This window comes from Rhineura floridana, chromosome 1, assembly GCF_030035675.1.
Source record: "Rhineura floridana isolate rRhiFlo1 chromosome 1, rRhiFlo1.hap2, whole genome shotgun sequence".
Classification (NCBI taxonomy): Eukaryota; Metazoa; Chordata; class Lepidosauria; order Squamata; family Rhineuridae; genus Rhineura; species Rhineura floridana.
The window spans coordinates 141,583,476-141,655,564 of NC_084480.1; the positions used below are offsets into that span (position 1 = coordinate 141,583,476).

The 72,089-nt window shown below is 44.7% G+C and overlaps 2 long non-coding RNA genes and 1 other non-coding gene across 4 annotated transcripts in view; 1 reads left to right on the plus strand and 2 right to left on the minus strand.

Moving 5' to 3' along the window:
* Positions 1-13,823, minus strand: part of LOC133388457 (uncharacterized) — a 20,592-nt gene extending 6,769 nt beyond the window's left edge. The window contains exon 1 of the long non-coding RNA XR_009763816.1: positions 13,609-13,823. This is a non-coding gene — a long non-coding RNA (uncharacterized LOC133388457). The remainder of the gene's footprint in view (positions 1-13,608) is intronic.
* Positions 13,824-19,419: 5,596 nt separating this feature from the next.
* TRNAA-UGC (transfer RNA alanine (anticodon UGC)) lies at positions 19,420-19,489 on the plus strand. Its single transcript has one exon. It is a non-coding gene; the product is annotated as a tRNA-Ala (tRNA).
* A 5,663-nt stretch (positions 19,490-25,152) lies between these two features.
* Positions 25,153-54,744, minus strand: LOC133388447 (uncharacterized). Of its 2 annotated transcripts, none has more exons than XR_009763812.1 (3): positions 54,411-54,744; positions 50,119-50,251; positions 25,153-25,900 (listed from the first exon to the last, which is right to left on the minus strand). It is a non-coding gene; the product is annotated as an uncharacterized LOC133388447 (long non-coding RNA). The 2 variants fall into 2 exon arrangements; XR_009763813.1 differs by lacking the exon at positions 25,153-25,900 and adding an exon at positions 36,876-36,957.
* Between the last annotated feature and the right edge of the window lie 17,345 nt (positions 54,745-72,089).

Genomic DNA, 72,089 nt, shown 5'->3' on the forward strand with positions numbered 1-72,089 from the left:
GAATTACGACCTTGTAATGATTATCGCGCCCTCAACCAAATTACTATCCCGAACAGCTACCCCCTGCCCCTGATTCCAGAGTTATTAGATCGATTGCGTTCTGCCACAATTTTCACAAAGTTGGATCTGAGGGGGGCATACAATTTGGTCCGAATGAAGGAGGGACATGAAAGGAAGACGAGTTTCAACACCTCTCATGGTCAATTTGAGTATCTGGTCATGCCGTTCGGGTTAAGTAACAGTCCAGGAGTGTTCCAGAAGTTCATGAACGAAGTATTTAGAGACCTCTTGGACCAGTACGTGGTTTGTTATCTGGATGACATCCTGATATTTTCAAGGAGCCAGTCAGAGCATGACCAACACGTGAGAACTGTGCTGGGAAGGCTGAGAGAGAATCACCTATATGCCAAGCTGGAAAAGTGTGGCTTTGACCTGTCTTCCCTGGACTTCCTTGGATACCGAATTTCAGCAGGGGGAGTGGAGATGGATCCCGGAAAAGTGAGCTGTGTGTTGGATTGGGGACAACCAACCACCAAGAAAGACGTGCAACGTTTCTTGGGCTTCGCCAACTTCTACAGAAAATTCATCCCGGGCTTCTCCACACTAACCGCCCCCCTCACCGACTGTTTAAGGAGAAAAGGGAAGTTTCAATGGACAGATCAGGCAGCAAGAGCGTTTGAAGAGCTGAAAGAGAAATTTGCCTCTGAACCTATCCTATGCTTTGCTGACCCGACCCGGCCTTTCGTCGTGGAAGCTGACGCCTCGGACCGGGCGATTGGGGGGGTTCTCTTGCAGCCTGACAGGGGTGGGAAGGAACTGCACCCATGTGCATACTACTCTCGAAAGCTCAAGGATGCTGAGAAAAACTACACTGTGTGGGAAAAGGAACTTTTAGCTATCAAAGACGCATTCGAAAACTGGAGGCAATACTTAGAGGGGGCTCAACATCAGATAGAAGTACGATCTGATCACAAGAACCTTGAGAGTCTACAGACAGCTCGGAAATTGAACCAGAGACAAATACGCTGGTCGCAGTTTTTTGCCAGGTTTAACTTCAAAATAAAATACCACTCCCATACAAAAAATCAGAGGGCGGATGCCCTATCCAGACAACCCCAATACAAAGACGAAAAGGCTGACACACACACCCCAACACATCATCCCACCGGAAAAACTCACGTTAGGAGCCTGTCAGCCGTCCTGGGAAGAAGAGCTCAAGAGGGCCCAGCAGGGGGATTCAGACATACAACATTACATCCAGGAAATGGAGCAGAGCACGGACTCAGAACTAAGTTTCCACTGGAGGGATGGGTTGTTGTGGTTTAAAACTGCCAGATATGTGCCAAAAGGGGACTTCAGACTCAGAGTATTGTGTCAATGCCATGACAATGTCACAGCTGGGCACTTTGGCATTTTTAAAACCATTCAAAATGTAGCTAAGGATTTTTGGTGGCCCCAAATGCACAGAGATGTTGAGAACTATGTAAAATCCTGCGCCGTGTGTCTGAGGGCGAAGACAAGCACGGGAAGGCCTGCAGGGCTGTTGGAACCTTTAGCCACTCCAAAGGGGCCCTGGCAGGACCTCTCCATGGATTTTATAACCGATCTACCAAGGTCACAAGGAATGACTGCTATTTTGGTGATCGTGGATTCATTGACTAAAATGGCCCACTTCCTCCCTTGCTCTGGGGCCTTGGACGCTAGGGAGACGGCAAAGGTGTTCATAAAAGAGATTTACAGATTGCATGGGTTACCAGACAGCCTCGTCTCGGATCGAGGCACCCAGTTCACAGCTAAATTTTGGAAGGCTGTCTGGAAGCAGTTGAAAATGGAGCTAAGGCTTTCCTCCTCTCACCACCCCCAGACTGATGGACAAACTGAGAAACTTAATGCAGTTTTGGAGAGATACCTGCGTTGTTACATATCTTACCAGCAAACTGACTGGATTTCCTATTTACATGTTGCAGAATTCACCTACAATAATTCCGTGCACACCAGCACGGGGCAAACACCCTTCTTTGCTAATTATGGATTTCATCCCAAGGCTTTTCCCAGCCACTCAGGCAGTGGGCCGGTACCCGCGGCCGAGGAGTTTCTCCAGGAATTACAGGCAGCCCAGCAAGTGTTGAAACAACAATTAGACGAAGCCAAAAGGGAATACAAAAGAGTTGCTGATCAACGTCGGTGTGAGGGGGCCCCCCTCAAGGTGGGCGATCAAGTATGGCTGTCGACCCGCTTCCTTAACATGCCGGGTAAGTGCAGAAAGTTGCAGGATAGGAGAGTGGGACCCTTCGAAATCCAGGCTCAAATAAACCCAGTGGCTTTTCGTTTAAAGTTGCCAGAGACTTTTAAAATGCAGCCAGTATTCCATCGTTCCTTGCTAACGAAGGCCGCCCCCCCCAGTGAGCTGAGGCCGATAGAATCTCCAGGGGCACCGATGTTGGTGGGGGGACAAACAGAGTTTGAAGTGGAGCAGATCCTGGACTCCAGGAGAAGGAGAAACCAGCTGCGGTATCTAATCCATTGGAAGAATTATGGGCCAGCCGACAGATCCTGGGAAAAAGCAGAAGACATTCACGCCCCCATTTTAGTGAGAGACTTTCATGAGAAATTCCCTCATCGCCCCAAACCAACAGGGTGGGAGGGAGTACAGCATGGAGAAGAGGATGATGTCATGAGCTATGGTTGGAGTTCTGATGTTTCTGAGAATGAACTAGGAGAGGGGGGCAGCTGGGCTGAGGCATCTGGAGGGGAGGGAGAAGCTTCCCAGATAGAGGGGGGAAATCTTGAACAGACAACAGACTCGGTTCTCACGCACTCCCCCCCTAGGAATGTGCTGCCGTTACAGACAGAGAGGGAGGAGGAGGACCAAGGTCGTTCGGCTGCAGAGAAGGGTAGAGAGAAATCGCCTGACGCGTTGGGCCAACCCCCCCACTTCCTACCATCCTTTCCGAATCAGAAGGGGAGGAGGCAGCCGCCCCCCCATCGCCCTGCACCCGAAGACAGTTAAAACGGCACCAAAGAAGAGAGGAGGGAAGGGGCGTAGATGTGGGCAGTTTGAGGCGGAGTGAGAGGATCAGGGCCCGAAAGCCCCCTTGATAAGGGACGGGGAATGCTGGAAACTCTGTTCTATCAACTCTCTTCCATGCCGCGGGTTTTGGTTCGTGTTAAGAGTTCATGAGGCGGAGAAGCCTATGTCTGGAAATTACTCTAATAAAAACGGATTTGCTTTCATCAAGTGATTCTGTTCTTGACTCCCAACCCGGGCACGACAGCCAGCCAGCTCCAACACTCATTGTTTCTCTTTCTACTCACATTGAAATCAGCCTCTTTGCTGCCCTTCTAGCTCATCCTCCTCTGAGGAAGGCAAAATATCCAAGGCTGCCTTCTCCTTTGGTGGACCTAGAGACTAGGATTGTCTGAGCACCTGACTTGGGGCAGCAGCTTCTCTTGGAAAAAGGGTATTCTCAGTCCTCTGTCTGAGATCCTTTGAAGTGGAGGTGCCCAGGATTGAGCCTGGGACCTCATGTGCACAGAGAAGGGATGGAAAGATCTGTCAATTTCGGTTCTCTCAGCTTCTCATTTTTGCAATCTTAAATTCAGTTCTCCACATTTCTGTAGCAATTTGCAACTATTTTTTTTTTAAAAAATCCTCATGAAAATTAACCAGCACTTTAGTGTGAATTTCTCCTAATGAATGCATTTTTGTAGGTAGTTTTGACTAATGTACACATTTTTACAAGCAGTTTCTCATTGTATAATGCATTTTGTGTGTTATTTTCACTCATGTATTCATTTTTATGCGCACATTCCCCTAATGCATGCATTTTTGTAAACATTGTTAGGTTGGCAAACTGCATCGCAAAATTTAGATAAGTGCAAATTTCAAAGGATGGCTGTGTTTCAGTCCTCATATTGTTTCAGAAAGTGCAAATTTGATACATTTGGTGTGAAATGTGAACAGAATCAAATTTCTCACCTACTCCTAGCACAGAGTCTACCACAAGCCCCTGTCCTGTAGCTGAGACACTATGCCCTCCAACACTGCTTGTACAGCCTCCATGTGAGACCTTTGCTGTTTCTTCTGGGAGCTGACCTGAGAGCTGACCTGAGAGCTTAAGGTCCCTCAAGTGCTTAGTTGTGGTGGCTGAGCTAAACATTCTGGTCCCTTACTTAAAGTGTCTGAGCCCCTGCCTGCCCACAGGGGTAGAACTCTCTTCCCCTGGGTGTCCTGCAGAGTGATATTCTTTGAGGTCTGAAGGTTCCCTGGGCACAGTCCTGACAACCTGAATCTGTAGAGGATGCCTCTCTCGGTGCAAATAATGATTATACTGGCTGAGATTTACTCACTACCACCTCCTATACAACACAGATGGAGAATTTATTATAGTCCTCCAGATGTTGCTGGCCTACAACTCCCATAGTCCCTGCCCATTGGCCATGTTGGTGTGGGCTGTTGGGAGCTGGAGTCCAACAACATCTGGAGGGTCACAGGTTTCCCAACTCTGTTCTACACCTTCCAGCTCTCTTCAAACCTGAAAGTAAACCAATTTACCTGCAAAGAATTGGAATCCCATCCTTCATCAACTGAGCTCCTGAAGGAGCTGGCAGTCATTATACAGCTCTGGCCATGTTTGTATGCAGGGGATTTTCCTCCCCAGCAGCCTTTTCAGTATAGGCATGTGTCCAGACAAAGTTCCTGGAGTGATCTCCCCTCTCACAGCCTCTGCATATTTAGCATGCTGGGAGCTTTTGAAAATCAGTTGGGAAAGAGCTCATCCAGGTTTAACTCTTTGTCTAAGACTTGGCTGCAGATCTAATTAAACGACTTCAGCTTGTTGTTAGCTGCTCATTTATCTGATCAGATTGCCCAGAGGCTTTATTCCCTTCTTTGTATAAGATCATTCAAGTCTTTGATTAAGGACAGAAGACAAAATGACCCCCCCTTCATTCTGCTCTTTGATGGAGCGTCCTCATCTACCTGTCTTGAGCTGCAAGGGAGGGACAGAGGAGGTAGTTCGGAGGAACAACACACTTTGCCTCCCTGGTTATTATCTTTCAAACCAAGCTCACACACCCCCTCGCTCCCATGGTTGCCGCATGGATTGTAACCACGTGGTCACAGATTGCAGCTCAGACCTTGCGATAAGCTCTACGTGATGAAGCCCCTCAACCAGAACTAAGCCTCTGTGATGGGCAATGGCAGGACTAAGCACTCAGTCTTGGTCGAGAGGTAGAGCCATGAGCAGAGCCAGAAGAGAGGGAAGAAGGAGGAGGAGGCCAGGTCTGAGCAATGCTGCAAGGTGGAGCTGAAATGAATGTGGTTTCTCCGCTCCTGCAGCCGCTGTCCACCCTCCTCAAAAGAAACTGGATGTGCACATATTTGCCATTCATTATCAGTGTTCGACACGCAAAGATGATGCAATACCAGAGTCGCTCTGACAGCTGGTATGCAGCAGCTGTCAGCACAGAGCATTATCTGAGATGCAGCAGTTAAGCACTGAAATACACACCACCCATGTTGCCCATGTTATGCACAAGTGCACAGCTTTCCTCTCCCTCCCCCTTTTAGAAAATAGCTTAGAAGGTGTGTACATGTGTATATTTTAATACTGTATTTGCATCATTTGAAAAAAGTTGCAGCTGACGCATGATAGCTGTCAGTATTTGGCATCTGACTCGAGCAGCAGTCAGCATTTGACAGTATCAGCCTGCTAATGTAACCATCCTTCAACTCTCTACTGAGTGTGTGCAGGAATATTCCCCCCCCAAATTCTTAAAGGAGCATACACCAGTGGGTTACACTAACATGCAGAAGCGATTTGTATTTGACGATGTCTAACCTATCGCTGACCTAAGCAATAGAATTTAGTAAACTTTATAGCAGCCTTCCCTAACCCGGTGCCCTCCGGTTGTTGTTAGATTCCCAACTCCCTTCAATCCAAGCCAGCATTGCCAATAGTTAGGAATGAAGTTCTGAAAACCCACATTAGCTTAGATCAGAGTTGTACAACAGCCTGCAAAAGCTGATTCTTAAGGCTCCTCCATGGGGCTGGTCAGGTCTGTACCGAAGGATTCACTGGCCTCAGTGGGACTTTCTTCCCAGTAAACGTGCTTAGGATTCTGCTGAAACCTTAGGCTCTTTCTCTGAGTGTGACCAGTTTGAAGGATGAATTTGCCTTTCAAACGCCATGCCTGACAGTCAGTGAAGGACAGATAGTATTAACAACAAGATCCCATACCAGGCTGTGCAAGCTGATTGCTGTTTGCCCCTTCATAAATTAGCTTTTATCAAAGGTGTCAGGATTTAAGTGAATTACCGTGGGCCTTTCAACGAATTACATGAGGTCCCCCCCCCACTTCTTATCATGAATTGCTCTTGATAATGGCATCAACTGGACTGTTTCTCTTTGCCCAAATTGATACGTGCCTCCGTCTTCAACCACCCCAGACATTCAATTAAATGCTGAGCCACAGACTGCATTATGTAAAGGTTAGATGGGTCCCTGTTTGCAAACGGAAAGACATGAACCTTGGCCACCTTTGAATCAGGGAGGTCAATATGCCATTCATCCCCTGCCGAAAGCCGCTCTCAGCCCAGCACTAGTCCCTGCTTTTTAAAGACTTCTTGGAGACAAAGAGTCATTGACCTTTGCAGGAAAGTTTTCATGAGCTCTTGGAAAAGTTACATTCAATTTGCACTGAGGCAGCAATTGCCCATGGGCTTAGACAAACAAAGTTGATTTGAATCAGGAGCTCACTTGGTTGAGGCTGGGTGGCAAAGGTTGCGAGTAACCCAGATTATGTCACTGTTTGTTCCCTTTCAGCGGCTGGCTTTGTTCTTGGTGTGTCGTAGATCTTTGCTGCCTCCTGTCCTGGTGGTTGGGATTTTCTAGACCTCTGAGAAAACAGCAGGTTATAAAGTTGACTAGGCAAAGGATTTTGTGGCAACCATGAAGCCTCAGGCAACTGTTGGCTGGGCAGGGATGATGTCATAGTGACAATGTCATAGTGAAGCTGAGCAGCAAAGGAGAGCTTTAGGAGCTGCCCCAAGAGTCAGGGTTGCCAAGGGAGGCGTGGAGGGGTTGCCAGAAAGGATAGGTGAAAATGGAGCAGGAGGCTGCTTGATGAAAGCAGGCATTCAGAGAAAACCTTTTAGTGAAGGCTGGGCCAAAGCAGGGGTGGGGGACCTGTGGCCCTGCAGATTCTGCTGGACAACAGCTCCCATATTTCCTAACCATTGGCCATGTTGACTGAGGAGGACGGGAGCTGGAGTCCAGCAATGTTTGAAGGGCCACAGGTTCCCCACCCCAGGTTCTAGGAAAAGAGATCTTGAGGAAAGAGTTCTGCACAGGGCCAAGGAAATCAGGAGAGAGTCAGAGGGACTTCAAGGGGCAGAGATGGCTACCCTTTGGCCCTCCAGATGCTGCTGGATCATCATCCCTGACCACTGGCTATGCTGGACAGGGCTGATGGGAGTTGGAGTCCAAGATCTGGAGGGCCATAGCCACACCTGAGGAAGTGGTGGGCCAAAGCAAGGAAGATTGGATGGAAAAGCAGGCCACAGGGCAGAAGGACCAGGAGGAAGAGTGTAAAAGGGAATGCCAAGAAGTCATCACCTCCAACCATGGAATATTGGAAGCAGCTTTATACTGAGTCAGATTATTGGCCAATCTAGCTCAGTGTTGCCTACACTCACTGGCAGCAACTCTGCACAGAACATCCTGTGCTTGGGCAAGATACTCAAACCCAACGTCTGTGTATTTGTTGTGTTGCCCATCAGCCCCAGTGAGCAACATCTGGAGGGCCAAAGGTCAGCCATCTGTCCCATAGTTGCTTCCTGTTTTGCTCTCGGGACAACTGTTTTATTCAGCAAGTGCCCCTGTAAAGTACACGGCAGTGGGAAAACGATGCTCTCCTAGCAGTCGCTTATGTGGTTTTTAAAGGGGCAAAGGCCAACTTCTGCTACAGGACAGATACCTGTAGAACTTCTAACTACACTAATTCCAGTAGGGAATTAATGCCAAGGCAGGGCTGCTTTTCCCCACACTGCCTTTGGAGGCAGGTGGCCCCTCCTCCAAATATTAACTCTCAGCTCAGCACAGTATTAGTTGCATATTCTTTACCACACCCAAGAGAGCTGGGCTGACTATGTTTGCATCCTGCCCTTCTTCCAGAAAGCTCCCAGAGTGGGCTTTTAGCCCACAACCCTGAGAGTAGGGATGATAGGATCTGTCAATGTTGGGTCTCTACGTTTCTCCTTTTTCCAATCTGAAATTCAGTTCTCCATATTTCTGCAGCAATCTGAGTTTTTTTAAAAAATCCTCATGAAAAGTATTTAGCATTTTAGTGAGAATTTGTCCCAATAAACACATTGGGCAGTTTTGACTAATGTACACAATTTTGCAAGCAATTTCTCCTAATATAATGCATTTTTGAATCCTAATATATTTATTTTAATACACGCTTTCCTCTAATATACACATTTTTGTAAACTTCAGTTGGAGAGCTATATTGCAAAATTTGGATAAGTATGAATTTTGAAGGATGGCTGTGGTTTCAGTTCTCATATTGCAGCGATTGCAAGTACTTTTGGATGAAACAGATTAACTTGACCCATTCCAGTCTGGGTTCAGGCCTGGTTATGGGACTGAATTGGCCTTGGTCACCCTGATGGATGACCTTTATCAGGAGAAGGACAGGGGGAATGCGACCCTGTTACTCTTACTTGATCTCTCAGCGGCTTTTGATACCATTGGCCGTGGTATCCTTCTGGGCCGACTTGGTGAGATGGGTATTGGAGGCAGGCACTGCTTTACAGTGGTTCTGATCCTATCTCCAGGGTCGTTTTCAGAGAATAACATTGGGTGATTGTCTTTCGGCGCCCTGGCAGCTGTGCTCATCTTGTCCCCCATGCTGTTTAACATCTATATGAAGCCCTTGGGAGTGGTCATCAGGAGATTTGGGGTGAAGTGTCAGCAGTACGCTGACAATATCCAGCTCCATTTCTCTGTAACATCTGAATCAGGAGAGGCTGTGCAAGCCCTGGACCGGTGCCTGGACTCAGTGGTGGGCTGGATGAGGGCCAGTAAACTGAGTCTGAATCCTACCAAGACAGAGACACTATGGGTTGGTGGTTCCCAAGTTCAGATAATTGGTCAGTTGCCTGCTTTGGATGGGATCATACTCCCTCTGAAAGAGCAGCTTCATGGTCTGGGGGTGCTCTTGGATCCATCTTTGGTGCTAGAGGCCCAGGTGACCTCAGTGACTAGGAGTGCCTTTTACTAGCTTCAGCTGGTAAGACAGCTGCGGCCATTTCTGGACCAGGTTAGCCTGACTGTTGTCCATGCACTAGTAACCTCCAGGCTGGATTACTGTAATGCATTCTATTTGGGGCTGCCCTTGAGATTGGTCCGGAAGCTGCAGCTGGTGCAAAATGCGGTGGTGAGACTGCTCACTGGGGCAGGTTATTGCCAACATGTCATGCTGCTGCTGAAAGAATTGCACTGGCTGCCCATTAGTTACTGGCCCATGTTCAAGGTTCTAGTTTTAGTGCAGAAAGCCCTACACAGCTTGAGACCAGGATACCTGAAAAATTGTCTTATCCCTTATATACCCAGTCGATCACAGCGCTCTGCAAGTGAGAGCCTCCTGCAGATACCATCTTATCAGGAGGTCCGTTCTGCACAACATAGGAAGCAGACCTTTCATGCAGTGGCACCTACCCTTTGGAATTCTCTCCCTTTACATATTAGACAGGTGCTATCTCTATTGTCTTTTTGGCGCCTACTGAAGACCTTTCTCTTTCAACAAGCCTTTTAAGCAGAGACCTTATCCAGTCTGCCTCTGTGTTGGAATTGCTTTTTAAGATGTTTTTAAAGCTCTTTTTTAAAATATGTTTTTGAAGCTTTTAAAAAAAGTTGTTAAAGATGTTTTGTTTTAATATGTTTTTAAGGATGTTTTGTTTTAATATATTTTAAATTCTGTTTTTATGATGTTTTAAAGTGTTTTTAGTGCTTTTGTTTGCCGCCCTGGGCTCCTACTAGGAGGAAGGAAGTACCCTCTGGCCCTGGACTGACTCTGCCCGTCTGCGTTAGCCATTGGATCAGCCTGGACAAGAAGGGGTATAAAAGGGCTTCCAGGTCCAGTTGAATGTTGCCTTAGTAATAAGGAATCCCTGGGCTGTGGTCCTCTGTCCTTGATTAGGCTTTGTCCAGACTTCTGGCTTGCTTCTTGCTCCTGCCTCCTGGTTGTTCTCTGGTTCTGACTTCCTCTTTGGTCCTGCCTATGGCTCCTGCCTCAACTCACACTGCTATCTATAGCCAATCTATAATAGTTGCCTCCCTCCACTAAGCCTCCTCTGGTGGTGATGGGTCTGAAATTTTGCCATATCTCTGTGCAGAGTGTTATTAATTAATTCATTTCTTGCGTGGAGAATTGTCCCCAGAGGAGGCTGCCTGATATAACTCAGCATGAGTCACTGCTGTAGGTTTGCCATCTGCCAGGCAGGTGGCACATTAAGAACATAATTTGCAGAGCTTGGAAAAGTTACTTTTTTGAACTACAACTCCCATCAGCCCCAGCCAGCATGGCCACTGGATTGGGCTGATGGGAGCTGTAGTTCAAAAAAAGTAACTTTTCCAAGCTCTGATAATTTGTACCAAAACACATACTATGGCCCCCTGTGAAGGCAAGTATTGTTTACACTGTTTAAAGTTAAATGTGTGTAGAAGGGGACCTTCAGGTATCAAGATAATAATAATAATAATAATAATGAAGGGTGCCTTTAATGCTGATTTTAAAAAGGGGGAATCAGGTGGCTGGGTAAAATAAAGCAGAAATGAATAATATATACACATTGGAAGGGGTATGGGAAGAGACCTGAAAACTGAGATTCTAAGATAGCTCATTCTATAGGCAAAAAAGATCTGGACAGGGAAGGAGAAAGAAAGTGCCTTTCTGTTTCATGGCAACTTGTGACCTCTGCATTACGGCCTTCATGTGGTCCCAGCTCAGTTACTTCTATCTAAAGGTCCTTATGGGTGACCCATCTTTGCCAGATCAGAAGAGTAATTTATTCTGTGCACTCTGTCGGTCTTGCTGCTGATGAATTGTTCCCAAATGGAATCTGATTGTCTCAGATTTATTCCACCCCGAAAGCCACTTGTGAAAATCTTACAAATAATTTTGGGTGTCTGATTTTGTGAAAAGTTTGCAGAGAGCTCTGAGGTCTGATCATGTGAAATTTTTGAGAGAGTGCTGAAGTCCTATGGGATATTATTAATCTTGGTTAGGCAGAGACTTAATTATTATTTTGAAATTTGATGCTGATGTTTGTGAGGCAATTTGTGAGGCAGCCCTTGTTTTATTTTTTTAAAATGTGAATTATTCATGAAACAAAGGATTGGCTCCTTTCACTCACTGTCAGAGCAGCTCCTCACTTTATACAGCAACTGTGTTTGCTGTGGGTACATTGTGACTACCATGTGTGAATAACATACATCATGTATAATTAAATTCCCAAGTACTCACATCTGGAAGCTGCAGCCCAGTCTTCTTGGGTTTAAACTTTATCCCAACAAGACTGCAACGCTGTTGGTTAGGAGTTCTGGGCAACCTGGAAGTTATCATTCAGCCTGTTTTGGATGGGGTTGTGTGGCCCCTTATGAATCAGGTTAGTAGATTGGGTTGCTCCGGGCTCTGATGCTGCTCCCAGATGGGCAGGTGGCGATGGTTGCTAGTGGTGGTTTGTACTGGTGGTATGCCAGCTACAGCCTTCCTTAAAGAAGTCAGACCTGGCCTTGCTCATTTATGCCATACCCCAATGTGCTGCCCTCCTGATGTTGTTGGGCTACAACGCCCATCATCTTGGACATTGGCTAGGCTGGCTGGAGCTGATGAAACTTGGGATTCCATCAACATTTGGAAGGCACCAAGCTGGCTAGTCACATCTAGATTAGATTACTGTAATGTGCTCTACATGGGCCAGCCTTTGAAGGCCGTTTGGAACTGGTAGAAAGTGTGGCTACCAGGTTATTGACTGGGGCATCTGGAGATTATATAACTGCACCTCAGCACCCAGATTGTGAAATTTCCTGCTCAGGGAGATCTGTCTGGCCCCACTTTAAGACCTTTTCATTTCAGGCAGGCATTTAATTTGGTTCACTGATTTTATTTTTCCCCCAGAGGGTTAGCCTGTTACAGCAAAAGCAACAAGAGTTATTCTGGCACCTTAACAGCATAATATAAGCTTTCGTGGACTAGAGCCAGCAAAATTAGCTTTTGTTGTTGCTGTCTGTTTTGTTCGTCTATTATCTTTTTAAAAATATTGCTTGTTTTTGTATCTTTCAATTTGTCAGATCGTTTTCATTTGCCTTTTGTGAGCTGACCCTGGGGATTGTCCCCATTGGAAGAATCACAGTTGGGCACCAAGGTCATGGAATGTCCTCCTCAGCAAGGCTCACCTGGCTCTATTTCTGCTCACCTTTTGGCAAGCAGTGAAGACATAATTAGGTCAGGGTGCTTCTGGGATGCCTTTTAACTAATTAGATTGCATTAAAAAAAAGCCTTGAGGTGGTCTTTTAATCTTTACTGACTGTGATAATATTTTAAATTCCTATTTTCTCCTTTTTAACTGTTTCATTCATTTTGTTGTCTGATGGGTTCTACTATGTGAGTGGCCTTGAGTATTGCTTCAGATAGTAGGGTTGCTAGGTCAGAAGCATCCCAAAACCTGAGATTTTAGGGGCAAGTGATGTTACGGGGTGGGCCCGAGTGATGTCATGGGGTGGGCCCAAGTGATGTCACGGGGCGGGCCCAAGTGATGTCATTAAGCATGATACATTAAGCATCAATCACAGTTGCTTGGAGCGTACAATTAAAAAAAATCTGACCGGAAATTAAGCTAGACATTTTAGCTAAAAGATGGAGCCTGGGTAGGGAACATTTAATCTAGCCTACTTGCTTTCAGCAAGAAGGGTTTAAGTGCCTTCAGGTCAGGCCAGGCACCAGAAGGCCACTGTAGGAAGAAAGGAGCCTAGTGTTGTGGAGATGTTAGATGGGAGCACTTGGGAGTAAAGATGGATGTCCCTGAAGGCTGCAATTCTATACACACGTACTAAGGGACTAAGCCCCCATAGAACTCAACAGGACTTACTTCTGAGTAGATATAGTTTGGATTGTGCTATTGGTAAAGCTTGACTAGGGATCCTCTGCAAAGACATCCATATCCAAGCAGGGTTGGCAACCCCCTGCCTGGAATACCCTGCCCTTACAGAGCTTGTGGTTGTGTTTCAGGAAGGCTGAAGCTGCCCTTTTTAGCAAGGACTGAGCTGACTCTCTCCCTGTATATGTCGGTGGAGTTTCCTTTTCCCCCTTCTCTCTGACTGGAATTTAGCCTTGTTTACAGTGTCCCCTGAAGCTTTCCTGCTAGGGTGGTGTTGAAAACTCGCTTTCTATAGGTTTCCTTCTCCTAGGATCTGTCTCCTAAGATATAGGTTCTTTCAGGATTTGGCTCCTAGCTCAGGGTGACCTTGGGCTGCCCATATTACTTATTGCTCTGAGCTGTTTTACTTCAATTAAATAATGGAATAAATGGGAGCTACTTACCCTCTTTTGTCTCTGCTGCTTAACTCGCCTTGACGCTTTGTCAGCTGGGGCCTTGACGCTTCGTCAGCTGGGGCTCCCTCTAGCTCGTGGAGCAGGCTGTTCTAGGTGGGAAAACAACAAACACAAAAGACTTGCCTGGAAGGCGCAGCCCCTTGATTAGATTAAAAGCAGCCAAAAGCTTAAACAGCCCCGCCCCTCGCTCAGGAAGGAAGGAAGCCTGCCTTCCTGCCTTCAAAGGAAGGAAGCCTGAGAGAATACTAAAGAGTTAAGCCCCAGCTGATAGCCATCAGCCTCAAGTAACACATCATTGGCTGGCAGCAGTAGCTGGGAGGAACCAGCCACACATATAAAGTCAGAGCACCCTAGCGAGGGAGCCTGCTCCATGAGCTAGAGGGAGCCCCAGCTGACGAAGCGTCAAGGCGAGTTAAGCAGCAGAGCGAGTTTGGCAGCAGGGCGAGGAGGCCAGGGCCCCCCACTCTGCCCATCTGTTCCCTGGCCTCAACTAAACCGCAGTTTCCAACCCATTGACGTAATAAACCTTAAACAAAACTATGCAGGTAAGAAGCCAGCAGGGGTGTGGGGGCTTTCCAGTGTTTTGCACCGCCTGCAGCATGTACGACTATCTGCCTGTTGGACAGAAGTTGTGGGTGTGCTCTCGGTGCAATGAGCTCCTGGCTCTCCGGGAACGACTTCATTTCCTTGAGGCCAAGGTGGCGGACCTGGAAAAGCTGAGAGAGGCAGAGAGGTGTGTGGAAGAGGCCTTCAGGGACGTTATAGCTGTGTCCCACTCCAACGATGATAGCTCTCCTGCTATCATGGAGAACGATGGTCTCGGGGAAGGAGAGCATCCAGCTGAGGAAGAGGGAAACGATCCCTTAGAAGGGACGCATTCCTTGGGGGATGAGCAGCTATCCTCTCGTGCCGAGGATATATCTCCAGGGGGTGGAGGGATCCTTGTAGTGGGTGATTCGATCATTAGGAACATAGACAGTGGGGTGTGTGATGGGCGTGTAGACCGCAAGGTGTTTTGCGTGCCTGGTGCGAAGGTTGCGGATATCACCCGTCGTTTAGATAGTTTGGTAGACAGTGCTGGGAAGGAGTCAGTGGTCATGGTGCACGTTGGCACCAACGACATGGGGAAATGCAGCCGTGAGGTCCTGGAAGCAAAATTTAGGTTGCTAGGTAGGATGCTGAAAGCCAGGACCTCCAAGGTGGCTTTCTCTGAAATGCTACCAGTTCCACGCGCAGGACCAGCCAGACAGGCCCAGCTTCGCAGTCTCAATGCGTGGATGAGACGATGGTGTCGGGTGGAAGGGTTCGGATTTGTTAGGCACTGGGGAACATTTTGGGACAAGCCGGGCGTGTACAAAAGGGACGGGCTCCACTTGAACCAGAATGGAACCAGACTGCTGGCACTTAAAATTAAAAAGGTAGCAGAGCAGCTTTTAAACTGACTGAGGGGGAAAACCCTACAGGAGCTGAGAAAGGTCCGGTTCGGAATAAACCTCCCCCCTGGGATAAAAACCAAAGAAATGATGAAATTTTAAAAGGGGTAGGCCTAGAAGTAGGCATTGTGAGAGCAGGGGCACAGGATATAAATTAAGAAGAGCAAAATTACCACAGGCCTAACCACAAGTGCCAAAGACACTTGAAGAGAGACACTGCTTACAAGTGCCTGTACGCTAATGCTAGGAGCCTCCGAATCAAGATGGGAGAACTGGAGTGCTTGGTCTTAGAGGAGAGCATTGATATAGTGAGCATAACGGAGACCTGGTGGAATGGAGAAAACCAGTGGGATACGGTTATCCCTGGATATAAACTATATCGGAAGGACAGGGAAGGACGTATTGGTGGCGGAGTTGCTCTATACGTGAAAGAAGGCATTGAATCCAGCAAGCTCGAAACCCCAAAAGAGGCAGACTCCTCCACAGAATCGTTGTGGGAGGTGATACCGTGCCCCAGGAGGGACTTAATACTGGGAACGATCTATCGTCCCCCTGATCAAAATGCTCAGGGAGACCTTGAGATGAGATATGAAATTGAGGAAGCATCCAAACTAGGAAATGTGGTAGTAATGGGTGACTTCAACTACCTGGACATAGACTGGCTGCATATGTGTTCCAGTCATGACAAAGAAGCAAAGTTTCTAGATATTCTAAATGACTATTCCCTAGACCAGTTGGTCATGGAACCGACCAGAGGGACGGCAACCCTGGACTTAATCCTCAGTGGGGACCAGGACCTGGTGCGAGATGTAAGTGTTGTTGAACCGATTGGGAGCAGTGACCACAGTGCTATTAAATTAAACATACATGTAACTGGCCAATTGCCAAGAAAATCCAACACGGTCACATTTGACTTCAAAAGAGGAAACTTCACAAAAATGAGGGGATTGGTAAAAAGAAAGCTGAAAAACAAAGTCCAGAGGGTCACATCACTCAAAAATGCTTGGAAGTTGTTTAAAAACACTATATTAGAAGCTCAACTGGAGTGCATACCGCAGATCAGAAAAGGTACCACCAGGGCCAAGAAGATGCCAGCATGGTTAACGAGCAAAGTCAAGGAAGCTCTTAGAGGCAAAAAGTCTTCCTTCAGAAAATGGAAGTCTTGTCCGAATGAAGAAAATAAAAAAGAACACAAACTCTGGCAAAAGAAATGCAAGAAGACAATAAGGGATGCTAAAAAAGAATTTGAGGAGCACATTGCTAAGAACATAAAAACCAACAACAAAAAATTCTATAAATACATTCAAAGCAGGAGACCATCTAGGGAGACAATTGGACCCTTGGATGATAAGGGAGTCAAAGGTGTACTAAAGAACGATAAGGAGATTGCAGAGAAGCTAAATGAATTCTTTGCATCTGTCTTCACAGTGGAAGATATAGGGCAGATCCCTGAACCTGAACTAACATTTGCAGGAAGGGATTCTGAGGAACTGAGACAAATAGTGGTAACGAGAGAGGAAGTTCTAAGCTTAATGGACAATATAAAAACTGACAAATCACCGGGCCCAGATGGCATCCACCCGAGAGTTCTCAAAGAACTCAAAGGTGAAATTGCTGATCTGCTAACTAAAATATGTAACTTGTCCCTTGGGTCCTCCTCCGTGCCTGAGGACTGGAAAGTGGCAAATGTAACGCCAATCTTCAAAAAGGGATCCAGAGGGGATCCCGGAAATTACAGGCCAGTTAGCTTAACATCTGTCCCTGGAAAACTGGTAGAAAGTATAATTAAAGCTAGATTAACTAAGCACATAGAAGAACAAGCCTTGCTGAAGCAGAGCCAGCATGGCTTCTGCAAGGGAAAGTCCTGTCTCAGTAACCTATTAGAATTCTTTGAGAGTGTCAACAAGCATATAGATAGAGGTGATCCAGTGGACATAGTGTACTTAGACTTTCAAAAAGCGTTTGACAAGGTACCTCACCAAAGGCTTCTGAGGAAGCTTAGCAGTCATGGAATAAGAGGAAAGGTCCTCTTGTGGATAAGGAATTGGTTAAGAAGCAGAAAGCAGAGAGTAGGAATAAACGGACAGTTCTCCCAATGGAGGGCTGTAGAAAGTGGAGTCCCTCAAGGATCGGTATTGGGACCTGTACTTTTCAACTTGTTCATTAATGACCTAGAATTAGGAGTGAGCAGTGAAGTGGCCAAGTTTGCTGACGACACTAAATTGTTCAGGGTTGTTAAAACAAAAAGGGATTGCGAAGAGCTCCAAAAAGACCTCTCCAAACTGAGTGAATGGGCGGAAAAATGGCAAATGCAATTCAATATAAACAAGTGTAAAATTATGCATATTGGAGCAAAAAATCTTAATTTCACATATACGCTCATGGGGTCTGAACTGGCGGTGACCGACCAGGAGAGAGACCTCGGGGTTGTAGTGGACAGCACGATGAAAATGTCGACCCAGTGTGCGGCAGCTGTGAAAAAGGCAAATTCCATGCTAGCAATAATTAGGAAAGGTATTGAAAATAAACAGCCGATATCATAATGCCGTTGTATAAATCTATGGTGCGGCCGCATTTGGAATACTGTGTACAGTTCTGGTCGCCTCATCTCAAAAAGGATATTCTAGAGTTGGAAAAGGTTCAGAAGAGGGCAACCGGAATGATCAAGGGGATGGAGCGACTCTCTTACGAGGAAAGGTTGCAGCATTTGGGGCTTTTTAGTTTAGAGAAAAGGCGGGTCAGAGGAGACATGATAGAAGTGTATAAAATTATGCATGGCATTGAGAAAGTGGATAGAGAAAAGTTCTTCTCCCTCTCTCATAATACTAGAACTCATGGACATTCAAAGAAGCTGAATGTTGGAAGATTCAGGACAGACAAAAGGAAGTACTTCTTTACTCAGCGCATAGTTAAACTATGGAATTTGCTCCCACAAGATGCAGTAATGGCCACCAGCTTGGATGGCTTTAAAAGAAGATTAGACAAATTCATGGAGGACAGGGCTATCAACGGCTACTAGCCATGATGGCTGTGCTCTGCCACCCTAGTCAGAGGCAGCATGCTTCTGAAAACCAGTTGCCGGAAGCCTCAGGAGGGGAGAGTGTTCTTGCACTCGGGTCCTGCTTGCGGGCTTCCCCCAGGCACCTGGTTGGCCACTGTGAGAACAGGATGCTGGACTAGATGGGCCACTGGCCTGATCCAGCAGGCTCTTTTTATGTTCTTATGTTCTTATCTTTTAATGTGGCTGCTCCAAACGTCTTTACAGATTTGACCCTTCACTTCAGAAAGAGGTCTGAGAAATGAGTAAGAGTAAGAAGATTCTCTACCCTTTCTGTCTGCATAGATGCCCTCATCCTTTCCCTGCACCCAGCAGAAGCTCTGGGCCAGGTGGGACGCAGTGGCATCTCCTAGAGGACACCCTCCCCTTTCCTGGGGTATATGATTTGTCCTGTCCCAGAGCAGAGTTTGGGGTGGACACCCCCAGTTACTTATTTTTTATGATTTTATGACATCATTATGTATTTATGATAATATCAGAAGCCTGATGATTTTGATTGCATAAATGTATTGTTATTCTTGACGGGGAGAGTCCCCCAATCACAGTGATATATCATACAGGGTACCCCAACATATATTTTGGGGTTCAGAGACATGTTAAGTTTGGTTTGAAGTTGCTGTAGTTGTCAACTCTTCTTTTTTAGTGTTATGAACTTTCAAGCAAATAAGGAACTGGGAACTAGGAACCAACTTCAGCGTCGTATCAGTTAAATAGATTAAACAGTCGCGGGGGTGGTGGCTGATGTTTTGGTGTATATCTCGGGAACCAGACCACCTAGAAACTTAATTTTTTAAAAAAATTGAAGCTGAAAGTCCGGAGATTAAGGGGTGCTAGCCGGAGAGCTGGAGGCCCCCTCAAAAACCAGAGACTCCAGCCAAAACCCATAGACCTTGTAACTCTGTCAGACAGAGAAGTAGGTTAAAAGTACCGTGTTTTCAGTTGTAGTCAGTGAGTGGTATAGTGCTGTCTCACACCTTGGAGAATTGCGTAAAACTGAATAACAGTACAAAAATGGCTATTGTTGGGCTAGGCCTCATACATTCTTTTCCCATGAGAACCCATGCATCTGTCTTGAAAAACATCACCCAATTATTAGAAACACTCATCTATTTATTCTGTACTCACTTGCATGGAATTCAGTATGCCAGGAGCTGGGATTACTGGAGGTGATAGGCAAAGGAAGAATAGTGGGTAATATATCCCCCCATTTTTAACCATTAATAGAACTATAGCTGATTACTGCAGAGTACCTAATAGTAGGCCCAATGAGGGAGATGTTGGTGTATAATATGCAGTTGATGTAGCAAAGGGTGTAGCTCAGTGGCAGAGCATCTGCCTTGCATGCAGAAGGTCCCAGGTTCAATCCCTGGCATCTCCAGGTAGGGCTGGGAGAGACTTCTGCTGAAATCCTGGAGAGCTGCTGCCAATCAGAGTAGACAATACTGAGCTAGATGGACTAAACTTGGTCTGACTTAGTATATGGCGGCTTCCTTTGTTTCCAGACTCTGAGTTCCATAAATAGTTTTATGCAGAAGTGAAATGTGAGAAATTTCCTCACATGGGTTTTACACATTTGCCTTACTTATTCTGCATTTTTTTTTGCATGATGCTTTCACTAATTATTTCATTACACTGTGGATCTGTTCCAAGCATTCTGAGCATTCTTGGCAACAAATTATATAAGATGTGAAAGTTGTAGCCTCCAGCTCTTAAACTGGCAGGGTGCAAAAATCAGTTTTAGGTTGGTGCCTTTAAATACATTTTGGCACACTTCTGGAAAAAAATGTGCAAGAAGTTCTGCCAAAAACATTTAGCCCGAGGTTAGTGGTGCTTCTGACTGAAGTCCACTGAGAGAAAGTCGTCACCCCCAATAATGAAAATCTTTTTCTTGAGAGTGTTTCTTCACCCATTCACTTCATAGCCTAGTATAAGAATGAATGATTAGAATATAAAGTGGCTGTGGCCAGAGGGGTAGCGATGTACTGAGAGTTTAATATTCTTGTGAAATTAGCAATCAGAGCCAAAATGCTTTGGGTTCTGCCAGCTGTTTGCTGGAAGACTCACATAGCCTGCCTCTTTTGCCCACACTGCAAAGGAAATAAACTGACAGAGCTTAGCACCGTGACTCAGACTTCTATCAAGAATTTAAGGAAATGAAGCCTGTTCTAGTGAATGATTAACCAGGTACAGCAAATATTTCTGCCCTTGCCTCTAACCTCCAGGCACACAGATTGTGTAACCACACCAGGGTGGAAGCGAGGAAGTTAGCAATATTTTGCAGTGACCTCCGTGGGCAGCTCTCTGCTTCTTCCTTCTGCCCTGGATTGCTCCTGTGTCTGCTTGATTTAGCCTCCCCTCCGCCTCTTCATATTTCCTGCTTCCAGGTGTTTGCAGATGGCCGCATTATCTCGCAAACGTGTCTTGAAGATCAATTTTTTCTGTGTGTGCACGATTGGCTCATGCTCACCCACACACTCCCATTTGCCCCATTCACAATATTCATTGCTATGCTTCTACGCTAGTAGGCAAAACTTGATGGAATATATCACCTCAATCATTCCTCCTCTACCCTTTTTCCCTTCTGGGCAAGTCCAGGGGTGTTCTGTAACTGTGCATGCACATCTTTAAGAAGAAAATCCCAGGAAGTGAGCAAGAGCACAAAAGCAAAATGTTACTACAATCTTAGTTATCATGTGACACAAAGGGCAAAATGGAGTCTTGTGCTTGTGTGCGTGCATGTGCATGTGTATGTAGAATACTGATTTCTATTAAAAAAAATAATACTGATGTCTTCCACAAGAGTGCTGTTTGCCTGACATTGGCTTGTATAACAGTGCTAGAGGTCTTAGACAATTCCCCTGTTAAAGTCCAACGTATGGTCCCAGGCTGTGGTCTGAAGGCACCTAAGGCCAGCTGCCTGCTGAAGCTAAGCAGGGTCAGGTATGGGCAGTGCTTGGATGGTAGACCGCCTGAGAACCATATGTAAGCCTCTTTGGGTTTCATAAAAAGAAAGGTGGGTATAAATGTAATAAATAAATAAATGAAGTATGATTACAGTCCTACAGACTATTCCCCCACATGAATTTGGTAAAGATCTCGAAAGAGAACAGCTGCACCTAATAGGGTTGCTTGAAATTCAAACCTGCCTTCTGCAGGTGTCAATTGCAGAAACAGGCATGCTCATATGGTTTGGGCCACCAAGGACCAAATGGCTAGGCTGTGTTCAGGTGAGGAGCAAACAGAAGCAGGGGGATGGCCTTGGAGACCAGTCACCAAAAAGTCATCAGACATGGGACAAACAAACCATCGAAACGCAAACAAGCAGCAGTACTGCAAAGGTATAATGGTTATTTTTAATTACTGGATTTTCTGCGGAACAGGCAAATTTGGATTCAACAAAGAAAAACTACTGGCTGGCATTTTGATGATAAATTCATAAGGTTGATGGAAACAAGCGCGCACACGCACACACGTCTGTGAATGGGTAGCACTGATTCCACAATAAACTCTCATCTGGAAGCGCTTATGTTCATGATTTTTGAGATACTATCTGGGCTGGGTCATTCTTTGCCATATCACATCACCTGTCTTGTGAGGCCAACCATTCTTTATGTTTGGAGCTTGAATTTTGATTCTCTCTCCCTGGGTCCTTTTACATTGCCATTATTACATGGGTAAAACAGCATTTTTGTCACTATAGGGGCTTTTACAAATGCATTTTGTCTTGTTTTACTGATATTTTAAACAGATGCAAAGCGCTTTGAGCTCTTTCTGACATAAAGTGGCATACAAAAGCTACTACTGATAATGAATAAAATTAATTTGTTCTTTCAACTTCCTTCCATGTTGGACTAAAAAGAGAGGGGTAACAGTCCTGTAGCCAGCCTTCCTTGTTAGGTGGGGCAGCCACATTTCTAGGTGGGCATTTTTTTTTGGCAGTAGACACATAGTGCCAGCCAATTCCCTCCCCCACTAGTGGAGAGGACGTAAGGGCCAGGCCAGGGGAAGGTGGGGGATTGGCTGTTGCTTTGTGCCTACCCTGCCAAAATACCCAACCTAGAAATGTCACTGCCCTCACTCCTCCTCCTCCATGCAGAGAGTGTGTTGACTTACATAACGGGCTATGTAAAGGTCAAGTTAACAGAAAATTTAGTATAGAATTAAATGACTGGCATGCTTTTTGTTGCATAAGAATAAAGAATGTTAATGATACAGCTAGCAAGGGGATACCAAAGGTGTTAAACAAACAAAATAGTTTATGCTATAACTAGTTTGGAGCTTAGAATACTCTAACCATTTGTATTTCTAGAACCATTATTGCCAGAAATTACAGCCTTCACTGTTCTTTGGCTATAAATGAAGTTGAATATGTTGAATTGTCTCACCCTTTTTCGAGAGGTCCCCTGAAATATCAGACTCAAAGGCTTGACTTTGCCTATAGCTACAGTCCTCTTTCACTTGTGGTCTGTCCCTGAGTTCTGATTACACATTAACTGAGCTACTTTGGTAACGCCAGTGAGCTCCTGAGCTTGGCTTTGATGCTGCATTAGGTATCTCAGTGTAGATTCCACACGAAAAACAAATTTGTCCACACAGTAGGGCCCTGCTTACTGGCGTTCCGTTTTGCAGCGTTCCGCTCATGCAGCGGCTTTCAATTCGGGGAAATTCCCTGTTTTAAAGCCGATTTTGTGCTTTTACGTCATTTTGCGACATTTTCACGCGATGCGGCCCATTATAGTCAATGGGTTCCGCTTTACAGCGATTGCCGCTTTATGGCGGGGGCCTGGTCCCTAACCCACCGTATTAGTGGGGCCCTGCTGTACTACAAGTTCAGGGAAGGGCAGATAGAAAATAAAATATTTTAGGTGTGTTTAACTTCAACCTGAGGGTCCCTTCTTGTATTCTTGTTCCAACTTTAAAATTTTTCTTCCTGTTGGACAATCAAGGGAAAACTTTTTAACGGACTGCTATATAAAGGACTAACTAAGCAGTTGGAAAGGAATTGTGGAAAGCAATTGGATTTATTTATTTATTTTTACTGGTTGCTGGGTTGATTTCTTTTGTCCAGAAACCCTGAAAAAGCCTCATGCTGAACTGTACATATTGGGGGAAAACAGAAATTAGGCCTGAGTTACCTCCTAGCTGGACAGCGAGCTAGCTAACTGTAGTGTACGCAGCAATATTTCTATTCCTCTAGGGTTGTTTTCATCCTTTGCCAGCAAGTACTCACTAAAAAGGAGAAGAATTAACCACTATGATTGTGAGTCAAGTGAATGCTTTAAAAGAGTAAAGGGTAACTTAAGGGAGATATGTTTTCCCAGATCACTTTAAGTTATCTCTTTTTTTAACCCTTTAGCAATAAGCACCCAATCCTGCTCTACTCCTTATAATAACTACAGAATAAACCTACGGCAAGCAAACAAACATGCTTCTTAATTGCTGGTTGGGTAGAGAATAAAACTGAAACTGAAAAGCAGACCAAGGGGTGGAGTCTAATTCTAGCCCATAATACAAAGTTCTAATATTTAACTCTTCAAGGATCTTGTTACTATACAGGCTGTTTTTTCAGAATCACTTAAGTAATTATACGGTGATTGTGATAATGAAAAATCCACCCTCAGTCAGGGAAAGTCTTGAGTGAGCAGACTTTTGGGGGCTCTTCCAGTTGAGGCTTTTGTTGTACCCTTGCCCTGCCTTATTCACTGAGTTTTTCAGAAGGTCCTTTTATTAAATTGCTCCTGTTCTTAAAACAAGTTGTCATTCTTTAAATGGAGGTTATCATTGTCATGTCACAAATTAAAAATACACTTTAAAAAAAATCCAGCAGCAGGGCGGTAGTATAGCTATGGGGGAGGCAGTGCATTGCAGCTGCACATACCTGTAGGTGAGATGTTGAGGCCCCTGCCTTTAAATGTGTAGCTAGGAACTCATTTGCTTGGTCTACCTGACTGCATTCATTTTCTCATCTGTCATTTACAAACATTGGGGGAAAGATACTGTTTCAGAATTGATAAAAACTAGTGAAATGCCCACTAGGTTGTGGACATATGTAGAAATTTGACCATAAAGATGGAGTGCAGATCTGTGGATACCAGCCCCAAATTCCTTTCCAAGTTGAATTTGCCCTACTTTACTTTCCCATGACCTCCCCCCCCATTTCCTCCTCTTCTCCATCCCTCGCAGGGCAAGCCTCAGGCTTGAGGGTGCCCTCAACATAGTGGCCTGGAAGACCTGTCCTATTGGTTATTTTATTATTTATTATCACATTTATTTCCCACATTTCCTCCAAGGAGCTCATGGTGGTGTACAAACATAGTCCTCCCCTTTCCTATTTTATCATGACAACAGCCCTGTGAGGTGGATTAGGCTAAGGGACAGTGACTCACCCAAGGTCACCCAGTGAGCTTTGTGACCAAACAGGGACTTGAACCCTAGTCTCCCAAGGTCCCATTCCAACATGCAAACTACTATACTACCCTGGCTCTATGTCCTATGCCACTCGGACCTCCCTAAATGGCTTGTGCGATGACAACCACAATTACACTCTTCTGATTGGTGGTGCCAGGGGGCTGCCATTTTAATTTCCCATTGTTGATCCCAATGTGGGATTGTTTTCAGCTATGTACTGGGGGAGTTAAAAAGGGAGCAGGGTAGATACTAGGCGTACGCCTTTCTAAAGAGCTGAGGCCTTGTCAGTGCTGGAGAATGCTGCATGGTGATGCTGTGCCTGATTCATTAGTGGCCTGGGGAGAAATTTGGTTCAGATTGCATTTTAACATGAACCTACCAGACCCACACTTTTCACATGAACCTATGGATTCACACTTTCCAAAACAATACACAAACCAAAACAGAGCCATCCTTCAAAATTTGCATTTCTACAAATTTTGCAGTGTAGTTCACCAAACAAATAATATGTACAAAAATGTGTATGAGGGGAAAGCGTGCATTAAAAATGCATCTATTCGTGGCAATAATTTACAAAAATGTGTTGTATTCGGAAAAATTGCTTGCAAGAATGTATGTTGAGGAAAATGCACACTAAAATGAGGACAGATGTTTGCAAGGACTTTAAAAAAATTACAAACTGATGCAGCATGTGACAAACAGAGCTTAAGACAGGAAAAATTAGAAATGGAGAGAAATCAAAATGGACATTCATACATCCCTACTCTCACCTTCATTCACTGACAGCTACAGCCTTGTCTCAGCCCCCTCACTCTTTCCCCTTGGCCTTATTTAGCAAAGTCTAATTCCTTGAGCCATGTTAGCTAGGTGCCCCCAAAGTGGCCCAAGCAACCAGCACCTAGTGTGGAAGCCAGGAAGTTCTGCGGCTTGAACGAATTGAAAAGGGAGCTCTTAACACAGAAAAGGTCCAGAGAAGACCAAAAGGCCTATCTACTGCCAGTTTCTTCTCTTCCTGGTCCCCTGCTGGGTCATTGCTTGCAGCTGGATCTTCTTCCTCCTCTAGAGAAGACCATTCTGCCTGAGTAGACACCTGGTGATAGAGCCATCTGGAAGCCAAATGGGTGCTTCTACAGCAACTCTGGGCTTCCGTGAGGTCTGCTGCCCTTTACTCTTGAGGCCTGGGGGACAAAGGGGGTGAATTGGGGATCAAGGCAGGGCTTAGGGCGTAGCTGGAGGGATTATTGAGGAGCTAGGTGAGGTATCGCTGAGGTGGGGTTGTTTTGGCTGCCTTTGGACTACTGTGGATTTCTCCAGGTCTTCTGTTGGAGTGGAGTTCTCTGTGGGGTCTTGAATCTGGGTTGGATGGGATCCTGACAGAGTCCTAGAGAGGGGAAAACAAGTGAGCACAGCTTGCTTTTGTGTTTAGTTCATTAAGGAGAATGCCTCTTTGTTTCCCCAAATGTTTCACTGTTGCATGTTCAGGATAGTAATTGTGTTGGTTGTCAGTTATTTGCCTTAGTTTGCCCACATTCATTCTCTGCCCTTTGCTTCCAGACTCATTGCCCATTGTAGTATTTGCCCTTTTCTTTATTACCTCGGTCTTTAGAATTACATTTTAGAGGGATAGCCAGGTTCATCTGTTACAGCAACAGCAACAGTGAAACTTGCGTCAAATTAAAGGCTAACAAATATAGCTTATGCCACAAATACAGCTTGCTAGCAGCCTTGTACCTGGTGTTGCTCAGGAATTCTTAGAAACCAAAAAAAAAAAGCAGTGCAGTTCTGAAATCACTAATTAAAATCAGTACAGTTTTGAAAGGATTGGTCTGCCATCTAAATTCAAAATGGTGCACAATGATGCCACAGTATATTATTTATTTATTTATTTATTTATTTATTTATTTATTTATTAAATTTATTAGTCACCCATCTGGCTGGCTGTCCAGCCACTCTGGGCGACGTACAAAATAAAAACATACAAATACATTAAAACATTAAAAATCTCAACAACAATAATAAAACCTAACCCACCTCAAAAGCCTGCCTGAAGAGCCAGGTCTTCAAGGCCCGGCGGAAACTCATCATAGTGGGGGCATGGCAGAGATCATTTGGGAGGGAATTCCACAAAGTGGGGGCCACAATTGAAAAAGCCCTCTCCCGAGTCCTCACCAGTCTAGCTGTTTTAACTGATGGGATAGAGAGAAGGCCTTTTGAGGCTGATCTTGTTGAGCAGCATCCCTGATGATGTTGGAGGAACTCCTTCAGATAGACTGGACCGAAACCGTATAGGGTTTTAAAGGTCAGAGCCAACACCTTGAATTGGGCCCGGAAAACAACCGGTAACCAGTGCAACTCCTTCAGCACTGGAGTGATGTGATCTCGCCGGCGGCTGCCTTCAATCAGGCAAGCCGCCGCATTCTGTACCAGTTGCAGCTTCCGGACTGTTTTCAAGGGTAACCCCACGTACAGCGCATTACAGTAGTCTAGGCAAGAGGAGACCAGGGCATGTACCACTGATGGCAGCAGATGGTTGGGAAGGTAGGGGCACAGCCTCCGTATTAGATGGAGTTGATACAGTGCCACCCGGCTCACAGCCAAGACCTGAGCTTCCATGGACAGCTGGAAGTCAAGAATGACCCCCAGGCTGTGGACCTGGTCTTTCAGGGGCAATTGTACCCCATTGAGCACCAGGTCAACATCCCCCAACCTTCCGTTGTCTCCCACAAACAGTACCTCGGTTTTGTCAGGGTTCTGCTTCAGCTTATTTCTTCCCATCCAGCCACTCACCGACTCCAGGCACTTGGATAGGGTTTCTACAGCCAACCTCGGTGAAGATTTGAATGAGAGATAGAGCTGCGTGACATCCGCATACTGGTGACACTGCAGCCCAAATCTTCTGATGATAGCCCCCAGCGGCTTTATATAGATGTTGAACAGCATTGGGGAGAGGATGGAGCCTTGTGGCACCCCACAAGTGAGAGGCGAAGGATCCGAAACCTCATCCCCCAATGCCACTCTCCGGTACCTACCAGAGAGGAAGGAACGGAACCACTGCAATACCGTGCCCCTTATGCCTAGCCTCTTCAGGCGGTCCAGAAGGATACCGTGGTCAATGGTATCAAAAGCTGCTGAGAGATCCAGGAAGACAAGGAAGGTGCATTCGCCCCTATCCAACACCTTCCTCATATCATCCACCAAGGCGTCCAAGGCCGTTTTAGTCCCATGTCCAGGCCTGAAGCCTGATTGAAATGGATCCAGATAATCCGCTTCCTCCAAATGCACTTGCAACTACTTTGCCACCACCCGCTCAACCGCCTTGCCCAGGAATGGCAGATTTGAGACTGGGCGAAAGTTGTTCAGATCTTGGGGATCCAAGGAGGGCTTCTTTAAAATTGGTTTTATTACTGCCTCCTTGAGAGCTGATGGCATTAATCCCTCATCCAGGGACGTATTTACCACCATATTGATCCCCTCGCCCAGTCTGTCCTTGTAGCTCATAATGAGCCACGACGGGCAAGGGTCGAGTAAGCAAGTGGTTGGCTTTAAGGTTGAAAGCACATTGTCCACTTCATCAGAAGGAAGAAGCTGGAACCGATCCCACATCACTGGATCACCACTGGCTGCTTCTGGCTCGCTCACTGTGTCCACAGCGCACGGAATAGCACTCTTAATACAATCAATTTTCTCTGTAAAGTGCTTTGCAATCTCATCACAGGAGGCCTTAGCATGTTCCATCGGTTCCGGGGCAACTGGACCGACCAGGCTCCGGACCACTTGGAACAGCCTCCTGGGACAGCACTCTGCGGACGCAATAGAGCTCATCGCCACATGGTAGGCTGCCGCAGCCACTCTGACCCATGTCCGATCGTCTTCAGAGCAAGATTTCCGCCACCGGCACTCTAGCCGACTCACCTCCCACCTCAGAGTTCGCAACCGTGGAGTTACCACGGTGCCGTCTGAGCTCTATTTAGGGGGAGAGGGCGTTTCAGAGCCACTCGGTCTAATGCCCCGGTGATTGCAGCATTCCACCCCTCCACCAGGGTCTCAATCGAGTGCCCGTGTGCATGCTCCAAAGAATCCCCCAGCGCATTCAGGAATCCATCTGGATCCATCAGACGTCTGGGGTGGACCATCGTAATGGGTCCTCCACCCCCACGGAGAGTTTGTGGCACCAAGAAGTCCACCCTCACCAAGTAGAGATCTGACCATGACAAGAGGGTGATGGATGTACCCCCAATTTTCAGATCACTCCCCTCCTCTCCCGAGACAAACACAAGGTCGAGTGCATGGAGGTGGGCCCTGTTGGAATAAGGTGCAGCTCCCAGGAAGCCATGGTTTCCATGAAGTCCCGAGGCGCCCCTGTGAGGATGGCCTCCGAATGTACATTAAAGTCTCCCAACACCAACAAGTTTGGGGACCGCGCATGCACATCCGAGACCACCTCCAGTACCTTGGCCAGGGAGTCTGTCATGCAGCTGGGTGGACGGTACAAGAGCAGAATCCCTAGACTGCCCTTTGGGCCCAACCTCCAGTACATGCAGTCAGCAACCTTGGTCTCACAGAGAGGAGGCCTGGTGAGAACCAGGGACCTTTGGTAAATAATCTGTTATTCTTCCTTGTGCCATAGGACTTTATGTTTTGTAAATAATGCGGAGCACATTGGTTGCTAAGCCTGCAAATAGGAGTGAGATCAAGATGAGGATTGGCGTAATAGTGGCCGATGCCACAGAAGTACTGATGGCTCCCTAAAACAGGAGAACACATTGATGTTACTAAGGGGAAGGAGCCATGATTGAGTATTTTCTCCCAGGTGAAAAGCTGCAAATTTCCCACACACAGTCCATTACCCTTCTTCCAACTTCCCATTGGCACCTCTCTGGCAACGTGCTGCTTTTGCATGCAGGAGATCCCAGCTTCAATCCCTGGCATCTCCAGATAGGGCTGGGAAAGATTCCTTGCTTGAAACCCTGGACAGCCTCTGCCAGTTCAGTGTAGACAGCAGATGGACCAAAGGTCTGACACGCTATAAGGCAGCTTCCTATGCCTGGGAATTGAAGGTAATCAGACAGGCAGACTTGGGGGTATTATTATAGAAGACCCTGTCAAACATAAGAGAAAACATGTTGGATCAGAACAAAGGTCCATCTGTTCCACCATTCTGTTTCCAATCAGGATTCCAAGGCTCTGGCCTTCCTCTGTTGTCTGCCCCCAGCCATGTGGCATGCAGAGAGAGACATACTGTTACTGGAGTTTCCATTCTTAACTTTCATGGCTAAAGCCACTGAAGGGAAATAGTTCTGTTCTCCAAGGGCCGGATCCAGACTAAGTGAATCAATGGGACTTAAGTGCAACTAACTTAGTCTGGATCCAACCCTATGTATTTAGGAAGAAACATAGGAAGCTTATACTGAGTCAGACCATTGGTCCATCTAGCTCTATATTGTTTACACTGACTGGCAGCAGCTCTTCAGGGTTTCAGGCAGGGGTCTCTCCCAGCCCTACCTGGAGAATGCTGGGGATTGAACCTGGGACCTTCCGCATGCAAAGCAGATGCTCTGCCAGTGATGCTCTGCCCTTCCCCATTAGAAAAGGATTCATGCAATCTAACCTAGTGGCTGTCATGGCATCTTCTACCAGGGAACTTCATAAGGTCATCTAATGAATGAAACAATTCCTTTCATTTGTCTCAGAGTCACTTGGTGTGACCCTAGAATTTTATTACTATGAGAGAGAAAGGAAAAAGTCTCATTCTCCACTGCCTTCAGCATTTTAACAGCCTCGGTCACATCCCCGCTTTCCTCTCTTTTCATGCCCCCCCAGGTTCAGTTACTAAACTGGGGGTTAGCCTTAATCCCAAACCTTTCTATCTGTCAGCAAACACGGCATAGATGGAGGAGCGCGTCACGGAGCCTGCTACGGCAGAGCGTGATCTTAAGGAACCATCGGGATTACAGATCAGTGCTTGGCTGAATGATGTCTTTTCCGGAGGAAGCTTATTAATGGGACTGCACTCTGAGGTTTGGCTTAGAGTCATCACTCTTATAGCAGCACAAGGGAGCTTGTCACCGCAATCATTCTTCCTTCCCCCGCAGGAGCCGAGGAGGGCCTTCCATGTGAATCACAGAGCGCACCACTTCTTGTCTGTAGCACACTCCGTGTTGGCCGTTTCCTTTAAAAGTGTTCCTTTGCCTCCTTGCCTCTGGGAACATCACTATAAATGTTTAAAGCAGGAATGAGGGATTGATGGCCCTCCAGATGTGGTGTGACTGGGACTGATGGACATGGTAGCTTACACCCCTGGTTTAAAAGATAACCACACCAGTTTTTTTATTATGAGATTTATATCCCACCTGTCCTCTAAGGTGGAGTACATGGTTCTCCTCCCTCTTCACTGTATCCTCACAACACGCCTGTGAGGGTAGGTTAGACTGAGAGATGGTGCCTGGCCCAAGGACACTCAGCAACCTTCATAGCTGAGTGGTGGTATTTGAACCCAGTTTATAGGATAACTACACCAATTTGTGTCCCAGGGTTGGGGTACCTGTGGCCCTCCATAAACTGCTATAGTACAGTTCCCATCATCCCTGCCCATTAGCCATGCTGGCTGGGGCTGATGGGAGCTGGAGTCCCACAACAGCTGGAGGGCCATAATTTCACCACCCCTGATGGACCCTAATGTTGTACGCTCCTCCCGGCATCAAAAGATTAGACCCTTAATCCTTATAGTTCTCCTTGCCAGAGGAAGGAGCGTGGTATCAGACCTGGCTTCTGTTAAGCAGAGGGCAAGGGAAGCAAGGCAGAGGTGGTCCACAGCCAGAACTAACTTAGACTAACTAAGTTCGCATTGGTATTCTGCCTGATGCAGAAGCATTTCTGTGATGAGGAATTATGCCTGACCTGTTCCAGCCTCTCAGAGATGCGAGGCTTTCTTGCTGCTGCGGCTGCTGCTCCTACACTTTCCTCCTTTGTCTAGATCAGGGGTAGGGAACCTCTGGCCCTCCGGCTGTTGCTGGACTGCAAGGCCCGTCAGCCCCAACCAAGATGGCCAAGATGGGTGGGGGAGAAATTTGATTTAGTTCACATTTCAAGCTGAATCTATCAAATTTGCACTTTCCAAAACAATGTGAGTACCAAAACCCAGCTGTCCTTCAAAATTCACGCTTATTTGAATTTTGCGATGCAGTTTGCCAGCCAATGTTTACAAAAATATTAGGGGATAGTGTGCATAAAAATGAATATTTGAGTGAAAAGAACATTCAAAAATGCATTATATGACAAGAAATTGCTTGCAAAAAATTAGTCAAAACTACCTATAAAAATGTTTTTAGTAGGAGAAATTCACACTAAAATGCTGGAGAATTTTCATAAGGATTTGTTTTTTAAATCATAAATTGAAAAATGAGGAACGGAGAGAACTGAAACTGGCAGATCTTTCCATCCCTAACCAATGGTGAGGTATGATGGGAGTTGTAGCCCAGCAACATCTGGAGGGCCACAGGTTCCCCACTACTGGTCTAGAGCCAAAATGGTGACACGCTAGCTGAATCTCGGAGTGGCATCCCTAAAGTCCCAGGTTCGGGATCTATTGGGAGTTTGAATATTGACACACATATGGAACCAAAGAGCTGGAAGAGGCCGGATAACATCTATTCTTGACCTCTTTCCAAAAGCCCAGGAGAACTTGTCCATAGTGCCACATGGATCTGCCTATGCAGTCCAGGTCATAGTATACCACAGGTAGATCTCCTGATCGAAGCAATCAAGCCACGCCACATAATGCAGAGGAATAAAAAACCAACCAAAATCTGCATTGCTCCCCCTTTCATGCGGTAAACTAGTATGTCGAGGAGATAGGTTCAGTCTCCCTGAGACTTTTTCTATCTGAAGAAGTTCAGGTTCTTCCTGTCCCTCACAAGGAAGCATTGTGGTGCGTGAGATCCTCTGTTGTGAAAGATATCTGCTCTTTCTACATGCTAAGTTCAGACAAGAGTGGCTGTCCACCATTACTGGGAGATTTCATTTTGCACCAAATATGAGGAAAATAGAAGCATGCATTAATAGCAGGCTCTCTGGTATAATTTACAATACAGATGGTTGTTTATTTTTTCGTTTCTGGCTGCAAAAAAAAAGGGACACATTTTTGAAACTCCACAGGGTTTGTTGGAGAATGATATTTTATAGCGCCTTAAATTACTGCATTCTATTCTGTTGATGAAACAGCTGGCTGCTAACTCAACAGGAAACTAAAACCATGAAGGATGCTGATGAGCATGATCAGAAAGCTTCCCAGAAGTGAGATCCCAAGCTCCCAGGCTTGTGATCTAAAGAACAGGGGCTTTCTTCCTCAGGGTTTGGAATGGACGAATCTGTCAATTTTTATTTCTCTCAGTTTCTCATTTTTCCAATCTTAAATCCAGTCCTTCACATTTGTTTTTTTTTAAAAATCCTCATGAAAGTTCATCAGCATTTTTGTGCTAATGACTCCTAATGAACACATTTTGCAAGCTGCTTTTCCTAACTGAATGCAATTTTTGTATGTTAATTCACAAATACATGCATTTTCATTAACACTTTTCCATAATAGATGCATTTTTGTAAACATCTTTTGTTAGAAAACTTTATTGCAAAATTTGGAGAAGTGCGAATTTTGAGGGATAGCTGTGCGTTGGATCATGTAAATTAGATAGTTTCTCAGTAAAATGCAAACAAAATCAAATTTCTCACCCATCAAAGTACAAGCTACTGGACAGGAAGAGCGAATTCTCTGCTCCACGGCTTTTGTCTAACATTTTTATCTGGACCAAAGTATTAAGTGCTAGGAATGCATCTGTCCAGATGTGGGTGTGGCCACCCCTGTTGGGCAGTCTCCACTTTCTCATCCATCTTCCTCAGCCTCCTTGACAGCCACTCAACTTTCTCCTTCCAAAGATGTCAGCTGTCAGCCAGTATGTCTGCTTGAATAAGGATCTGCTCAGACTTGCCCCAGACTGACGGCTCTTTCTGACTTGTGTCCCTCTGAGGCTTGAGGCGGTGGACGCTGCCAAGGATGGTAGCCTGGGAAATCAAAGAGAGGAGAGCTCTGCTGGAAAGGGGAATCCCCCTTTACAGCTCCTTGCTTGCGGATGTTTTCTGGCAAGCTGAGCCTTTGATTCCACCAAGAGGTGGCAAAGGCGAGTGGGGCTGAAACCACCATGGAGCCCTTTAGCACTGCTGGGGCATTGCTGTTCTGTCATTGGCTGGAAGTGGGATTACAAAGGAGGTTCCTCCCCCAGCCCAGCACTTCATATAGTCATCAGAAATGGCTCTCCAGGTGGGGTGGAACTGAGCTAGCTTCCCTGCAGGGGGATGGGCAAAGTGGCATGGAGGTTGGCACAGTACAAATGCACTGGAGCCAGTCCATTGCTCCTGTCAGTGCATTTGCACCACACCAACCTCCCCACTGTCCTGACCTTCCCCCCCTCCCAGTAAGTAACAGCAACCCTCCTGCTGAGAAACTAGTGTAGCTGCTCTGCCCCACCCGGAGAGCTGCTTTTGATAGCAATGTGTTATCCTGCAGTGCAGCTCCCGATTGCTAAAATCTTATAATGTTTACTCAGATGTTAGTCCCATTCAGCATAGGTTCTTCCAAGCTTAATGAAATGTCTCCTGCTTGTAGATACTGCCAGTTTTATTAGTTCCTATGAATCAATGCCTGGGGGATTTGAGAAAAATGGCCCCTCTATCGTAACTCTTTTCCTGGTGGGTTAGTTATCCATTTTATTTCAGTGGAAACTGCTTCTCCCTCTCCGTGCTGCTCTCTGAATGTCTGAAAACCAGAGCACCATGGGGCTGTTTGAACGCCCTTTGCAATCAGCCCTACACTGCTCTTTAAATCTCAGATGTTTAAGGAGCAGCATGGGGCTGCTTGCAAAGGGCTTTCAAACAGCCGCACACTGTGCTTTGAAGCCCTGACAATTGAGGCTTCACAGTACAGCATCACTTGACATCACTATGACATCATGTGACTGACAGGTGGGTAGCCTTGCTGACCTGTCAAATTTGGCCTGTCAGGGATAGGAAGATTAAGATCTGGCCCGCTGGTCAGAAATGGTTCCCGACTCCTGATCTGACCCATCATTTTGAGGATAAGTCACTCAACTCCATGGCATTTAAGATGCTGCCCTTACAGTTCTGGAAGAGGTGACCAATGCTGCATCTTATTCCATTTTGTGGGATCAGTTTCAGTTTATGCAGCCTGATGATGTGGACATGGAGCTTGTAGGGGTGTGTCTGCCTACGTGCTGTCTGGATCCCTGCCCATCATAGCTAGTGAAATCCATCTTGGGGGAGGGTGTTGATCGGCCAGATTGAGGACACGACGAATGCTTCATTGCACAAGGGGGTGGTGCCCGCCATTCTAAAGGAGGCAGTGGTGTGGTCACTCCTGAAAAAGCTGGCCCTGGACCCAATGGACTGTAACTATTATGGCCCAGTTGCAAATATCCTATTTTTGGGGAGGTAATTGAGCAGGTCACAGTGGAACAACTGGATAAGACCGAGGCTTTGAGTATACTAGCAGCCTACAGCAAAGCATTTCCATTTGCCACACCTGGAGGGCCAATGTGTTGATCTGCCAATCAGTTGCGAAATCTGTTTGAAGCTATTTTTTTTTAAATGCACTGGAGCTGATCCCACCAGGTTTTACAGTAAAAAGGAGTGGAGTTTGACTAGCATTGTGTTGCCCCCATTTTCAGAAGAGAGGTGGAGAAGCACTGGAACTGGCAGAACAGTGAGCATGTCTCTATCCTGATGGTTTGAATCAATTCCAGTTTGGGTTCGGGGGTGGATCATCCCTGGTCACCCTGATATATGACCTTTGTAGAGAGGACAGGGGAAATGCAATACTGTTCCTTCTGTTAGACCTCTCAGCAACTTTTGATATCATTGACCATGGTATCCTTTTGGACCACCGCTGTGGGGTGGCTATCAATGGCACTGTACTGATGGCTCTATTCCTACCTGCAGGGTCATGTTCAGAGAGTAGCATTGGGAGAGTGCTCTTCAAAGCATAAACACCAGGGGACAGAAGTGCCACAGGGCACATTTTGTCCCCAGTGCTATTCAACATCTGTATGAAACCACTGGGAGTGGTCATTAGGAATTTTGAAGGGAGGTATCATCAGTATGCTAGCTATATTGCTCCATTACATCCAAGTCAGGAGAGGTTGTGCAAGCCTGGACTGGTGCCTGGATGCAGTGGTGGACTGGATGAGGGTGAATAAGTGGAGCTTGAATGCTGCAAAGACAGAGGCCTTGTGGGTGGGTGGTTCCCATTTCTGGGATATAAGTCAATTGCCTGTTCTGAGTGAGGTTGCATTTGCTCTGAAGAAGCAGGATCATAATTTGGGAGTACTCCTTGACCCATCTTTGTCACTAGAGGCCAAGGTGACCTCTGTGCTAGGAGTATCTTTTTGCAGCTTTGGCTTGTATGCCAGATGCAACTATTCCTGGACCAGGATAGTCTGAATATGGTTGTCCATGCATTACTAACTTCAGGATAGGAGCAGGTTACTGGCAACATGTTATGCCTTTGAGATCTTCCGATGGGGCACTTTTGGTGGTCTCCCATGCCCCTGATGTTTGGTCAAGCTTTATCAGGGACTGAGCCTTTAGTGGCAAGCCTTGCCCCGTGTAACTCCTTGCCAATAGAAGTTCAGCAGGTGTCATCCCTGCTTTCTTTTAAAAACTATTCTTTTTACCAATCAGTTTTTACTGACATGTTACTGATGTTTTTACCGGTGTTATTATTGTAGTATATTGTCTTTATCTTGTGCTATATGTCCCATAAAAGTGCAGTAAATAAATAAATTATTATACAGAAAACAGATGACAATAATATGGGCTTTTTTGCAGCACAAATGGATTTTTAGCATTAGTATCCAGATTACTTTCAGAACAATGTCAACAGAATAATGTTGAAAAAACTTGTTCAGACAGTGACCATCAGGGAGCAGGGTGCTACAATTTACAAATCCAAAATATTCTCTCTATTTTCATTGGTTGGAGAGCATGCTTTCTTCTCTACAGTTTGATGTATTCTACTATTTTGAATTCATCTTTTTCTTTGATTTTATTTTTATTGAAACTTTAAGGAAACAAAGCCCTTTTTTAAAAAAAACCCTAACCAAACATAATAGGCAAATACTTCAAAAGCAATTAGACTCCCCCGCCACCGAATGTCAATAACTCACTCCTCCATAAACCCTTCTGTAAAAAGCAAGGACGGCCTTGCAATACAGGTGCTTCCTTACGATACAGATGTTTACAGTACCAATGGATCAAGACAATCCAACATCTTATGGCATATCAACTGTTTTGCATTCAGAAAGGGTCCATAAAAAGCTAGAGCCATGCAATCTTGCAGGATTTCTTTATTGCAGCAATCCAAGCAGCCCATCCCTTAAAAGAAAACAACAAGCAGAGCAATGAACTCAAGGAGCAGAATGAACCAGCAAGTGACCTCATACAAATTATGATCAGCCTAGTATGTAAATATGTTTCACATTCCTGAGATCTGTCATGTGCCAGAATGTTTTTTAAATATTTGTCAGGAAACCATATTGAAGAAAATAAGTTTCTGTTGTTGGCCTTTGCAAGAGACAAAGCTGATGATTATATTTCTCCATCAGGGCAACATGCTAGATTTTTGAGTACCATGGCATAATAGCAGTGGAAAAGGCTGCTTCCATTTGAAGTCATCAATGGAAGGCAAGTTGTTGTAGCTGCTGTTAGGACGTACAGACCGAGTGTATTGCGAGAACAGTTTAAAAAAATAATCTTTGTGCATTAAGTTTAGAAAAAAGGTTTTTGCATTGATATCCAATCCAGTCTATAACAACAACAACAACAACAATAAATAAATAAATAAATAAAGGGGCACATACAAAGCTGCCTTACACTGAGTCAGACCCTTGGTCCATCTAGCTCAATATTGTCTACACTGACTGGCTGGGCCGGTGCCAGAGGGCTGCCAGTTTGGGCCCTGGCTGAGGGCCCCTGTGGCCCAGAGGAGCCCCTGAAGGGCACCTCCTTAGGGTGGGAGGGTAGTGCTCCCATTCCGCCATCTGTGGCAGGGTTGAGTCCTGACTCTGCCGTGGATCGTGGAACAGAAGCTCCCAGGCACCCCCCCAAGCAGACAACGAAGGCTTCGATAAGCCTGCACACACACCCCAACCTACCTCTCCCAACTCTGAGGATGCGCTGTGTGTGCATGCCTGCTATCCAGTAAGATGGCCACGGGGGCTTCCCGAAGGGGCTCATCTTGGTTGATGGCAGCAGGCGGCACGCTGCGCATGCACCTCATTCACACGACACAACGAGAGACCAGGACGCATGGGTGAGCGTCGCAGGCCCGGGGCAGACTGCTGCCTAAGGGCTCAGTCATGCCTGGTCCTGGCCCTGCTGACTGGCTTCAGCTCTCCAGGGCTTCAGGCCAGAGTTTGCCCCAGCCCTTCCTGGTGATGCTGGGGATCAAACCCAGGACCTTCTGTGTGCAAAGCAGATGCTCTGCCACTGCGCCATGACCCTTCCATGGTCTGACTTTAGTGAGACTAAACTACATTTAGGGATCCTCTGTCAGGACCCTTCCTGTTAGGATCCCACCTCAGGTGCCACCTGCTAGGATCTCGCCTGTGGTCACCAACTTGTCACGGTCCCACCTCAGGGTCCTGGTCTGTAAACAGTTCTCTCGCCGGCTCTAGCAAAGATCTCTCAAGATCTATAAAGAATACAGCCCTGGGTTGCTCTGGATACCTGATGATGTTACACTATCTCTTCACCGCTGCCACCATTGATACTGTTTCCCAACCTTGGTATATGCCCTGCCCACCCTTCTGGTCTGTGTAAACCCAGTCAAGGATCAGGTGTTCTGGTAAACCAAGAAAATATTTATTTATATACACAGGGAATAACAAGATTACTTAAAGGTATTGTCAACAAGCGTGTGGTTTCATAAGTTGCATTACTCTTTATGTTTCTAGTCATCAATAACCTGCCTCACTACCCGACTAATCCAATCCAACCCACAAACCCAACTCCAACCTCCCTCAGAACTCCCACCAACAGACTTCTCTCCACCAGAACTGTCATCCTCTCATTTATACCTTCAGACACTCAAACGCTCAGCCAATCATAATACAACATTCTCCAGCATTCCAGCCCATGTACTCCCCCCTCTCACTCAGTCTCCTTACCACATATACTCTAATAAACCCGCACTTACCATATTTACAGTAATATATATACAGGGACATCACACCCTCCACCACAGACCATTCCTTTTTTGTGTAAAGATCATTTACTTTGTCTGCTCTGAAATAACCAAAATGTTAACGAAACTACCTATAAAGACTTGTGTTCAAATACATTTTCAATGCATATTCCTTCAGGTTTCAACCCACTCATTTCCCTTAATTCAAAACGAAGCAGCACCTCCTATTTGACCATGTAGCTGGTCTTTTGTGTCAAGCGGTGGTGTACGAGAATGGTCTGAATCCTGAAGAAAAGAGCCTTTTATGTCAACAGGATGATTCTGGACCAAAGCTTTAGGTGGGATAAGTGGTTTGGAAACAAGATGAGCCAAACTTTGATTCTTCTGAAGAAAGCTGTGGCTCAGAAAGTGCTCAGCTACTGAAAGCTATGGCCCTATACATGCTTCTTAGAACTGGCTTGCTGGCAGGCAATCCTCTTACTGGCTGTCCAGATGTAGCCCTATCTGGAGAGAACAGTCCTTGCCTCCTTTGCACATGTCCTCCTTGCATCCAGACTGGACTGCTCTAATGTGATCTGCATAGGGCTGCTTTTAAAGACCTTTTGGAAACGTCAGCTGGTACAGAATGCAACTACCAGGATGCTCGTGAGGGGGGAGGGGGGGAGCAACATTTTGAACATATTTTACCACTTCTATGCCAGCTACCCTGACTGCCTATTTGTTTCTGGGCTCATAAGTGCTGTTTCTGACTTTTCAAGCCTTGAACAGTCTGCAGACAGGTTATCTGGACTGCCATACCTATACTAACTTGCCCAGGTTGAGATGAGCCTTGGAGGCCCATCATCATCAAGGACCATCAGATTGGCAGGTACCAAAGATAGAACCTTTTCAGTGGTGGCTCCACATTTCTGAAATTCTTTCCCTAAAGAAGCATGTTTAAGTGGCCTTTAAAAATGTTTGCTGTTTCATTCAGCATTTTAGTGATGTGTTTTATATGCTGGTTGTTACACTGCTGTTTTTATGTGGGTTTTGGATTATTTGGATTGTATTTAAATTATTGTTGTTTAAAATATTTTCAAGCCATTGTGGGAAAGTTTTATTTTCCTTTTTTTTTGTCCTGAAAGGCAGTGTGTGTGTGTTATGTGCCTTCAAGTCTGTTGCGACTTATGGCGACCCTGTGAATCAGCAACCTCCAATAGCATCTGTTATAAACCACCCTGTTCAGTTCTTGTAAGTTCGGGTCCATGGCTTCCTTTATGGAATCAATCCATCTCTTGTTTGGTCTTCCTCTTTTTCTACTCCCTTCTGTTTTTCCCAGCATTATCGCCTTTTCTATTGAATCATGTCTTCTCATTGTGTGTCCAAAGTATGATAACCTCAGTTTCATAATTTTAGCTTCTAGGGATAGTTCTGGTTTAGTTTGTTCTAACACCTAATTATTTGTCTTTTTCGCGGTCCACAGTTTTCCAAGTTATGCTGAAAAGTTATTTCGCCTGTATAAAGCTCATCAACTTGCTATGCCATATAGGTAATCCATTTAGGGGAACCACAGCCAGCAAATTATAAAATACTTTATTTAGTTGCAGGGACTCATACCCGACCGTTTAATATGTTCCCATGGTTGAAAGATAAATTTTGGTGGTCATTTTTACATGAGCCATTTTACCACACCAGTTAAAAGGTTGATTGGACCAAGCAGCTAAATCTTCCTTTAGAGTTCAGTAGTACCATAATTCTTCTGGTATAGTTGAGATGCAGGAGTGAATATGTTAATGCATAGGTAGCTCAATGGCTTCACAGTCTATTGAAAAGCAAATTGTAGTTGCAAACATCTCTGTGTCTCAATCTGCGTAGTGACATTCAATATTTCTGACTTGGAATGATTTATTTTGAGGCCAGAGATTGCACCGTATTGATTAAGTCCAAGCACAACTGCTGGCAATGATCTCTCAAGATGAGATAAATAGGAAGCATAAAGTACAATTTTGCAGGGTGTATTTTTAGCTGGTTGTCATCTCTAATGGTCAAATCAACGTCTGTTGTTCAGGTACATAGAATCAGTAACAAGAGAAAAGTTCTAATGATACCCTTATATGAAAGAAATATTGGTAGTGTTTGCCAATTGATAATTGAGACTGGATATAGAAAAATCATACTAAAACCTCAACATTATTTTCCACATATTAAGCTACAACAGCCTCCACCAACCTTCTAGAAAGTTTGAATTACAATTCTCATCAGCCCTAGTCAGCATGTGCTGGGGCTGATGGGAGTACTAGTCCAAAACATCTGGAGGGCACCAAGTTGGTGGAGGCTGTGCTACAGTGCTCAGCTCTGCTGAATGTCTTGTCAGCATCTGTTGACAGGAATGAAAAAGAGAACTAAGTTTTGTTTTACTGAATAAATGATGGACCGAGTCCTTCTGACAGAGTCTATCTGCTGCTGATAAGCCCACCTTGAATCGTTGTGCACATACTGATCTACGTATGTATTAAGGCAATTTGCAAGGATTGTAATAAATATTTTTCCATCTTGATTTATCAAAGCAATAGACTTCTAAATGGGGTTCTAGACCTAGGATATGATTAAGAAGTATGATGACTTTGGAGAGAGACCAAGGGCTCTTCCAGACCTGTGGTTTTTTGTGGGTTTATCTGGCAATATGTCATTGACATAATGGTAGTGCATTAGTGGTGGATTTATACTGGGCTTTCCACACACCATTCCACTTTATTAGTGGTTCTGCTTCTCCAATGTTATTGCTTTATTGCTATCTGGAGGGACACCCCTGCACTATAGTGCAACAGAAGTGGGACAAAAAATAAACCGGAAGATATGGCGCAAGAAAAGTTACAGTATTTCAGCAGGAAGTCATGGGACATGCACTGACTGGAAATGAAGCAGTATGTCCATCCCAAAATCTTTGCAGGCAGAAACAGTATTTAAAGTGGAATTGCATCTAACTCCCCCCCAATGCCATTATGAGGACAAATAATCGTAAATGCACAATAAAAGGATGTCTGGAGGGGCCCCAAGATAGATGGGTGCTGTGCCTGTTTTCAGGATCTCATTAAAAACAGTAGTATGCTTTGGGACCAGTTTGGCAGCTTTCAGAAGGTGCTAAGGTAAGACTTGGTATCCAAAGGATCTCTTCTCCTGCCCTTTGTGAACATTCCTTGGAGAGTGAAATATTCCAAAGTTCTCCGGTAACTCTGTTCACCCAGAGCAGCCAGTGGCTCTCCATGATGTGGAAGAATGATAAAGTCTAGAGATGGGCATTTAGTTAATACAGTAACTGAAACAAAATTAGTCCATTTCATTTAACTTGAACTAACGGAAACTAGGACAGAATGCAAACCCAATTTAGTTTTGGTATTGCCTCACCACTCCCTGCCATGAGACGGAGATGCAAAACCGAGGTGGCAATTTAAGTCAGAAGGGAGCGGGAGAGGAAGAAATATGACTGAGGGCACCCCTGTGGCCAGCCAGCATTGCACATGCATCAGGCAGCCTTGCGAGTGACACACAGAGAGAAACCCTCATAGAATGTACCACAGCTAGGCAGTACCCAGACACAGACATGGGGAGGGGGAAGGACGTTGTGACTGTTATCAGTATAAGGGGCTGCTGTCTTATGCTGGTTGAGTCTGTGGGTTGCATCCAGTTAGGTTTTACCCGGAGCATAGAAGACCCACTGAAAGTACTATTCTGGCAAATACTGGACACAATCCTGTATTTCCCTCTCTTTGCACACTGCTGCCCATTTCAGCCTGCGAGAGACGGGGGTGACCGCTGTACCCCCCTACACCTCAGTGAGTGCTGCCCTTGGTGATAAGAGATACTGTGCTTCTGCAAATGCCCAACTCAATGAGAATGAGACTGCCCATATGCCTACCTCACTGAGAGAGGAGGGAGGATTGCGCTTATTGGTCATTATGACCTCATGGTGATGAGAGAGTGGTCACTGCAGCCTCCTGCTGAAAGATCCATGTGCCTTTCCACAGCTGTCAGGCGTGGTTGAAGACACTTGCTGCTTGAAGTGGAGCCCAAATGTGGTGTCTCTGCCCCCACCTCCCAAATTAGGGACAGCACTTTAAAAAGCCTTGTCCCAGCCTTCAGCTGTCCCCCTGTCATGGTGCTGCCTGTAGCAGGTTGTGTCACATTTGCTTCATGGCAGAGCTGGCCCTGAGAACTGAAGGAGACAGACACACTGTCCCTGTGCCCCATCCACATTACGGACAGCTTTCATGCAAAAGGTGCCCTTTGCATCCAAGACCAGAAAGTTTTGGTGTTGTTTTTAAAACTTAAATGCAAGTTTCCTACCTCTGCAGGAAGGCAAGCAGCAGTGTCCATCAATAATGGCTAGGGCACTGGTCTTCCACAGGTGAGTCAAGACCCACTACCAAACATGGCTTCATCTAAGGTGGGTGGCAACAGCAGTAAATACATAGTAAGAAAATTAAGAAATTGTTTTCTTATTAATAATAATTATCAATAGGAAATATTATGTTTCTGATTCTTAGTAACACTCATATACTGTTTGCTGCTTTAAAATGTTTACTGTTGTTAAAATAAATAATAAAAAAAGAAATGGGGTCCCCAAATGCATTTTTAAAAGTTCTGGGTCTGGCTGAAGATGACCGGTCTAGGGCACTGGATGATTGCCATCTAGCTTGTGTTGTGCATTCCAAAACAATATATGAACCAAAACACAGCCATCCTTCAAAATTCACATTTCCCCAAATTTTACAATGCTGTTCTCCAGCCAAGTAGATGTATATTTGGAAGAAAAAATCTATATACTAGGGTAACATGTGCATAACAATGCATATATTAGCACAAATAAAGTACAAAATAGTGCTGAATTGGGGAAAATTGCTTTTCAAAAATGTGTGTATTAGGGAAAATTGCATACAAACATGTAGACGTTTGCACTAAAATGCTGATTAAACTGATTTGCAAACTAATGTGGAGAGCTGACCTTAAAATTGGAAATACTAGAAACCGAAATGGTCAGATTTCTCCATCCCTAGTTTCCTGGCTCTGACTCAGTGACCTCCTAAAGACCTGCACTGATAGCAGCAAAAGCTTAAGATTTCAAAGGTAAACCTTCTACCCCCGAAGATCTGTTATTTTTCAGCTTTTTAATTGTCATGTGACCCTCCACCAGCGTAATTTTGTTCAGCATTTTGCTGGTGTTGCGCATGGCTCTGTAATGGCAATTCAGAACTTAATTCTGTGTAACTGTCATGGGTCAAGTTGAGGCATAGGCAGTTGTGTTGTGTGCAGCAAAAGTTTTGTTAATGTTGTCTGGCTCTGTGGTTGGCTGGCTGGCTTGACTGTTGTCTAATGAAATAGAAGCCACAAGTGTAGCCTGTTGTTGCTTATGCAGTCGACATGCCAATATTCTCTTTTTATTTTAGAGGAGCAACTTCACTCAAGTCAGTGGAAGATCAGGTTTTGTTTTAGGGCTGTGTTTGGCTTTTGTAACTGAACTTTTTTTATTATGAAAAGGGGAGGCTGGGGAATGGAAGGTGAAACTTTCTCCAAAAGAACTACTCTGATCATTTCCCACATTAGTCCACTCATGTTGGTTTTGGTGTGAAACCCACATACCCCCCCCCCCCCAGGAGAGTTCTTCATGCAGGTTACATGATCCTGCCCTAACTCTGAATGGATGAGCATTTTCACACCATTTTGCTACCACAGAAACAGGGAGGTGCCCCCAGTGAAGCAAAATCTATTGCCGCTTAAAGATCTAAACAACTTAGGCCAAAATATCTGAAGGACCATGCTCTATCCCTACCAACCTCCTTGGGTGTTAAGATCTGCAGTGGGGACTCTCTTGGTCACTGCACCACCCTCAGAGAGGGCTTTCTCTGTTGCAGCCCCTCAGTTGTGGAACACCCTCCCCACAGAGGCGTGCTTATCATCTTCCTCGTATAACTTTCAGCCATATTCTGAAGATGGCCCTCCATACCCTAGCCTTTGACAGTTCAGATGCTTTGTTTTGAGATTCAGCTTCTTTCATTGAATCTATACTGATCTGTTTTGGTTGGAATGTTTTTGCTATTTTACTTGTTTTTATAATTCTAACAGTTCTTCTGTTTTTAAATTGTTGTAACCTGCTGTGGGAACTTATGGACAAGTGTGGGTAGGAAATCTGACTTATGAGCATGTGTGTATGTATGTGTGTTTATGTGTATATTCCCAGGGCTTTTTTGTGACCGTTCTCACTGGTACAGAGAATCATCACCTCTTTTCTTGCTGCCCAAGGCAATTTTGTGCTGGCACCCATGGTACTTTTATCAATGTATGAGTACTGGGACCTCTCTCTTTTTTTTTTTACCAAAAAAAATCCCTCCTCATCTTAGCTCCAGGCCTTCTTTGTCCATCTTTGTGCCAGATTTCTGTAATAAGTGCACAGAACCTGCTAGGATTTAATCGATGATCAGCTTTACCTCTTAGCAATGGAGTCCTCTTGTCTGGATCATTCTCTTATTTTATCATTTTATCCAGTCCATTTCTGACTTCAGGACCTGTTCAGAACTCACAATTTAATCTAGAGTAGATAAAAATTAGAAACTAGAGCTGGATGTTGTCACCTCTCTGGCCAGATGGTATTAGCCAGGATGGGTAAGGGCTCAACAGATAGCCAGTAGGCCATACCTCTCCAACCATCTTGTGAGCAACCTTTGGCCACAGTGACTGAAATCTGTCCATGCAGAAGCAAGTAGGTGAGGTAAAGGGAATTTCTGGTACTTGTATCAACTATATAACTATACTCACTCAGTGGAGATTTTTTCAACCAACCTTGGACTCCCTATAGGACATCCAGTGCTGGTTAGAAGCAGATGACACCTACAACACACCTTGACCAACAAATAGCTTTAAAAGCTATTTCATAGCTTCTATCTCCACTGTCGAAGGCAGTATGCCTCTGAATACCAATTGGAAGGAATCGCAAGTGGGGAGAGTGGTGTTGCACTCATATCCTGCTGCTTGCTAACTTCTCACAGGCTTCTGATTAGCCACTATGGGAACAAGGTGCTGGACTAGATGGGCCACTGGCCTGATCCAGCAGGGCTCTTCTTATGTTCCTAAATTGGAGAATCTTATATCACCTGAAAGTCGGACTTCATTCTGAAGAAACATGCCCTTCACCTGCAGGGTAAAGCTTGCTAATTTGGCATTCTATTGAGTTTTTAGTATCATAGACTAGGAGAGTTGGAAGGTGCCGATAAGGCCATCAGGTCCAGCCCCCTGCTCAATATAGGAATCCAACTTAAAGCACACCCTTAATTTCTGCCTCTGTTACTATAAAGGCTGCCTGTTTTCTCTTTTGTGCTTCTTCTCTACCTGTCAAGGAACTTGTGAGTTTTGCCTAAGGATGGAGGCAGACTTGGATAACAACAGGTTTTTGTAATTCCAGAGATGGATAATTGGTCATTGTTATGCTTCTTGTTCCCAGCAGGCCTTGGCGCAACCTGATAGCTGTGTAGCACCTAAAAGAGCCTCATTTGAATGTCTGCTGCTACCTCCTCTCACATTCAGCCTCAGGACTCTTTCCAGACTCATATCTTTACTATCAGCCGGGTTTTTTGTCTCTCCCCACCCCTTCCGCTTTGTTTACCATCTAGTCTGATGACTAGTTCCGGAGAACTCAAAAGTTTACATGCTATTTTGTGATGTTTTGTGTTTTACAGTCCTGGTAAGATGCAGCAGTGTGTTAGGATCCCTTCCAGAGTTCCAAGTCTACTCGACTTTGCAGAGGAGGCTTGGTGAGACTCTTCCTCCTTTGGTGGAGGAGACCCATGTCTCCTCTCATCATGCGGGTTCCAATGAGGCTCAATAGCTCAGTTCTAATTACTCTAACATGCTTTATATATCCCTTTCCCTCCACACTGGGTCTTTCTAGCATCCAGGGTTGTGCAGTTAATTCACACATAGTCCTCTATTTATCAAGTCCCACCTTAAATCTACCTCATTGAGGCTTCCTCTGCTGTCTCTGAGGTTGTTGTGGTTAGGGATAGAAAGATCTGTCAATTTCACTTTTCTCAGTTTCTCATTTTTCCAAGCTTAAATGCAGTTGTCCACATTTCTGCAGCAATTTACAACTTTAAAAAAAAGAAAATCCTCATGACAATTCTTCAGCATTTTAGTGTGAATTTTTCCTAATAAACATTTTTGCATGTAGTTTTGACTAATGTACATGTTTTTGCAAACAATTTCCACCAATATATTCATGTCTCCCGAATACATGGGCTCCTACTTGGAGAAAGGGCGGGATATAAATCTAATAAATAAATAAAATATCTGTACACACTTTCTCCTTTTGTATGCAGTGTTGTAAACCTTGCTTGGTTGGAGAACAACATCACAAAATTCAGATAAGTGCAAATTTCAAAGGATGCCTGTGTTTCGGTTCTCCTGTTGTTTCAGAAAATGCAAATTTGACAGATTTGGCTTGAAATGAGAACTGAATTGTATTTCTCCCCCATCCCTAGCTGTGGTGCTGTTAGCTTCCAAACTTCTTTTCCCAGTGCTGCTGCTGCTGCTGCTGTCTCTGCTGCTGGCATCCCCTCTTTCCCCATCCCAGCCCCCTTCTTATATCCAATAGAGAACTGGATCAGCATCTTCAGGCTATTCTGGAAGCCACGCCTCACCCTCTTTAGCAATTCTGGGTCAAAGGGGGGGCAGTTTGAGCTGCTACCAGCTACCTCTCCACATTTTGGTTGGTCTAATGAAAGTATTCCCTTAATACAGGTTTTAGAAAATAACTTTAATGTTGTTTGTGGGTTCTAGAAAGATAGGAAAATACACCCCCCAAAAAACGTTATTTTCTTATCTGAACTCTTTTGTTCCCTACAATTTCCTTAGATGTTTCTCTTCAACAGGAAGCCCCTCAAACATACATTCACTGTAGCCAAAATTTCATAGTGACTCCACTTGCCACTGAATGACAGTAAGAAATCTCTTCGGGAGATGGGGGAAAGTCTCCTGATTAGCATTAGTCTTCACAGCCCATCACCTGGCAAATGCTTTTTCTTGGCCAGTGAAACTTGGCATCTTAATTCAGTTTTCATGATTTGAGTCAGGAGCGGCCCAAAGGGAAGCATTGGAGGTTAAATGGCTGGTTTTCCAAAATGGCTCTTGGGAATCAAGTTGCCAAGTGTCAAATGAAAGTTGCCACTGTTTTATTCTTGTAGCTTTACAATGAATAATATCTCCAGATGGCTTTGCAAATTCACTGCAGAGTCTTTCATAACAGTGAGGGTGAGGTGAAGAGAAATTTTCCCACCGTATTTCACCATGTTTCTATATTTTGGTTAGGACTGTTGACCAACTTAAAGAGTCTTCAGTTGATTAATCAATTAATTCATTGAATAAGCTTAGATACACTTGCATCGTACTAACAACCTTAATAGAGATGGCTTTTTTGCTGTTATTAAAAGAAGTGTAAGGCAACATAAATAAAAGTAACCACTTGTTGTTTGGAAAGAGGATCTTTATTTCTTTGAATTATTACTATACTGCTTTATATTTTTTTAAAAAAATCTCAAAAGCGGTTTAGAGCGGATCTTAAAGCATCAAATGGAACATTATGAAGTATCAAAATAACACAGTACAAGTGAAGGTCAAGTACAAAATACACATTTAAAGCAGCCTGATTAATAGGAAAACAAAATGCTCCCTGAAACATAAAAAATAGTACAAAAATAGAAGAAAACTCTAGGTATACAGCATCATTAGCAACTAAGCAAAATAGCTGAGATGGAAGCTGCATCCACACTCCCCCCAACACCTCAGTAACATCCCCCAAATGCATCCTTAGCAATCTTCTACATACAAAACTGACTCTCAGCATTCCCACCAACCATATAGATAACACAGCTCATCCTGTGAACTATTTGTCACTAAACAAGTGTCTGGTAGGGATGGAACAATCTGTCAATTTCATTTCTCTCAATTTCTCATTTTTCCAGTCTTAAATTTGGTCCTCAACATTTCTGCAGAAATTCACTTAAAAAAAATCCTTACAAAAAATATTCAGCATTTTAGTGCAAATTTCTCCTAACATGGACATTTTTGTATGCAAAAATGTTTTGACTAATGTACACATTTTTGCAAGCATTTTTGCCTAATATAATGTATCTTTGTGTGTTATTTTCACCAATATATTCATTTTTATGTCCCCTAATATATGCATTTTGTCAACACTGTTTGATTGGAGAACTGTATTGCAAAATTCAGATAAGTACAAATTTTGAAGGATGGCTGTGATTCGAACTGAATTGAATTTCTCCCCCATCCCTAATGTTTGGTTTACAAAAAAAATCCCTGGAAGCATTAAGCATAATTTATAAGCAGCTCATTCACCTACCTCCATCTAGGACAATACAGTATCATACAAATAGCAACATAACCACTCCTTCCCCATCTCCCATCCAGGTAAGGCCTTACTCTATATTGGTTCAGTCTCTCATATTGAGTAGTATTTTCTCCACACACAGAGTAGTATTAAGCAGCTTTGAAACACACACACACAAATTAAAACCCGGACTCTTGCAGCAAAACCACAATTATGGCAACCCCGAAGGGAAGACCCAAAGGGACAATCACCTTTTGGGTTGACCCTCCAGTGGTGTCCTGATGCACTGCATGGGCCCTCTTTTCTAGTCTAAGGGCTGGGGGGCAAGTCAATTAGCTGCACTCTCTGGAATCTGCAACAATGTCCTGGTGGCAGGGCAACTGGGAACAGGGTGGGCAGACAGAATGGTCTTTTGCCTATCCTGGGATCCCTTACCAGCAGAAATAGGCAAAAAGCAAAGCAGCATCTTCTCTGAGGTGAATCCGCAGTAGTTCTATTATCTAGTCTTTTCATTCCCTGTTAGAGTAGCTTGCCACTTTCTGAGACACAAAACCCCAATGATAACCCCTCCTCCTTTCCCCCTTAATATTGAAGGTTCTAACACATCTCCCATTTATTTCTAGGGCACTGGCATAGAACATCTACTGGACTTTGCCCCATGGGTCAATTCTGATTTGCCTTTTCTGTCACTTGTAAATGGCACTCAAAGTTGACTACACAAGGCAGCTGCCTGTAGCACCTTACCTTGTAAGGGCTGTCTCAGCTAGAGGATACACTTCAGATGTGGAAAGTGCAGGTGACCTCGTGGTACAAAATACAACTCTGATTTTTAAGGGGGCTCATTGTTGTTATAAGCTTAAGCTACTTCGATGGTCCTAGTTTCCTCTGGGGCATCCTGGGAGCTGCAGTATTTTGAATGGCCTAGGATCCCTTTTACATAGCACTCTTTCTGTTCTGTGCAGAACTAGAGGATCCATACCTGTCTGGAGATCCCAGATCATGTCTGAAGGGCATATGAGGCAGCCATCTTGCTGAGAACTAAGCAGGTCTGGCTCAGGTCAGTGCCTGGATGTGAGACCAGCTGGGAACTCCCATTTACACAACTATCAGTTCTATGAAGAAAGAAAGCGGGGATTATAAATCTACATAATAAATAAATACATAATTTAATTAAAACATGTTTCAATATGAAGCTATGGCCCTTAAAGGCTTATGAGTTTGACTTTTAATCACACCAGTATGAGGCTGCAGGTGGGGAGAGAGTCAGCTGGCCTCATTCGGATATTTACGTAATAAAGTCAAGATTTGATAGCAAAATCATTTCAGCTCATTCTCTGTACAATGGGCTTCTGTTGGCAGCTCTTTGTTAAATGAAAACAGCGATGAAGCATGCCAATCTTAATTAAATTTACAGCACAAGGGTTCTTCGGTAAAATAACACACGGAGAATGCTGAGCCTTTATGAAATAACCCATGGACACAGCTTGTGTCCTGCAAGTGTAAATATATCCCTACTTGCCATTGCAAAGTCTCCCTCCTACAGTCTGAGACTGGTCCACATGTTTGATGGAGGAACTCCCAGATCCTTCCATTACCATCTCATATGTGGCTTGGTCTGTTTTGTGCTAGTGTGCGGCTTGCCATTGTTCTGAAGTGCTGTTATGGGTGGATCAGTGTCTATATCAGATGGACGTGTGCCCCAGAGGACCGTTAACTTAGCCAGGATTTTGAGTTGATGGCACCACACTGTAGGGATGTTGGAGAATTCTGAGGAAAACAGCAGCAGAAATTGCCAGTGTTTCCTTATTTGTTCCATGTTTGAGACAGACTTTTATCCAGCAAATACGATGTTCACTGTTGGTTTTGCTTTTAGTCCACAAATGATACGTAATTGATTACAGGGTTCTCTCGCTCGCTTGCATTGCTTTTCCTTTGCACCGAAATGAAGGGGTTGAATAACATAATGGCAGTGTAATTCATGTAATTTACATAATCAACCATGTAAGTTAAGTAATTTTTGCCACAGTGGATAGCGAGATGAATAGTTTTGGGCAAAAGATGAACTGCAGTGGAATGGAAACAGTGCTGCATGAGACAGAGACAGAGTGGAACAAAAGTGATTCCTTCTTACATCCCTGCTGCACAGCAAATCCCAGAGAGAAACCTCAGTCAGTCTTGTTTCAGCATGGGTTAGAACAGAATAGCCCTATCAACAGAGGGAATAACTCTTCCTGGCAAAACTCACTGACATTCAGTCCAATTCAGAAAATGGGGAGTGATCAGCTGGCTAACTCTTCCCTTCCTGCAGTCATCATGGTACTTGAGCAGTTTGCCTTTGTGCCTAGCTAGGTGTGTTTTCATCTTGTGGCTGAGTAGGAATTTGGAGCTGTATCTCCCTGGCCCTGGTCCAACACATTTACCTCCTAAACCATGCTAGTTCTTTGGATGCAAATTGCAAAAGAGCTCAAAGAGCACTCCAAAGCTGCAATTCAGGATGGCAGAGTAGGAGACAGACAGTTCCGACCGCTTGAGCACAAGCCACCAGGATGTTGTCCTGCACAAAGCCTATGGAAATGAATGGGAACTTATTAATGATGGGTAACTTCCCATTACTTTGATTGCACTGGATCCATAGAACATGTCCATGGGTCAGAATTGTCTGTCCCCTATCTGCCCCTGGAAGTGGGTGCCTCACTTTGCCTTACGGCCAGGCCAGTTCTAGTGCTGTGCCCAAATATTTCTTCAGTGTGTGCTATTTCACCATTCTCTCAATAGTTAATAAGAAAACAAACTCCATTTGAAAATAATCAAAGGGGAGAGGAAGAAAAGATGAAATTTCATGGTTAAGGCGGGCATCTAGTTGTGTTTACTTTTGGGATCGATCAGCTTTTGTGCACGGCCTTTCTTTCATTCTGCAAATCACCTCCCAGGTTGCCTATTTTATTTATTGGATTTCTTAGTCGCCCATCTGGCTGGCTAGCCAGTCACTCTGGGCAATGTACAAAACAAGCAAAATTGCACAAAATGACACATCAATACAATAACATTAAAATCTAAAAGCAATGATGTTAAAATCTAGCCCACCCCAAAGGCCTGCCTGAAGAGCCAGGTCTTCACGGCCCGGTGGAAACTCATTGTAGAGGGGGCCTGGCGGAGATCATTTGGAACCGTGTAGAGATTTAAAGGTCAAAACAAACACCTTGAATTGGGCCCGGTAAGCAACTGGTAACCAGTGCAGCTCTTTTAGCACTGGAGTGATATGATCTCGCCGGCGGCTGCCTTTAATCAGGCACGCCGCCATGTTCTGTACCAGTTGCAGCTCCCGGACCGTTTTCAAGGGTAGCCCCACATAGAGCGCATTACAGTAGTCTAGGCGAGAGGAGACCAGGGCATGTACCACCAATGGGAGCAGATGATTGGGAAGGTAGAGGCGTAGCCTCTGTATCAGATGGAGTTGATACAGCGCTGCCCGGCTCACAGCCGAAACTTGAGCTTCCATGGATAGTTGGGAGTCAAGAATGACCCCGAGGCTACAGACCTGGTCTTTTAGGGGCAATTGTACCCCGTTGAGCACCAGGTCCAAATCCCCCAACCTTCCCTTGTCTCCCACAAACAGTACCTCGGTTTTGTCAGGGTTCAGCTTCAGCTTATTCCTTCCCATCCAGCCACTCACCGATTCCAGGCACTTGGATAGGGTTTCTACAGCCAACCTCGGTGAAGATTTAAATGAGAGATAGAGTTGCATGTCATCCGCTTATTGGTGACACTGCAGCCCAAATCTCCTGATGATAGTCCCCAGCGGCTTTATATAGATGTTAAATAGCATCGGGGAGAGGATGGAGCCCTGCGGCATCCCACAGGTGAGAGGCCAAGGGTCCGAAACCTCATCCCCCAGTGCTACTCTTTGGTACCTATCAGAGAGGAAGGTACAGAACCACTGCAAAACAGTGCCCCCTATGCCTAACCCCTCCAATCTGTCCAAAAGGATACCGTGGTCAATGGTATCAAAGGCCGCTGAGAGATCCAGGAGGATGAGGAAGGTGCATTCTACATTCTGCAGCCTTCCTGGGTGCCCACACTTCCTGAAAACCCCATGATGACCTCAGCTGGGCTTTCCTGTAAGTGTGAGAAGTTGGGGAGGCTGTCTACCAAGCTCTTGACAGCTGGTTCATTATTGTTTTTAGGTGTAGTCTTTTAAACAAGTCAGTAAATAAATATCTTTTAAAGGTAAAAGGAAGGACTTCCCTTAAATAAAACCTGGGAGTGCACCAATTTTACATGCTCCGTGGCTTCTCATGTTTCAGCTGAAGCCCAAGCAAACACAGTAGAGGCAGTATGCTTTTCAATACTAGTTGCTGGAAATCTCAGGAGGTGCTCTTGTGCTCAGGTCCTGTTTGTGGGCTTCCCATAGGCATCTGGTTGATCACTCTGAGAACAGGATGCTGGACTGTATGGGTCATTGGCCTGATCTTATGTTTTTGTGAAGACATTATGAGGGCTCCTCCCATACAGCTTTTTCAGATCCAGAAGCATGGGCAACTGGGAAGGCTGCAAAATGCAGGTGAAATGTTTAATGGAAAGATGCCCCCCCAAGAATCCCACACACACTATACTTGGCTATCTCACAACAATAAGGTACGCCCAACTCTGTACCCACCAAAATCCTAAAGAAATTCTAAATCACTTTGGAAATGAGGCAGAAAAACAAAAGTCTCTTTCGTGGGGGAAGAAAACTTTTTAGAAATTGGAGAACAGATTTCAGTACAGCACTAGACGATTCTGCATTGAGAGCTCCCCTTCATTGCTCCAGTACGAGACTGCTGCACATGGATAAAGCAAAATGTGATTAATATGGTAACTGAGTGAACTTTAGCTGGCCTACCAGATACGAGAGAAGCACCTTTCTGATAAAGAACTCTTAAGGACATAACACCAGTCAGGGAGAAAACTGTCAATCCCGATGAAAACATAAAAAAGAATAACCCACAGTTCTATATATTTGACCTACACCATGACCTGTTTCACAACTTTCGTAATAAAGTAGGAAGACAGAAACTCAATGCTTTATCACTACAGCCTTAGGGATGGCTCTTTTTGAGGGGTTCACAGAGGTGACGGTTTGTTTAGATTTGCAGCCTGTTCCACACCAAAGCCACACACACACACACACACACACACAGAAAGAGAGAGAGAGAGAGGGAGCTCATCCAAACGGAGCGGGATAATCCATGTTTTTCATATCCGCTTTGTCATCAGACAGTCCCCACTCACCTGCTTGTTCGCTCTTTCCCGATGTAAAAAAAACAGCTTTTTTTCACGCCCGCACACGCAGCAAGAGGACCCCCACATTCTTTTCGCTTTTTCCCAGCTCTGCCTCCAACACAACCCACTACCAGCCAATTGGTGCACAAAATCTGACATGTGCTCCTCTGCCCATTCACCCACAATCAGCAACCCGCATGAGCTTGAATGTAAGAGTGTGAAAGTTTGAATTTCCTGTCAGTAATGGAGTTCCTTGCTGCTCGCCACTCTTGTATTTTTGATATTACGCAAAAACAAATATGTGTTTTTGCTGAGCTTTTCTACAGTGCAGAGCTCGGCTGCGGCTCCCAGCTCCTCCCCAGGAATGCTGCCCCCGAGGGAAGCAAGCAGCACCCCCCCCGCGGGTGGCTGCTCATGGCTCGGGCACGGAATGCAGGCAAAGAGCCCTGCGCACTGCTGTGCAAAGCCTGAGAAATCCAGGCAATTCTGCGAGGTATTGGGGGGGGTTAGAGAGAGAATGGGGCAAGCCATCGTCATGTCGACTTTGCCTGGGGTTAACGTGCTGATTTTTAAAAGGGATTTTTTAAAACAAAAAAAAATCTCCCCTCTAAAATTGACAAGAAAGCAGGGAACAGGCTTGTCAGTTTCATGCGAGGGTGGCTCAAAGCATCCCTGCAGATGATGAGGGCGCCCTAGTTACACAACTCGCTCCCCCCACCCATAAATCCATATTAAAATTTGCAGAAAAGAGCCCCGCGCGCTGCCGTGCAAAGCTGCACTGAAGTGGCCAGCACAGGCTTTGCAGTGTTCCCACTGATAAAAGAAACGTGCAAACCACTTATATGCCAATAATACCTGTATTTCTGTTAGTTTGTATTTGCAATATTTCGCAAAATCAACTGTATGCGTTTCCACCTTTACGCATATTAACATTTCTGGAGATACACATGGCTGGCAATTCCACTTATTTCTCCAGAAACGCAGCTAAACCCTGCTATACGGACCTTCACTTAACTACACAAATCAGCTGAGAGGCGTGGCAGCGCAGCAGCAGAGGCTTTAGCGCATGGGGGTGGAAATAGACGCGATTGCGCCACCACAAATCAGCTGGGAGGCGCGATCAGCTGAGAGGCGCAGCAGCGCGGCAGCAGAGGCTTTAGCACGGGGCTTTGAGGCTCCGCATGAAGGAGAAGTAAAAAAGTTTTAAAAGTCAGTGCTTCACTTTAAGGACATTTTCGGTTTATGTACTCGCTCTGGTCCCATTGAGTACGTTAGTGTGAGGTATTCCTGTGCCAATATTTCCTGTATCTGCGCAGTAGAAGTTGCAGAGCCCCCCCCAACACTGGACCATTGCTCTGATTGGTTCCCTTTTCCCAGGCTTTCCCCGGACATTCACGCACATGCGCAAAAGTGGAAATACGTGATTGGCTGGGAATGAGGGAAGGAAACGCCAAAGAACCGCCCACAGCTGTAAAGTCCACGGTATTGCATCTGAGCGGCTGAAGGCACAGCAGATTATTCCCGATTTAAAAAAGCAAATTGCATTTTTCGCGGTTATGCCAAAGCGGATTTAACTGCGTGAAAATGCGCAAAAGCGCACAAGGTCATCTGGACGACCAAAAAATAATGAGAACACAAAGTGATCATGTCACACATTATACAGTCGTCTGGATGAGCCGAGAGAGAGAGAGAGAGAGAGAGAGATCATTTAATTAAAGACAGCTTAGAAGAGTTAAAGTGCAAGAGATGCTTTCTACCACCGGTAACATTCCTTCTATTGGACTAATTTTGACCATCAAAATGCCAAGCAACAGGGGGGGGGAATGGATCTTGCAATGCTTCTTAAAAATGCTCAGATTTTAGTAAGTTGCAAGTTTGGAATGTGCTTGCCTTGGACCAGGATCTGGTATCTGTGGAGGTAGCATACTGAGGCTGCAACTCAATCAGGTAACCCCAAGGAGCAATCCGGCAGCTCCACTGCACCCTGTAAAGTCTCAGGCTCAGAACGTGCTCTCCTGCCTGAGCAGCTTGCCTTCCTGTGGGAGGACCTTCACTGCTCCCACATGGTGACTTACATAGCTTGATCTTCTGCCCACTTTGGACTACATTGCCTGCTTCTGCCTTCTTATGATCTTCCATTGCTGCTTTCAGAATTTGACTCCAGCCTACCCTCAACCATGTTAGTTGCCTCTGGCTCTATTGGAACATAAGAACATAAGAAGAGCCTGCTGGATCAGGCCAATTACCCATCTAGTCCAGCATCCTGTTCTCAGAGTGGCCAACCAGATACCTATGGGAAGCCAGAGGGTTCCCTCCAGACTGTGAAACCTGATTGTTGGGGGTCTGATCCCCAATGGACCCTGGTGGTGGCAGGAGAAAAAGTGTCACCAAGACTCACCATCCTAATGGTGCATAGATAGGAAATTGAAGAGGTTGCTCTTGGAGATCAAGATAGAACCTAAGCAAGGTTGTGTGAATTCCTCAATTCCATGTAAGTGGCAAACAGAAAGAAAGAACAGAGGGGTAGTATGTAGGTACCAGCTGCAGAACTTTATTAGAAGCCTGGCTTTCTAAAAAATCAAAGCAAGTTGCTAGCCCTTATGCCTGGGGAGATATTCTTGGTAATTGCAAATCTTGCTGAAGTCTGAGAAGCCATCAGGTTGGCTTGATGAGATTTTCAGTAAGAATGGAGCTGTGCTTCAGTGCCCTCCCGCTATAATTTCCAAGAGAGCATGAGACTTCTCAGTGGTTGAGAGTGGTAGAGGTGGGGGAGCACCATCAAGGATGTCCCAGAAAAGCCAGGGTTGGGTAAAGCCATGAAAAGATTTGTGGGGGATGAGAAGCCTGTGTATTGAGTTATGACAGCTGTGATATTGTATGCTGTGTTCAGAAAGACACAGTATCTGTCAAAGCATCCATATCAATTTGGTATGGAGCTAACATTTTTTCTATTCCATTTTTTCTACTGCCACGAAACCTGCAGATCGGCATCGATCCAGTCTTTGCTGAATTAAGCTTCAGTCAGCATTCACACATCTGGTGTTTTGTTTTGTTCTGTTCTTTTCTGTACAGGTCAGAAGGGAAGCAAATAGGGGGTAGGGCACCTCACTTCAGACAGCGATGCTGCGGCTTCATATCTACAAACTGGATGAGGATGGGGAACAGGATAGAACCCTGTGTAACTCCCCAGGAAAGGTGCCAGGAAGATGCAGTCATGCCTTCCTAGGCTGGAAATAGGTGTTGGTTTCTGAAAGAAAACAGTCTGAAAGAGCCATTTGCTTCCCATAATGAACACACATTCATTTCTGTTGTCCGAACATCACCTCTGGTCAAACAGATTTACTTAACTTTTTGAAACAATACAAAACCCTGCCGCACCTGCCGTGTCAGAGGTAACACTGGGATTATGTGTAACATCACAGATAACAGCTCTCTGGAAAGGTTATCATCTCTCTTCGGCTGTAGCTTTTATTGTGAGGATGAAGATGGCGGCGGTGGGAGGGGAGAGGATTGAGGAGAAGCAAGAGCTTCTCAAAAAAGCTGGGTTTTCAGGGAGAGATGTGGAAAGATGAGGAGGAGATAGCTGGCACTGGATAGGGTGTTCCTGGATGGGATTCCAGCCATAAGGCAGAGCAAGGAAGAGCAGATGAAGTTGTTTTAAGACAGCAGGAGATCTGTGAGTTGTAGGAGCAAAGTTGATGGGCAATGATATATTGAGAGTCAAGTGCAGAAACCTAAAACAGAGAAGTGTTCCCCATCCTGGTGCCCTCCAGATGTTATTGGACTGCAACTTCCATCAGCCCTGACCATTGGCGATGCTGGCTGGGGCTGATGGGAGTTGAAAGCTGTGGACACATAACATTTAAAGCACATTATTTCCCCAGAGAATCCCAGTAACTGTAGTTTACTCCTCACAGAGCTACAATTCTCAGCACCCTTAACAAACTACAGCCCCCAGGATGCTCTGGAGGACATAAGGCAGCCATTGTCCAAACCATCTGGGGGGCACCAGCTTGGGGAAGTTGGAATAGAGTTAGCCAATGGAGACCTTTGACCATAGGATGGGGGAATTAATGGAGCAAGCAAAATTCTGAAAACAAGGAGTTGCTGGGAGGAAAAGAATGTGTTTGAGTTGAAACACATACCAGCCATTGTATTGTGAGGTCTGTATCACAAGGACTGTCTTAACTACTAAGCACTCATATCAATCAGGTAAGCAATTGTCTAGAGTATGGATGAGAGCAATTCTTGCTGTTTTCTTGCCCGCAGATTCCTTTCAGGGTTGGCGCAAAGTGACCAAAAGAGGAGAATCTGCTCTATTTATATAAATCTCACTAAATAGCATTGTGTCTCTAAATGTTTTTAAAGTTTTTTTGCTCCTGGGCCAACAGCAGCAATAACTGTCAAACGCACTATAAAAATGCTGTATTTTTCCAGCATTTTGGCACTCCTTGATCTGTAGCGCTTGGTGTTCGCTGACAGCCCTCAGGGCTAATGTCTCTCTTCTTCTTTGTTTAAAATGTAACAAGTTTTTTTTCTTTTCTTTTTAAAAAACCTATCTGAACAAGAAAGAATAAAGGCTGGAAAACTGTAACGCTGCCAGCATACCAAGGTGCAAAATATGCCAGCTTTCTATATACACACAGCTCAGCCTCCTTTATCCAAATTGACAGCCAGACTTCAAAAGCATTCAGATGGGGATTTGGATGAACAAGAATGTTATTTATGTGGGGCAGACTTCCAATTAAGCCCACAATAATAATATTATCATTTATTACATTTATATTCCACCTTTCCTCCGAGGAACTCAAGGTGGTATACATGGTTCTCCTCCCGCTCCATTTTATCTTCACAGCAACCCTGTGAGGTAGGTTAGGCTAAGAGGCTGTGACTGACCCCAGGCCACCCAGCAAGCTTCATGACCGAGTGGAGATTTGAACCCTGATCTCCCAGGTCATAGTCTGACACTCTAACCACTACATTACATACAAAAGCTACTGATTTGTTCAGTTTAGGAAGTTTAAAAGTCTGTTGATTTTATTGTTATTTTTTAAAAAATGAACATTTAATACTATGTAAACCACTCAGAGGCTGTTTTGATCAAATGGTATATAAATCTTGTTAAATAAATAAAAAATAAAAGTTGTAGTCCAGCAAAGAGGGCTCCATGGTGCCTTCAGGAGCAATATGAATTTAAAGTACATGCATAAATAAACATCAACAGCATCAAAGGAAAAAATCCTGACTGGCAGATCCATAAAACACCAAAATCTACACTAGCTCTCAGTGCCTAGTTTGTAAATGCATTTAGAATGATACATTGCATGTCCATTTTGTTTCCTGGAGTCAGGTCACATCACTTATAGTTATGGTGTTACCCATGATTACCTAATGGGCTATCAAAGATAAACCAGTCTGAAAGAGCATTAATTTGTGATGTCTAACCATCAACGTGCATAGGGAGGGGGAAGGGAGAGAGAAAGAGAAGGGAGAAACAAACATACGAACGTTGGATTGTTTGGAGGGTGTTTTAGCCCCAACCCTCCAGGCCAGGGCTCAGAAAGACATGGCTGACGTGTCAGTTGGAGGGCGGGTGACAGCTTGTGATCAGGGCTCGCCTGTTTAGCTCCATTGATCCCCAGCACTGACAGCAGACCAGATGGGTTTGCAGGGAGAACTGTTAGAGGCAGGGACGGGGGATTCAGTTTGCACTGAAAGGTGAACTTACCTAATTTGCACTTTCTGAAACAAGATGTGAAACGAAGCACGGTCACCCTTCCAAAGTCACACTTGTCTGAGTTTTGCAATGCAGTTCTCTAACCAGGTAGCATGTACAAAAATGCATATACAGCAGGGCCCCGCTTTACGGCGCTTCGCTATACAGCGATTCACTAACACAGCGGTCTCAATTAGACACAATTAGACTAAAGCCCCACTCATGCGCGCTTGTTCCGCTTTTACGGCGGTTTTCGGGCATCACGCGCCATTCTATTCAATGAGTTCCGCTTTACAGAAGTTTTTGCTTTACAGCGGGGGTCCGGAACGTAACCCACTGTCTGAGTGGGGCCCTACTGTACTAAAGTGCGCATATAAATGCACATATTATTGAAAATAACATGCAAAAATGTGCTACGTGAGGGGAAATTGCTTGGCAAAAACGTGTACACTGGACAAAATTGCATGCCAAAAGGTTTATCATAGGAGAAAGTCACACAAAAATGCTGACAAATTTTCATGAGAACTTTTTTTTTTAATGGCAAACTGATGTGGAAATGTGGGGAACAAAACTTAAGATTGTGGGGAAACTGAAATAAACAAATTTGCCCACCTTTACTTACAGGCAAATACAATGGCTGCTGATCCTGATAACAAAGTGAGGTTCAGTCGTCCCTAGGCTTGGCCTATCCACTCTCTCTCAGTAATTGAGGGTGGCCCACTGTAGGTTTCTGAAAACAGCGGTGTAAAAATCCTCCACAAAAGGTAAGGGGTATTTACCCCCCCAGCCCCTTTACAATTTAAGGATTACGTCCCGCCTCGGGTCTCCTGACCAGAGTCTCTCTCCATTCTAGCCAGCTTCCCTTGCTGCCTTAGAGCTTTCCATCCCCTCCATGGTGGCTCGTGGCTCCATGTCGGTGGGGCAGTGGAATCCACTCTGGGTTTTAATCTGAACTGTCAAGGAGCTGTCCTTGAACCTGCCTCAGTTCTGCTCCCTACATCTCTCCTTTGTTCCACTGCTTCCTGCCTCTTTTTCCCACTGAAGGTGTTTAAGAACATAAGAACATAAGAAGAGCCTGCTGGATCAGGCCAGTGGCCCATCTAGTCCAGCATCCTGTTCTCACAGTGGCCAACCAGGTGCCTGGGGGAAGCCCGCAAGCAGGACCCGAGTGCAAGAACACTCTCCCCTCCTGAGGCTTCCGACAACTGGTTTTCAGAAGCATGCTGCCTCTGACTAGGGTGGCAGAGCACAGCCATCACGGCTAGTAGCCATTGATTGCCCTGTCCTCCATGAATTTGTCTAATCTTCTTTTAAAGCCGTCCAAGCTGGTGGCCATTACTGCATCTTGTGGGAGCAAATTCCATAGTTTAACTATGCGCTGAGTAAAGAAGTACTTCCTTTTGTCTGTCCTGAATCTTCCAACATTCAGCTTCTTTGAATGTCCACGAGTTCTAGTATTATGAGAGAGGGAGAAGAACTTTTCTCTATCCACTTTCTCAATGCTATGCATAATTTTATACACTTCTATCATGTCTCCTCTGACCCGCCTTTTCTCTAAACTAAAAAGCCCCAAATGCTGCAACCTTTCCTCGTAAGGGAGTCGCTCCATCCCCTTGATCATTCCCTTGCCTGTTGGGTGAGCTGAGTGGGCCCTCTATTTGACGAACTCCCAATCATATAGCATAAGAACATAAGAAGAGCCTACTGGATCAGGCCGATGGCCCACCTAGTCCAGCATCCTGTTCTCACAGTGGTCAGCTAGATGCCCGTGGGAAGCCCGCAAGCAGGACCTAAGCACAAGAGCACTCTTCCCTTCTGCAGTTTTCATCGAATGGTATTCGGAAACATACTGCTTGGACCATGGAAAGAGAGCTTAGCCATCATTGCTAGTAGCCACTGATAGCCTTATCCTCTATGAATTAGCCCAATCCTTTTAAGATATCCAGTAAAGCAGTAAAGCATTCTCCGTTTCCAGTATCTACACTGTGCAAGCTGAATTTCTCCCCTTCAAAAAAATAGGGATGGATCCGAATGATGCACTAACGTGCACACGTGCAGCATGCTATGGCACTGGTCCTTTTTCATGTTGATTTTCTTGCCCAATTAGACACACCATTAAATTGCAAGACCTAAAGGACAATACATTCAAAGAGCAGTAAGTAAATGGATAGGCATTGCTGCGCTCCTCTGAGTGCATGTAAATGGACCCTGCCGAGAATAAACACATCTCACCTACCAAGTTGCTAATAACCTTTCAAGGTGTCAAAATGAAGTTTTTGCAGCAGAATGTGATTTCACCTGTTTATGTGGTTACTTCATTTTGCATTCCCAGCAACACCAGAAAGGGTGTTCTTGCAGGATCCACCCATAACATAGAAAATGGATGGGCCTGTTCAAATGCTATTTCTTTCTCTTTTTTTCCTGAAAAAAAATGTTTCTTTAACTTTTTAACAGAGCTATCATAAAAATAAACGAAACATGCTAATTATCAAGTTCTTCTATAATTATATCACAACATGTATCCAAGTCCGTTGAGCATGTCAACTATATGAACCTTCCAAAACAGATGGAAGGGTCATTGTAGCTCAGTGGTGGAGCATCTGTCTTGCATGTGGACGGTCCCAGGTTTCATCCCCGACATCTCTAGGTAGGAACGGGAGAGAATTCTGCCTGAACCCATGGAGAGATGCTGCCAGTCAGTGTAGGCAATACTGAGCTAGATGGACCAATGGTCTGACTAAGTAATAGGCAGCTTCCCATGTTCCTACAAGCATGGCTTGTGGAACAGACACTCATATCGAATGAAAAGCATCCATGTGTCCATGCAGTGATCCTGGGCTATTATCTCGTTGCTAAACCTGTTGAGTGAGTTTCTCATGCAATGCATTCTGCCAAATCCTAGTCATCCACCTCTTAACATAAAGCCCTCCTGTGATTTCCTATGCTGGGCTAGCTCCATATGAACTGTGGCTAGCAAGAAGGTGACCAGGGCTTTATGCAGAACTTGATGCGTCCAGAGAGGTTTGCCAACACAGGCTCCAGAACCAGCATCTGGACAGTGATTTCCAAGACTTCCCCCCAAATCATCTCTCTGCACATTTTGACACCTTTGTGAATCAGTGAACCCGCATCCCCTCCAACATTTAGGTGTGATGGTTCCATTGATTTGGTGGATCTTAGCTGGTATGATATGCCACCAATATATATTACTTTAAGAGTGGATTCTCATTGTTGGGCAGATATAGTACACAATGGCTGTGGTGACCAAACTGTTTCCCATTCACCACCTGAGATTGATATCTACAGGTCTGCTTCTATTTTCAGCTCCACTGTGCCACAAAACATAGCAGTTACAGTCTGGTATATAAAGTGTTGAAGGTTTCACTTCAATCAGTGCATTGTCTCACTGTGTGCTCAGAATCCATTGACCATTAGGGGCAATGGATATCGTTAGGTGAAAGGGCCCCTGCTTGAATTCTCTCCTTGTTACTTTCCTCAAGTTTAAGCATGCCTCTGATTGGTTAGACTAATATTCTCAGGGCTATCATCACTTCCAGCTCCTCCTCTGCAGAATTATCTCTCTTCCTACCTTTTGAATTCAGCTAGTGTAGATGATTGAACTTACAAGATCTGAACAGGGTGGTTTATAACAGATGCTATTGGAGGTTGCTGATTCATAGGGTCGCCATAAGTTGTAATCGACTTGAAGGCATATAACAACAACAAAGTGTAGATGATTAGGCTTTTCTGTCCACGTGTACTTTCTTAATAAATGAGTTTATTTTGTTTAAGATAAACACCATTCTCTTTCATATTTTTTTATATCTCCAATGAACACTGCTGCATAAAGCAACTCTCTTCATAAAGGATAGCAGTCCTTTTACCATGCAGAAGAACTGGGCACATGAATTTTCAAATTGGGTTGAAGTACCAAACACACAATCATTTCAATGGAGCTTGCTGGACTATTCAGTATGACACAAATCCATTTTTGTTTCCTGGTGCTTTAACCCTGAACTTCTTAAATATGTGTGGGGTGGGCGGGCAGTGTGTGTGTGTGTAAAAATGGCAGATGTCAGCTGATTTTTTAAATATGAAAATTGTTAAAATTTTGCAGCATCCTACTTTTGTTGAAGTCTCTGCGTTCTTCTTGCCCCTGTTTCTGATCATCTCATTTTGAGTTCGTCCAATCGGATTTGGTTGCCTCTCTTTTGACCTCAGGCAAGTAATGCCCTGGGATTAAAAAAAAAATCAACTCCATCAGGGCTTTTCCAAAATGGATCTCAGAAAGGGGTAATGACAGATAGCAAGGAGCACTTCCTGCAGATGAAAGCAAACGTAAGTAAATATTTAATCAGCCTCAATTAAGAAATGGCTTCATTTAGGTTAACTGAGTAAGCGGCACTCTTTCTGGGAAAACTAAAAGACACTACCCGCAAGCTGTTTTCATAGATCGGAACTTCATTTATAAGAAATTTTTGTTGGTTAATTGAATGACAAATAATCAATTGATTAATTAGCTGAGTACATATACTTTAAGTATGCATATGAGTAAAAACAATATTTCTTTCATTGCTTTTAGATGATGCATGCACATGTTTCAGCAAGCCAAATACTATCTTAAAAAGGATATTTCATGCTGTGTGTGAGAAAGAGGGATGCATCTTCTAAGGTGGCACCTTTCATCTGTGGTTTTTGGAAGTATTTACATTAAATTTTGTATGTCTATTTACGTTAACTGTGTTAGTTTAAATTAAAACACACAGAATAAAAACCTATTAATCAATTCATATATCTTATTAGTTGACTAAATATTGCAGCCCTAGTAGGGATGGGATCTGATGGCCACTGCTGGTTTGAAAGCATTCCTTCAAACTAACAGTATCGATTTGAGTTTGTTCTTTGTTCTGCTTTTACCAATCTGTTTTTTCCCCTCGTGAAAAATATTTATATTAATACTGAAACGTTGAAAGGAAATACCAATATTTTGAAAGGAAAGATCAATAAATGAAAGGAAATATCAATACAATTATTGTTCTTAATATCAATATTTTAGAGGCAGATTTAAAAAAAAATGTTTCTGAAAATAATTGCAGAAAATCACTACATAAAAATCCAATCTGCAACGACAGAGAATAAGCAAATTAATGGAAAATTTGGTACCAAATCAGAATTGGCAGAATTCTAGCACATACCTAAGCCCTAATAACTTGCATTCTGGAATAGCAGCCATGTATTCTGGGAAGCAAGAGATCATATATTGATGCTCTACAGTTACAACGGAAAGTGCAATGCTGTATCCCCCTGATTAGCCTCAATAGATAGCTGTTGGGCTGAGTTTGGTTTCCTGGGTCAAAAACTGTTCAGGCCTAGATGGTTGAAAAAGCTTCTTCTGTTTCATTCCACTGTGTTGGGCTGCTCGTAAAGGCACAGAGCAGGAATAGTAAAAAAAACAAAGTTGGCAATTCTATACTACCACAAGAGTTGGTTTTGCCGCACCCCAAATCCAGCACATACCCATAGTAAGTTCCACATGTGCTGGGCTTGCTCAGAACAGGTCTGTGCAGCCTGGTGTGTTGCTTAGTCCCAAATCCTTCTAAGGTATGCGAAAACCTCCGTCTGTTTTGCAATGTTGTCCAAAGGGAGAAATTCCTTTCACCCAAACTGTTACCTCATATCCTCCAGCAGGTCAATCTTCTTATCGCTCCTGTTATGTGCCAAAGCTGCATTGACTTGTCGTAAAATGGTCCAGACTGGTTCAAAATCCACCCAGAAATATTTAACTCACTGCCCGACACAGTAAATTGCATATGGATGCTGATACTGATAATGGTCCTGTAGTAGAAGAGGGGACTGAAGATGGGAGATACCATTTTGCCTCATAGTGTGGGGAAATACCCCACATTAGAAAAATTCTCTGTAAGTTGTAAATTAACACAGCAGGAGGACGGCTGGGCTAGAATGAGCCAACAGTGAGAAGTGGCTGCAAAAAAGGCAAATGCTATTTTAGGCTTCATTGACAGAAATATAGTTTCCAAATCACATGAAGTACTAGTTCCCCTCTATTCAGCACTGGTTAGGTCTCATCTTGAGTACTGCTGCCAGTTCTGGACACTGCACTTTAAGAAAGATGCAGACAAACTGGAACAGGTTCAGAGGAGGGCAACGAGGATGATCAGGGGACTGGAAACAAAGCCCTCTGAGGAGAGACTGAAAGAACTGGGCTTGTTCAGCCTTAAGAATAAATGACTGAGGGGAGATATGATATCACTCTTCAAGTACTTGAAAGGTTGTCACACAGAGGAGGCCCAGGACCTCTTCTTTATCATCCCAGAGCGCAGGTCATGGAATAATGGCTCAAGTTAACAGGAAGCCAGATTTTGGCTGAACATCAGAAAAAACTTCCTAATTGTTATAGTGGTATGACAATGGAACCAATTACCTAGGGAGGTGGTGGGCTCCACAACACTGGAGGAATTCAAGAGGCAGCTGGACAGGCATCTGTCAGGTATGCTTTAACTTGGATTCCAGCATTGAGCAGGGGGTTGGACTTGATGGCCTTATAGGCCCCTTCCAACTGTACTATTCTATGATTCTATGAATCTAACTGGGAGAAAGGTTCTCGGTCAGGCATCTTCCTTCTGGGGTAATGCTCTATATATAATAGGGCTGTTTTGGCTTTTTAAACATAAAAATATGACCCCACATCTGCAGTCTGAAGGGGCTTCATCCACTCCACCACTTCAGAACTCTACATGTCATTCCGCTGCATGGGTACACCCAGCCTCAGTAAACCTTAACAAAAACTCTTTTCAGGCAGATCTGAATTATAGCTGCCATAGTACAGATCAATGGCTGAGGGACAGTGGCATGCATAAGCCTACCCAAAGAGTAGCTTTGGCCAAAGCTCACAACTCTCAACCACCATAGCCCTGTGCAAAATCATCATTCTGCATATTGCTGTATTATGTGGGACAGCCTTCCCCAACTCAAACTGATGCCCTCCAGATGTTTTGGACCACAACTCTCATCATCCCTGACCATTGGCCATGCTATCTGGGGCCAATGGGTGTTCTGGTACAAAACACCTAGATGGTACCAGGTTGGGGAAAGCTGGTGTGGTATGTGGCAGGTCACAATCACATGTTGGCCCTGCCTCCTGGCTATACCTGACCTCCAGCGTCAGAGGTGGCCTACAAGCATGTACAGCTGGCGGGGGACCAGTGACCTGTAAGAAAAGTCCTTTAGAGTTAGACACGACAAAGGGATGGGGCCAATGCAGGTGGAAGCAATCCTGACTTCTATCCACACATGTTCATTCTATGGCCACATTTGCACCTTATATTTAAAGCAGTATCCTATCACTTTAACTGATCATGGCTTCCCCCAAAGAATCCTGGGGACTAGTTTGTGAAGAGTGCTGAGAGTTGTCAGAAAACGCCTGTTCCCCACACAGAGCTATAATTCTCAGAGTGGTTTAACAATCAATCCCTCTTCCCAGGGAAACACAGATACATGTTGAGCAAGGCTACTAAATGATAAAAATGATAAAGGGGGGAAACATTTGGGGTCACAGAATTTAACGTTTCTCGGTGCAGATTTTGGATTGCCCAGGTGGGTGCAGAAATTTTATTTTAAGTGTGGAATACACATGCCCCAGGCCCTATCCTTGACTTCAGTGTCTTTCAGAGCTATTCTCCACAGTCATAAGAAGGGTAAAGCTCTGATGAAGTTGGTTGCGTTCGAAAGTCACTCCAAACCATGCTTCAGCATGATGTGGACAAACTGCAGTAAGTCTCAGGCTTGCAAACTCCCTCCTCCTTTCTCTCGTGTGGCCATGAGGAGTTCAGAAACTTTCATTTCTGCTTTTACTTAGCCTCTGTTTTTTGTGTCATTCAGACCAACAAACTGTGGCTAACATTAACCAGGGTTGGTTTCAAACAAATGAACTTCAAATCATATTTACTGAAGTTGGTTTGTTTAAACTATTTATACAGCCACGAGAGTTGCTGTATACTATAGCCAGCATGGATTTTTCACATTCCGCAATGTTAAATTGAAAATACCCTCTCATGCCATTCTGATACTTCCCATAAGCTCATTTCAGAACAAAACCTCACAAAATTTATGGTCCTGAACTCAGAAATGCTTGCTTAACAACTCTCTCAATTTTCATGGCAATAAACAAAACAGTCAGAAAGAATCGAGAGTTCAAAGTCTAAAGAGAGAAGGGGAAAACCCAGACCCCTTTTGGACTTTTTTCTCTGAGAGTTCTCATAATCTGTTGAAATTCATTAAAAATCAGCCATGTTCACAGAGGACCTGTAATCCTGTTACTGACCTTGCCCCATACTCTGACCATCATCTTCTGCAGTTTAAAAGTTTTTTAAAAATGCCTGGCTGATTTTTAATTAATTTAATAATTTTTACATTGAACTGAATGATAATGTCGGGCATACTCAGTAAGAACCAAATGTTAGTGTTCTAAAAGCCAAACTCACAGCTTCTGGGCTTGCCTAATCAGGGGGCCACACCCACACCAGACTTTGATTTCACATGAGACAGTCATGGCTTCCCCCAAAGAATCCTGGGATGTGTAGTTTGTGAAGGGTGCTGAGAGGAAACTCCTATTCCACTGACAGAGCTCCAGTGGCCAGACTTGTTTAACAATCAGCCACTTTGATTGAAGGTCTGTGAGGGGAACAGGGCGTCTCCTAGCAACTCTCAGCAGCCTTCACTAACTACACTTCCCAGGATTCTTTGAGAGAAGCCATGACTATCTAAAGTGAAATAAAGGCCTGGTGTGGATGTGGCCAGGGACAGCTTTGGTTTAAATTTGGGTAGGAGACTCCATGTGCCTGCAGTAGAATAAAAAGGTGGGGGAAACGCTGAAAAGAATGATACTGTTCACAATGTTTTCCTTTTGGAAAAGAGCTTCCCCTCTGCCCAGTGCCCACCCACCCAATCTCCTCCCCTCCCCCGGGTCAGTGTTGGACTAGGACCTGGGAGACCAGGGTTCGAATCCCCACACAGCCATGAAGCTGACTGGCTGACCTTGGGCCAGTCATTGCCTCTCAGCCTCAGAGGAAGGCAATGGTAAAACCACCACTGAATACTGTTTGCCATGAAAACCCTATTCATAGGGTTGCCATAAGTCAGGATCGACTTGAAGGCAGTCCATTTCCATTTTCAAACATGATTGCACAGAAATAAATCCCATTGAACTCAAAAAGTATGCAACTGATCAAACCCACCCTCCCTTCTCATCCCTCCTACCCCTCCCTCTTGCCCCCTCCAATCCCCTCCTTCCCCCTCCTCTCCCCCTCCCCATGTTCAGTTTTACCTATCTTAAGCATGATTGCATGGGAGTAAATAGCACTGAACTCAATAAGCATGCAAATAATCAAAACTGCCCTCCCCTGCCCCTTCCTTTGCCCCCCTCCTCCAATCCCCTCTTTTCCCCTCCCCCTCCTTCTACTCCCCTCTCCCCTCCCTTTCTCCTTCCCTCTCCTCTCCCCTCCCCCTGCTCCTCCCCCATGGTCAGTTTTACCTATCCTAACCATGATTACATAGGAGTAAATCCCATTGAAATCAATAAGCATGCAAATGATCAGACCTGGCTTTCCCCTCCTCTCCCTTCCTCCTCCCATCCCCTCTTCTTCCTCCTTCCCTGCCAACTCCAACAGTCCCTCCTTCCCCCCTGGTCAGTTTTACCTATTCTAAGCATGATTGCACGGGAGTAAATCCCACTGAACTAAAAAAATATGTAAATGATCAAACCTGTCCTTCTCCTTCCTTCCCCCTCCTTTCTGCTCCCATCCCCTCCTCCTCTCTGCCCTTCCTCCCCTCCCCATCCCCTGTGGCCAGTTTCACCTATCCTAAGCATGATTGCAGGGGAGTAAATCCCACTAAACTCAATAAGCATTGAAATGATCAACCCATTCTCGGCAAGCTTGCACAGGATCCCATTTCTCACTTCCCAGATTAAAAAGCAGAGAAATTCACTAATAGACAAAAAAATCCTTGCGGTTTAAGAACATACCTATAGCCCACAGATATTTCCATCGAACTTTAAAAAGCAGGGAAATTGGGCAGCTATAGTGAATGCATCAAGGGAGCAGGAGACCTGACCTCCTCTCTGAGATACTGGACTGCCCTACAAGTTTGTCAAAATGCAAACACAATTTGGGTTGGTCTTTCACAGTCCAATCCACTTCCTGTGTAGCTTGGAAGAATTTGGTAACATGTGCCTCTGAGGATATGGTGAGTGGTGGCAACACCTGCAATCAGCCCAAATAACAGAAAGAAGACATGTGCTGTGCTGATCTTGTTTTAGCAGGGAGGAAGCAACATTATTAAGACAGTTGACACAGTTGAGATAGTCACTTTAAATATGTCTCATTTCCTTTGCAATTTTAGTGAAGTTTCCTATAGGAAATCATTTTCTTTTGCTTCTTTTTCTGTGAATATGTGAAGTACTAGCTAGTTTTCTGTTTTGGGACATGCATTTATAAAAACATTTCTATGCGGTCTCTCAATTCTTAAAAAAGTGTGAGAGAGTATTCAGACATGCAATCTCCCACTTATAGTCTGATGCTGTAGAGCCCGGAGCTGTACCACGTTGTTATTCTGAATGCTTAGATGAGCTGACAAAGGTTCTAAATGATGGATCCATGGTATTCTTTCTAGAAAGGGGGAAAAAAGATAGTTGCCCTTAGGTATACAGTTGCAGCAGTGTTGGTGGGTGTGTGGATCTCAAAAGCTGCAGCAGAGTGACTTTGAGAAATTGTGAAGCATAATTTGTAAAAACAAGGCAGGGTTTACAGCTCAGATAAGGACCCTGTCTTAACCCCAGTTTTGCAACAGTCGGTGATTCATTCTTTCAGCCTCCTGATATTTATCCTTCAACAACCAGGCACCAGTCAGAACAGGACAAGAGCACCTCCTTTCCAAGGATAGCTGGGAGTGTTTATTCCTGCATCCACTTCCACCCACCAAAGGTGGACTTAGTCCAGTATTCTGTTTCCAAAAGGGGTCAGCCTCTGGGAAACCCACAACCGAGGCTTTAAGGCAACAGCCACCCTTGTTTGCATTTGATATTTTTTGCCTCTGAATATGGAGATTTCACTTCAGTATCATGGCTTGTACCTCCAAGAATTTGTCAAATCCCTTTGAGCCATCTAAGGAAGAGGCTGTCTCAACGATTTGCTGTGTTCCATAAGTTCATTATGAGTTTAGCACATATGTGCTTTCTTCGGGCACTCTCTTCTAACCTGCTGCTAACCAACTTTAGAGGGTGATCCTAAGAATTTTGAGAGATGGGCAACATTTTTACTGCTTCTACCCTGTGCACCATTTATAATTTTATAAACCTGGATCATGTCAGCCATCCTTCCTCTCCTTCCCCCTCACCAAACTACAAAGCCTCAGATGCTCCAGCTTTTCCTTATAGGAAAAGCTTTTTGTTCCTTTGATAATTTTGAAAAGCACATAAAAGGCAAAGGTTAGTCCATAAGAAAAAAATCCCCCAAAATTCACAGTTGGGAAATAGCTTTACCAAAATGTCACAAAACTGGCAAACTTTTGAGTTCTGTGGAACACTTCACCAGGCAAGATGATGAAGAGTTCTGGAGAACTCAGAAGCTTGCGACTAGTTTGTGATGTTTTGGTTGGTCCTGAAAAACCTTTTGCCCAACTGGGGATTTTGCAGTTGATAATTTTGTATGTATGTTTTCTAGCTGCACCATGTCCTTTTGTTTTTGAGATGGGGAGATTGACCAAACATTAGTATTTACCAACATGGTACCTGTGGGTGCGAAGATCCTCCGTGGCACAGAGTGGTAGGCGGTGGTAACTCAGCCAAAGCTCTGCTCACGGCCGGAGTTCGATTCCAACGAAAGGAGGACGTTGAATTTCCGGTAAAAGGTGTCGAGGTCCACTCAGCCTTCCATCCATCCGTGGTCGGTATAATG